Here is a 60,948-nt window from a genome sequence, read left to right as displayed (position 1 = left end):
TTCAGGGTTCAGCGCTCTCTTCTGTACGTCTAGATGAAATGGATGGGAGTGCCTTGTCTCCAGCTTAGCCTGGTGCGCCGACTAATGGTTCCTCTTCCTGGAGGCTTCAGATCTGACAAGGATGGTCCTGCCGTCATTACATTTTGTCTGGCTTGCTGCATTGTGCTCCACGTAGGGCTTTGAAGCATGGATGGAGATGACATTCAGTCCAGAATGCATTCTTGGGGGTGGGGGCAGCTGGCTGCTAATAATACTTACTGGTGACGAACAACTCGAGATGCTAAATGCAGCTTTTGGAGTTGCATGTATCTTTTTTAGAAATGCAAATAGCACCCACAGAGCGCCCCAATTAGGCTATAAGGGCAGGGAGGTGTCCATCCTGTTCCCCTTTGCATTGGGAGTGGAGCTCACTTTGGCCCTAGGTTCAATCCACAATACCTCCAGTTAAAAGGAATTCAACCATTTCCACCTGAAATCTTCAAGAACCACTACAACTCAGAATTGACCATTCTGGGCTGGATGGATTTAGGGTACAAGGCCAATTCATAGGCCAGTCTTTCCAGATGTTCTAGGCTAAAATTCCCAGCATTCCCTAGCCATCACAGGAAAAGATGGGCCACTCAACATAAAGGTTGCCATTTTGGATTGCTTACTCATCTTCTTTGTTGCACCAATGTCTGCTTTTCTAAGACCATTATGAACCTGAAAATGTTGTTTTGGATCGATTTAGAATTTCATTGTATAAAAGAGAGGAAGAAAGATCTTGGCACGTCAATCGAAGTGAACGCTTCACAGATTCTGAGCTATGTTGTGTTGCTGGTTCACTGTAGATTACGAAGACTGTAAACCAGATACAAAGTTTACAAATACGGCTTGCTAAAGGCTAAATTTCTTGTCTCTGCATGCAGCTGGCTGTGTTCAAGTAAGATTAACCTAAAACTACTGGGAGCTACTGAGACTTTTCCATCTACCTTCATATCTTTCCCCAGCATCTGTTTCAGCTCCTTATTTACCTTTAATAAGGTATTTCTCTAGAGCAGCCTTTTCCAACCTGGCCTTCTCCATGTGCTGGGCTACACATCCCATCACTCCAAGACATCATAGCCATTGGGAGTTGTAATCCAAGCCTTCCAGAGGGGTGCAGGCTGGGGAAGACTCAATGAAAGGAAAAGAAGATACCAATAAATAGAAAGAACCAAGAGCTATCTGTGGCAAAGTGTATAGGCACCGATGTTAATTTCAGAAATTCCCAGAATGGATTGTGAACCAGAAGAATCTCAAAGGAAGAGAATAACCCCAGCACAAAAGATGGAGATGTCAGTTGTATAAACGACATTTTTGTGCCTGCAGCGTGTCCAGAAATTCAGATCTGGCCACTGTCACAAGGCAGTGTCACCAACAGCTGAAATCCAGTCCAGCAAATCTGCCAAACCTAAAATATTCACTTTGAAATTCAAATACACCATTTTGAATTGAGAAATTTGGCATGTCTACACCAAAGAGTCTAGCAGGAGGAAGGGGGAGGATTGAGAACTCACCTGCTTCCACGATCTCCCTCCAGCATCTAGACGGCTGTGTGACATCCCAGAAGGGAAGAGGGACATTGAGGCCACCATTTTTTTTTCAGAGGAGCTGGTTGCACACTGAAAAAGGTAAAAACAAAACAAAAAACACATGTGACCAACCAACCCCCATCCCAGGGATGGTGAAATTGCTGGGGGAGCCCATGGGCATGGAGCCTCCCCACCCAGCTCTGTGCACAGCCCTGCTATTCATGGGGAAGAAGGGACAACCTGGGAGCAGTGCCCACACTGCCCATACTCCTTGGGATGGTCCCAGGACCATGGAAATATTGGGAAATCCATGGTCCCAGATACCCCAGGGAAAGTCCCAGGTCCGCTGTGCATTGTATGGATGCACAGGAACAGCCTAGAGACCACCCCTGGGATATCTGGCAGGTGTAGACGTGCCCATTGAGTGAGATGTTTTCCTCAAGTAAAAAAATAATTTTCTTTGGTAATTAACCAACAAAAACAAATGCATACATAGCTGTTTTGGTTGCTTTGTAGGTGAAGCCAGCTACTGGCATGAACATGAAGGAAGTTGTCCAGAAGGAAATTTTGGCCAATGAGACTGAGAGGTGGACGGGAGGAAGCGATGTCAACAGCACCTTTCTCCCTTACTACCAGCACCCTCCGGCTGTTGCTTCCATCTTCATCATGGCATACCTAGTTGTCTTTCTCTCATGCATGGCTGGAAACTCCTTGGTTTGCATGGTGGTGGTGAAGAACCAGCACATGCGCACTGTCACCAACCTCTTCATCCTCAACCTGGCCATCAGTGACCTGCTGGTGGGTATCTTCTGCGTGCCGACCACTCTGATGGACAACCTGATCACAGGTGAGAGCTTTTCTATGGCAGAAGCAGGAGAGGTGAACCTTCAGAAGCTCTGAGTTGGTGTTGGAAATGTGAATATGGCTTTCATAAAAATACGAATGGCGTGGCGTGACGGAGTCCTTGTGATCATGAATGTGGCAAGGGTGGCCAAGTTTCCTTGCTAATTTAAAAAAAATGCTACATTGATGACGAAGAGTAAGTTTGCTCATTCTGTGTGCCTTTACACTACAGGCTGGCCCTTCAACCAGGTTATATGTACCATGAGTGGCCTTGTCCAAGGGATGTCCGTCTCTGCTTCTGTCTTCACTCTCGTCGCTATAGCTATGGACAGGTAAGGGTCGCTTCAGTGCTGACTCCAGGCTTTTGAGGGCCATTGCCCTCAATGCGATTACCTTCTCAATGCCAGGGTCACCAGCTGCTATTGCTCCTCATCGTCCTTCTCATTCCTGATACCACTTGCTTGCTTATTTATTTGTTTATTTATTTAATTTATTAATTACATTTCTATACCGCCCAATAGCCAGAGCTCTCTGGGCGGTTCACAAAAATTAAAAACATTCAAAGTATAAAACAACAGTATAAAACCATACTACAAAATACAATATAAAAACTCAACCAGATCAAAACAGCAGTGTACTTTCCTTTCCTTTCTAAGCACCACCATTGCCTGGGCCAGGGTGAGAGGCAGGTGAACAAACAGGTTGCCGTGGTGAAGAGGAGGAGCAGAGGGCCCCTGCTTGGGTGTGGGCCCTCGACAGGTGCCCAGCCATGCCTACCCTGAACACAACACAAAGGGTGTCTTCTGGGTCTATAGTGGGATTGACAGAGAAGGGAATTCCAGCTCTCAAACTCCATGCCAAGGAGCCATGGATGTTTGAAGGAACAGAGCTGAAGAGAGCCCTGATATATTTTCCTCGCTGCTTTGCAAGTGACCAGAAGATGAGTGGGAAAGGGTGGATTAGGGCTCAGCGACGCACAGTTGAGTGGAGTGATGTCTAGGGGTGGGGGAGGCGAGCCTGCTATAAATTCCATTCTAAGCCCAACTCTAGGGTGACCATATGAAAAGGAGGACAGGGCTCCTGTATCTTTAACAGTAATGTAGAAAAGGGAATTTCAGCAGGTGTCAATTGAAGAGGGTGAAATTCCCTCTTCATCACAACAGTTAAAGCTGCAGAAGCCCTGCCCTCTTTTGTATCCGGCCACTCTACTATAGCTAGTGTAGCTTTAACTGTTGTGATGAAGAGGGAATTTCACCCTCTTCAATTGATACCTGCTGAAATTCCCTTTTCTACATTACTGTTAAAGATACAGGAGCCCTGTCCTCCTTTTCGTATGGTCACCTTACCCAACTCTTCCACAAATGTTTGTCAAAACTGTATCCTCCCATCAAGTTAATTTAGCATGAGAATATGGATCCAACTACAGCTGATGCATTCCAAGTTGTTCTAGCTGCTAAGATTGTTAGTGGAGTTCTTCCTTCCTTCCTTCCTTCCTTCCTTCCTTCCTTCCTTCCTTCCTTCCTTCCTATTTATTTATTTATTTATTTATTTATTTTATCTTCTGGCAGGCCTATCCAGTCGAAGTTTAAGATGCCGTTTTTTGCTGCTTTTAATGATTCACTGGTTTTAAACATTTGAATTAGCTGTATGTATTTTATGGTGTTTTTATTTGTGTTGTACCCCGCCTCAATCTAGAGGGAGAGGTGGGTAACAAATAAATAAACACATTATTATTATTATTATTATTATTATTATTATTATTATTATTATTATAGCACTTGCATCCTGCCCTTTAGCTAAAAAAGGCTCTCAATACACCTAGATCTGAATGCCAGAAAGGTGCACCAAATAATATGATCCTAAAATGTCCCGTAGAGGAATATTAAAAGAACAAGTTTGGTGTGTCACTGTTCCAGGAGGTTTCGATAATAAAGAAATCCAGCAAGGAAAAGGCTCTAAAGTTATTGCCTGGTTGTCTAGGGACAAGCGGCAGGCTGAGCAGGTAAGCTCACCCCTATGGTCCCTATGCCTGAGGGATACCACAAATCCGAAGTCCCTGGAATCCAAACTCTTCTTACTCTCTTCACATGCACTCCAACTCACACACCCCATACAAACTCCCAACACTCTCCTTATATACTCCTTCCCCCTCCCACCTATGACATCATAAACCACACCCACTCAGTTCTAACATTCCATACTTACCAGACATACTAAGTCAGATATATACAAATAGAATCAATTGTGGGGTAACGTCACAGTACTCCTTTCTGTTTCCTCCTCTTCCTCCTCCCCTAGATTCCACTGTATTGTCCTGCCTTTCCGAGAGAGGCTCAGCCTTCCAAAGGCCATGGTGATTATTATCGTGGTGTGGCTCCTAGCCATAGCCATCATGTGCCCTTCTGCCATCATGCTCACAGTGGGACGCCTGGAAGACCACTACATGGTGCTCAGTGACAGCAAGAACACCACTTACCCGCTCTACACATGCTACGAAGCCTGGTCAGACAACAGCATGAGGAAACTCTACACCACCATTCTCTTCATCCACATTTACCTGGTGCCCTTGACCCTCATTGTCTTCATGTACGGAAGGGTCTGTGTGAAACTCTGCAGTTCCACGGTGCCTGTCTCTGAAAACCCACCTGGTGCCGTCAGAGCCAACGGCACTTCCAAAAAGAGGATCAAAGTCATCAAGATGCTCATTTTGGTTGCTCTCCTCTTCATGATCTCCTGGCTGCCCTTGTGGACTCTGATGCTGCTGGTGGATTATACCAATTTGGCTGATGAGCATCTGGACTTGCTGACCGGTTATTTCTTCCCTTTTGCCCACTGGCTAGCTTTCTCCAACAGCAGCATCAACCCGGTCATCTATGGCTACTACAACGAGAACTTCAGGCGGGGCTTCCAGGCGGCTTTTAAATTCCAGCTTTGCTCCCAGGAATTGAAACACCAGGAGACGTACTCTGAACAATCGCGGGGTCCCCTCAGCTTTGGGATGTGCAACAAAGTCTTTGCGCAGGCAACCTCTTCTAACTCAATGTCCTCGCAGCACACACACAACACGGCCCCTCTCTTCTTGAAAAACATCCAACCCAAGTGTCCTGGCCTTGGTTTGGAGGACATTGATAAAATCATGACTTATCATGGAGTTAGCCAGGCTTGGGAGAAGACAGAAACATAAAATGGCTAGAATGTGTGCGGGGGTTGGGGTGGGGCTGTGTGGGTGAAAGATGGTTTCCAGGCAATACTGCCATCTATCTCTTTCCAGAATCAAAACCAATCTTCGTTGTGTTGTGTAAAGTGAAAGATACGGACTTTCCACTGTTGTGTGGATAGGGAGGGACAGGCAGGGGCCCGTAGCTCAGTGGGAGAGCACATGGTTTGCGTGCAAAAGGCCCTAGGTTTCATCCATGGCATCTGCAGTTAAAAAGGATCTCAGTTCTCTTCGTGGAGGCATGGATCCTGCTTCTGGATTCACTGGTGACTTGATAAGAGTCCCATCTGCACAGCTCCCATTCGCCAGTAAATTACAAGCAGGGCTATGCGTGTATGCTAGGATTTCCACAAACCACACCAAAAAAGACACATTATGGAGAGCAGCAGCCAGATTCTGGAGAATCTTCCCTTAATTTAAAACAAACAAAAAAACAACCGGGCCCTTGTGGTTGCGAAGATGCAATGGGCCACATGTGTGAGCCTTTGCCTGCCTCAATCTCAGAAGCAGGTGAGGTAGTTAGGGTTATAGGCCTAAGGAAATCTCTGCAAATGAGCCCTGTTGATATGGGTGTGTGTGTGTGACTTCTGAATGCACATGGATAGTGTGCTTTGAACAAGGCCACTAATGGCCCAGGGGTGGGGTGTTCTGCATAATCCCTCCTTGCTCCCAGTGGAGGCCTCCGCACCTTGGAGAGCTCCTCTAGAGCCCTGACTGGCTCTGACTGAAACCCGGAGCGGATTCACCACCCCCATTGCACCTTGGAGAGCTCCTCTAGAGTCCTGACTGGCTCTAAATGAAACCCAGAGTGGATTCACTGCCCCACCAACATCAGAGCCACCAGCCTCCATTGGCTGCTCCCCAAAGCAAGTAGAGGCAGAATAATGCATGGATAATATATACAGGGTGCAGGATTTGACTTTTCTCAGGGCAGAGTCTAGGTTGCCCCTAGCTGTATCTGTCAAGAGTGTGTTTATGGGGTGCAGAGAGAATGGCTGCTGGTCATAGTGGCTGTATATTACCATCATCAGCCAGGGCAATATCATTCCCCATACCAGTAGAGACTGGTGGCTCTGATTTCGGTGGGTTGTGAATCCATTCTGGGTAAACACTTTACCACTCCCCCACCCCACCCAGCAATTGGGATGCAGCAGCAGTGGCTGGTGGCCCCGAATTTGGTGGGGCTCTGAATCCATTCAGAGTTTCAATCAGAACCAGCCAGAACTCTAAAGGAGCCATCCAAGGTGCTGAACCATTTGGGGGAGAGGCTGCAGCACTTTGGAGAGCTGGCTGGTTCTGATTGAAACTCCAAATGGATTCAGACCCCCACCAAATTCGGGGCCACCAGCCACTGCTGCTGCACACCAATTGCTGGGGTGGGTGGGATGAGTGGTAAAGTGTTTATGTCCGGCTTGATTGGCCGCTATGTCTGATCCAGAAAGGGTCTTTCTGATGTTCCTGTGTTGATCTGCATGAGGCATTAGGTAGACTTTGTGCTCTTCAACTTTTGTGTTTGTTTATTTATTGCATTTTCATCCCACCTTTTTTCCTTCAAAGAACCCAAGGTGGCATACATAATCCTCCTCTTCCTCTCCATTTTAGCCTCACAACAACAACAACCCTGTGAGGTGGGTTGGGCTGAGAGTCTGTGCCTGGCCCAAAGTCACCCAGTGAGCTTCTATGGCTGAGTGGGAACTAGAACCCAGATCTCCCGACTCCCAGTCCGACACTCTAACCGCTACACCACACTGGCTCTTACATTGCTGATGTACTGGGTGGACAAGGCATCATAAAGAGGAAACAGACAGAACTAGCAGAACGCTTTGGGTACACAGCTCCCTTCTGGGGCAGGGATGGATTCCCTTGCTGAAAGGGCATGGATCTCAAGCCAACTAGATACTACGCTGCTAAGGAAGGTGTGTTCAGGACTCTGCATAAAGCATGGCTGATTCTATGAAAAGCATGAATGGGATACTGGGTGCAGCATTCGACAGCCTGAGAATTAGCTTTCATTGAGAGAGAAAGCCTATTTCTAGTCTGTATGACAGCAAAGATGTACTCAAAGGTATGTGGGCAATAAAAGGCCAAAATACTACAAGAGATGGTGGGGAAACATATTTGGCAGATGTTCACAAAACACTATTTAATGACTGGTCCAAATGAGCAGGAAACGACCCGTGATGTATTGATTGTATAATGCACAGGAGCCAGAAGTTCCTGGTTTAAAATCTCAATGTAGTCATTTTCTCAGTGGTTGGCCTTTACGTGTGTATGTATTTATTTGAAACTGTTTGCAGTTCCCCACCTTTCAACCCTAAAAGCAAAGTGGCGAACAAATGGAAAACCAGTATAAACAACGAATTAAAACAGCAGAACCACCACAACCTCACTAGATGTTGACAACCATGTAAAAACAGAGCTAGCAAGATAAAACAGCTACTGGACAGCAACTAAAAGACAGCTCAAAGGTCTGGGTTGGTCAACGCCTGGTGCCAAAAAGACGTCCAGGTTGGTGTCAGGCAAAGCTCCCTGGGGGAAGCATATTCCAAAAATAGGGTGCCATGATGAAAAAGGTCACCTGTAAGGTCATTGTCCACGTCACCTGAGAAAATGGGAGGGGGAGGGGGACCCCAAGAAAGACCTCAGCAGCATCTGGGCAGGATGATGAGGGAGCAAATGGCCCTTGAGCCACACTGACTGAGAGTGTCGGAGGCTGTGGCTTTCATTCCCTCCCCAAATGATGGGTGAAATGTTTCTGTGGCAGCGTAGGGAGCTTGCTATCAGTGGGGGCTGGTGGCTCCGATGTCAGTGGGACAGTGAATCTGCTCCGGGTTTCAGCCAGAGCCAGTCAGGATTGGAGTACCTTGGATAGATCCTTTAGAATTCTGACTGGTTCTGACTGAAACCCAGAGTGGATTCACTGCCGCACTGACATCAGAACCGCCAGCCTGCGCTGGCATTAGATTCAGGACAAATGCTGGAGTTCATGTTGAGCAGCGAGAGCTTGGCTGATGACACCAACTTATTTAGGGTGGTTAAAACAGAAAAGGGGGCAGCAAAAAGCTCCAAAAGGCAAGAACTGGGAACTAAGATGACAAATGGACTTTGGTTTTGGTTCTGACTGACACCTGCAGCAGATTCACTGCCCCACTGGCATTGGAGCCACCAGCCTCCACTGGTCCAGTGGCCAAGTCTACCTCCTTGTCTCTCTTAGTTCCTCCAGGTCCATTGCTGCTGCTGACAGGCCGCCATTTGGGGAATGCAGGTTTGCTGCCTCTGGAGATTCCAATTTTGGGGGTCCTTGGATGAAAGTCTCAGGTGGGATGTTTGGTATCCGGCACTTCTTCCTCTAGTGCTGCTGATCAAACTGACCTGGCTGGCCTTTCCTCATCTGGATCAGTGTCAGGGGCCGGCATCTGTTCAGGGGATGGGTCACGACAGAAGAACCAGAAGAGCCGGGCGGGCGGGGGGGGGGGGGACCTTGACACCTTTGTGAAAGATGGGGCCTGAGTGGAAACTCTGCCAGTGACAACTCTTCTAAGGAGGAAGAGTTAGAGACCCCAACAGAGGATGAGGCCCAGTTCCTGCCAGAGTCTGGACTGCAACAGAGGACTGAAACTATGGAGGAGCCTGCTGAGGACCCAGCTGCTCAGGAAGAGGGAGGCTGTGCCTCAGAGGAGGAGGCTGAGCACCCCCAATTCCCAGGGACTGATGGTGCCAGAGGAGGCGCAACTCAGGGAATCTTGATGAAGCACCAGGCTATGGCAGTGATCTATTGGGGAGGAAAGGTCTTGTCGTGATTAGGGCCTTGACTGGAGAGCTCTAATGTACTGCAGCTGAGCCATGGGTGGGGCAGCAGGCTCTGCCATTAAAAGCATTCAGTGTTAGCCTAGCCAGTGTGCAGACAATACTGCCTCAGCAACTCTGGTGCCCTATGATTGGTGCTCCGTGATACTGACCCTTGGACTTTGCCTCTTGGCTGTGTAGCATATCCAACTGCCTCACTGTGTTTTGGCCTCTGCCTCCTCTTTTGACCATTCCTAGAGGGGATCTACACTAGTATATGAAATGTTGTATTTACAGTCATTGAACATTTTGTTTTTGAACGATTTAAAACGTAACAGTTTTTAAAACATTTACTTACTTTTCTCTTTCCGTGGGAATGCATTCCTTTTGGCCACACTAAGAAAACGAATCCGTTTGTTCTATTTCCCTGTCTGCCAATTTCCCCTCCCACTTCCTCTTCTCTCTGAGACAATCCTCCACCTACAAACAATCCAGCAAGCAGCCTCCCAAAAGTGAAACTGGAAGTGGCTGCAAAAAAGAGGCTTGAAAGAAAAAAACCCGGCTCCAACTTTGGGTGTGGAAATTACAGAAATATGCCCCCCAGGAATGCGATTGGCTAATTAAGAACTACAGGAAACCCATTTAATACGATGAAATCAGCCACATCATACCAAATAGAACGACTTATTTCAGAGAAGTTCAAAATAAAAACTGGAGAACAGACAGCAATAAAACGTCACAAACTGAACGTCATGTGGCAAAATGCTACCAAATGTACACTTAGAAACAGTAAGACACGTTCTAACTTGACTAGTGTAGATGCCCTCCTACATTAGTCTGCCCCCACGTATTTGACTGGTTGATTGACCGCACTCTTGTTTACAAGCCTGCATTAGCTAGCGAAGAGCCAAGACACAATTTAGAGCGAGACAGCTGGGTGTGTTGATCTGCCTGAAGACCATTCCAGAGTTCCAGGAGGATGCCTCGTATGGCTAGCGAGCTCAAGCCACAGAGAATGAGATATGAATGAATGAATGAATGAATGAATGAATGAATACCTTTATTGAATAAGTCTTCTGACCATTTCAAAAAATCACATAACCATTAAGAACAAACAGACATTACTTAAAATTTATGATTTAAAATTTTAAAACAACATACAGTTCGTATATGATATATTATATATGACTAACAGTTAATAAGACCCCTTGTATATTACAACATTTGATAAAAACTTATTAATTAATCCATTTTTTCTAATTCTTTTTTCCTTATGCTGGCTGCTTTAAGAGCGAAGAGAGCAACCCTCTGGGTCACAAAATAGTTAGAACCACGTAAGAGAAAGGACAATTTATCCTTGGCTGTCCAGTCTCTCATGCGTATTAAAAACATAGATAGATAATGTTCTCTACATTTTGAATATAAACAACATTCAAGTAAATAGTGGGCTAAATCTTCTATTTCAGGGTTGCCACATATACATAGTCTATCTTTCGATGGAATACCTTGGAATCTACCCTGTAACATCATTGTGTCCATCAGCTCGAATCGAAGCTGGGTAAAGGCTACTCGATGGGTCCGTTTCATATCAAAGAACAAATATTTTTCTTCTTTAAAGTGGAATTCAGAGAATGAGATAGAAACGGCCTGAGTGAAATAGGCAGGGGGTGGAGAAAAGGCAAGAACTCCTGTGGGTGAGAACAGCCAGGCAAGCAGTGTTTTTGCAAGAATTGTTGAAGATAACCAGACGAAGAGGAGGATTAATTGAGCTACAGATGTGTAGATAATAAGAGCATCAAGCTCTGTGATGGTCTAGCTCTCCCAAGGCTGGGAAGTGTTTGGATCTCCTTAGAAATGCAGAGACTTACACTCTGAGAGAGATCATCCATGAGGGCATTTATCACAAGTGGTTTTCTGCCCTTTCTTTTCCTGCTGTCAGAGGATGGTCTTCTGGGGCACCTCATTTCTGGGGGAAACAAGATGGCGGCTGCAGGAGCTGAAGGTTTGGCATGGAGGTCCTGGCGGTGGGCCACAGTAGGCATCAGTAGTGGGCCCCAGCAGATGCCAGGCATGTCCACATGATTTACAGCTCTAGCTCTTGCCTGCTTTAGGCAGTTAATCCTGCCACGTCTCTGCACTAATGAGTGCCAATGCAGAATTGTAGCAGAAATGCCTGGCTCCACAGAGGACTGTGGGGTTTGCTGCCACAAGATGTGATGTAGGCACATCTCCTACCCTAGAGGCCTTCAAGAGGCAGCTGGACAAGCATCTGTCAGGGATGCTTTAGGGTGGATTCCTGCATTGAGCAGGGGGTTGGACTGGATGGCCAAGTTTAGATTTCAACAAGGTTAGCATTGAGTGGATTTAATGTGTAGGTAACGATTTATATAAAGAGATGCACATTTAGAAATCATTACTGTCATTGAAATCGAAATACAGAACATGTCACCATAGTGTGGAAGACGGTGGACCAGGTGACCCGTCAGTCAATGTGGATGGGAACTTCAAGGCCCTTCTGCTGCTCTCCCTTCTTGGGGTTCTGGGAACAGACAGCCCTCCAAATAGAGGACATGTTCAAAGCAGAGGACAGTAGAAGACGAGCCTCTGCAATAGAGGACACGTGGCTACCTTGCGATGTTCATGTGTTACTGCTCTGGATTTGGTTCCTTTCAGTCAAGAGGCAGGCCCAAATTGAGAAGTCACACCCAAAAAAGGGGCCAGGTTCCTCTTGGAGGGTGAATAATTCTCACTCGGAATAAACCTTTTTGAGGTGTTGTTTTAAATGTGTCTTAAGTGTTAGACATTTGGCTAACATACAACCATTCCTTGCCAAAACAAAGGAAAACAAACTTTGTCACTCACGGAAGAAACAGATTAAATAAGTAACAAAAGAGCTTGTGTCACCCCCTGGGTGGTCTACAAAGCTTGTTCCAAGGCCTGCCTTAAATAAACAAGCCCAAATGGGCCATAAAAAACCAAACAAACAAAAAGCCAAGACTTTATAAGACGCTGAGTGACATGCCAGCTTATGATTTATGGACTGCATCCCGTACGGGAGAAAAACACATTCCCTTCCTCCTCACATCTGGTCACGCTGGATGAGAAAGGGCCAATTGGAAACAACTGTGGGGACTGCACCACATCCAGGTGGCAGCACTGAGCGTGGCGGCCCCCTTTGTGACGCCTTCTCCTGGCAGCCGTGCAGCGAGGGAATCCGTTGAGGCTGGGCCGCCATTGTCACCACCGGCTCTTGTTCCTCCTCCTCTTTTTCATCGTTCCAACAATTGCTTGCTTGACAGGCAGAGGACCACGGAGCGAGGAGGCTGTGGCCTCTCCTCCTCCTTGCCTTCACCACCGCTGTTAACTGGGCCACAGCAAGAGGGAGGTGAACAAGGAGGTTACCATGGTGAAGAAAAGGAGCAAGTCCATCAGGTCCTTATTAGTGGGCCGGGGCTGGGGTGTGACCCTTGGCAGATGCACAACACGCCTGCCCTTGACACTGGCTCTGAGCGGAGAAGAGAATTTCTCCACACCATATCTCTCTACCTATAAAGCGGAAAGTATGAGTGTGTCACATATGTCCTGAAATGTTTACCCACTTCCACATATGGTACTGCCTTAATACTGTTCACACAGACAGGCCTTCATGTACATGGATCAGAAAAAATCTAAAAACATGAATTTTGGGGATTTAAGTATTTTTTAAAAGAATTTAATAATAAAAAACTAGGTTTACAGCTACAACTCCCAGCATGTCTTGGGTGGGAGGCCAGATTTACTGGCCTTTGGTGGCCATTGTGATTCCTAAGGTCAGTCTCGAGCAGTCAACCCAATTCCACATAAAAGGAAACAACCCACATAAATGGGCTGCATCTAGGGTGACCAGATGCACCGGAAAACCCCGGAGACCTCCGGAAAAATGGAGATCTCTGGGGCAACTGGGACTGGGCCCCAATTTACCATGGAAAAGGGCTGGAGAATGTGTTCGCAGACTTCCAGGAACACATCCTCCAGCCACTGCCCCCAGCACTGATCTGGCCTTCCCCTTGGCCAATGCAATTGTGCAGGCCCAGAAGAAGGCCCAGGACTAGTCCTAGATCAGCCCTGGGGGAGGTGAAGGACGCGTTCCTGGAATTCCAGCTATCTGTCATTTCTCCATTCACTCTTCTGTTTCAATCGTAACGTCAGGCTTTGACATAAAAATCATAAACTTTAATCAGTAATTCTTCCATCTGTCTTGGAATGTTGTGGTTTAGTTATAACCAGGGCCGGCGCCAGACTATTTTGCACCCTAGGCGGGCACGCCGTACTGAAACCTCCGCCCCGCCCCCGCTCCTGGCTTTGAAGCCAGGACGCTGGGGTTGGGGGACGGGGCGGAGGCTTCGAAGTGGCACACCTAGAAATGGCTTCCTGGCGTGCCATGCTGAAGCTGCCCCCTGCCCCCCAACCCCAGCGTCCTGGCTTTGAAGCCAGAAGCGGCTTCTGACCAGGCACTGGCTTCGAAGCAATGATGCAGGGGTTGGGGGGCTGCGGCTTTGGAACAGTGTGCCTGGAAGCTGCTCTAGGAGAGCAGCTTCTGGGTGTGCCGTTCGGCGCCCTCCTTTGCTTAGCGCTCTAGGCCGCCGCCTGAGCTGCCTCTATGGCAGCGCCAGCCCTGGTTATAACAGGAAAAATGCAGCATAAAAAATCGCATCAAGTTAAAAGGCCTTGGAATGTTATTTTATTTTTAATTTAACTTGGCACTTAAAAGCCATTAATGCAGGCACTAGGCAAGCCTACCTGGGAAAAAGAAATCCATAAGCAGGGTGCCACAACTAAGAAGGCCTGCCCTCTGGCTGTTTTCCACCACAAGTCAGATGGTGTTCAAAGATTAACACATTATTCAGGGATCTAGGCTTATGTCTACAACTCCCAGCATTGAAACGGAACAAACTGAGTTGGGTACACTGGTGATAATAACAATCTGATGACAATAATAATAAAACAATTTAAAATTATTTAATTTTTCAATCTAATTAAAACATAAACAGTGAAAACAAATACACAATATATATTGGACCGCTAAAAACTCAATAGTATAACATTTAAAAACTGATACCAAATGTGCTTCGACCTATAGTCTTCTTCAGTGGTAAAGTAAATATACACTCTTATAATATATATATATATATATATATATATATATTCACAATACAAACAACACAAATATCAGTAAGCGCTATTGAAGTATTAAAACCTGTAAATACAAAGACATTATTATATTAAAAATATGATTTATTAAAAATACCTACTTAAAATCAAGATGAATGTATCCAAAAGTGTAGGTTTTGGTGTTGTTGTTGTTTTAAAAAAAACCTATTGCAACTCACTGAATAGTATTTATTATTTTAAAAACTACACTTTTGGATACCATATACCGCTTTCATAGTGTTATATCCTGCTTGGTGTAGATGTGTCGTGGGCCCCAACAGTTGTCAGTGCACTTCAGTACCACTATAAAGCAAGAGTGTAGATCCTGCCTAAGTCTCTGGTATTAGCCATGAAAGATCCAGAAGTGGGTGGGTGGGAATCCCTGGGGTAAAAACCCCTGCATCCCCATGGAAAAATAAGGAGAGGGGAGAGAGGCGTGCACATGATGGAAAATAATGCATGCATCCTATATGGCTCGGGTCCAGGTTATTTGAAAGACTGTATTCTCCCTTATGAGCCTGCCCGTGCTTTCAGATCTTCTGGAGAAGCCCTTCTTTCAGTCCCACCATCTTCACAGGCACGTTTGGTGGGAACATGGAGAGAGCCTTTTCGGTGGCTGCTCCAGTGCTCTGGAACTCTCTTCCCCGGGGAAGCTAGACTGGCTCCCTCCTTGATGGGCTTTCGGAAGCAGGCTAAAACTTGTGTCATGCCCTGCATGGAACCGGAGTCGGGAGATGAGGGGGAGGTGGCAGAGGCTGGACCCAGTGCAGAGGGGCCTGGCTCAGGAGAAGAGAATGGACTGGCAGAGGCTGTGGCAGAGCCTCAGGGAGAGGAGCCAAGGCCAGCAGGAACCTCTGCCAGCTCAGAGGGCTTGATGCCAGCAAAGACTCTGGAAGAGCCGCAGGGATCTGGGGAGGAGAGGGACCAGCCCAGTTTCAGCCAGTTAAGGGCGGAGAAGTCCACCCGACGGCGGTCTAGCCGGCTTCAACACAAACGCCAGGCAATCAGAGATCAGCTGCGGAACGCTGACTCAGCACTCTGACTGAGGATAAAAGGAGCAGCCAGGAGCCCTGCCAAATTGTCAGAGATTATCTGAGCTCTTCGGTGGAAGCTGGCTCCCAGAGCTCTTGAGCACGCACCTCGCTCCAGATCCCGAGTTCCTGAACCCAGCCTTGACTCCCGGACCCCGTGACCACGCCTGACGACTTCCGGAATCCTATAGTAACCTTGGACTGCCTCTGACAACGTTTACCCGTGCCTACTCCTGTGACCTTTGGACTGCATCTCTGGACCTTACTCCCGAAGTCTGTAACTGCAATAAATTCCTTGTTACTAAGATACCAACTGTGTGAGCTTATCTTTGTCAAGCCACTTGGCAGCTTTCCCGGACAACTTGTTTGTTCCAGCAGGCCTTTGGAGAATAATCTGGCTCCCCATCTATGTTAATGACTTATTTATTATTTTAGTTATTTATTTAAAACATTTATATCCCGCCCTATGTCATTAAGATCTCAGAGCGGCATACAGATAAAACATACAGTATAAAACAATAAATATACACAGTTAAAAACAAATTAAACCACAAACCAAGTTAAAACAATATATAATTTAAAAGCAGTAAAAGCAGTTAAAACAGTTAAAGCAATGTGCCAGTGAGTTTAACCATCAAAGGCTTTGTTAAAAAGCCGTGTTTTTACTTGGCGTTGAAACACAGTCAATGTTGGTGCCCATCGGGCCTCCAAGGGGAACTTATAATTTTGTTGTGTTTTTTAAATGTTTTTTTTCCCATTGTATGTTTTAAACTTTATAAGGCCGCCTTGAGGCCCAGTATTGGGCAAAAGGTGGGATACAAATAAATGTAACAACAACAACAACAACAACAACAACAACCTGTAGAAATCCAAAGTATCTTCCAGCAGATTCTGTAGGGTGACCATATGAAAGGGAGGACAGGGCTCCCGTATCTTTACAGATGTATTGAAAAGGGAATTTCAGCCAGTGTCATTTGTATATATGGGGAACCTGGTGAAATTTCCTCTTCATCACAACAGTTAAAGCTGCAGGTGCCTTGCCCTCTTTTCAATCTGGTCACTCTAGTATAGCTACTGCAGCTTTAACAGTTGTGATGAAGAGGGAATTTCAGCAGGTTCTCCATATATACAAAGGACACCTGCTGAAATTCCCTTGTCTATGCAACTGTTAAAGGTACAGGAGCCCTGTCCTCCTTTTCATATGGTCACCCTAGATTCTGTCCCTTGCTAGCCTTGTGCCTCTACGTTTTCCAGCATCCACCGACGTTAGCTGATACAGGCAGACAGGCAGATAGATCGACACGGCCCGCAAGGTTAACGGCATGGAAGAGTGGCCACCGTCTTCCGACAGAGCCCAGCGGGGCGCATGACATCAGTATCAGTTAATGGGCAAGTCTGCCGCCTTCGCTTCACTGCAGGAACAGCTTTCACTCTTGTTCTTTGGCAAGCTTGGGAGAAAGTGATACAAGCAAATCTGCTCATGCAGGCAGCCACCGCTAAGAGGAAGGGCTTTTTTCAGTGGAGGCTGGTGGCTCTGACGTCAGTGGGGTTGTGAATCCGCTTTGGATTCCAGTCAGAGCTCTAAAGGAGGATCCAAGGTACTTTGCAGCACTTTCGAGAGCTCCTTTAAAGTTCTGACTGGTTTTGGCTGAAACCCGGAGCAGATTCACCGCCCCACTGACATCAGAGTCTCCACTTACTGTTGCTGTTTGGATGCTTGAGGAATGTTTTTCCCCCTTCCTAGAGCAGAACCCCTGACTCACACTAGCAGGATATTAGGGGTGTGCATGTCCCATGGAGGAGATACCTGAGTCATCTTATTTGCAGGCTGACGTGACAGAAACAAAGGGTCAGTTGAAACAAAACTCCTAAATGAGCTTGCACTCAAGCTTTCTTCCTTCCTTCTTTCCTTCCTTCCTTCCTTTTTTGGTCATCCTGAAGGTAAGGGGAGGCCAAAGGGAGACATGATAGTACAAAACTATGCCTGGAGTGGAGATTGTGGAGAGGAAGGCATTTTTCTCCCTCTCTCATAATACTAGAACTCAGTGGGGTCATCCTATGAAACTGATTGGTGGGGGATTCAGGACAGAATATAGTTAAGCTATGGAATTTGCAGTGATGGCCACCAATTTGGATGGCTTTAAAAGGGGTTGGATAAATTCCTAGAGGAGAAGGCTATCAAGGGCTACTAGCCCTGATGGCTATTTGCTCCCTCCAGTATGAGAGGCAGTGTGCCTAGGTACTCCAGTTGCCAAGGAACATGGGTGGGAAAGGGCTGGTGCACCCATGTCTTGCATGTGGGCTTCCTTTGGGCAGCTGGTTGGCCACTGTGTGAAAAGAATGCTGGACCAGAGCTCTTCTTATATTCCTACAATGCAGAACAGAAGTACTCCTTTGTCAGGTCAGTGCAGCGGTCCATCTAGCCCAACAGCACTCCGTTTCCAGATGTAGCCAAAAAGTTGCTCTGAGGATGCTCTACAAGAAAGGAATGAAGATAAGGACTTTCTGGGGGAGAGGAGTAAAAGGAGAAGCTCCATTACCTGGGGTGCCTTCAGGTGTGTCAGAACTTGCCTCTGCTGATTGCCCTTGGCATCTGGTACTCAGACATACACCACCTCGGTCTGTGGCAGTTCCAGTGAGGTTTCATATCTGATAGCCATTGAGAGAACTATCCTTCTCTGCCAGGAACTTATCTATCCCCTCTTTAAGGCCATCTAAGCCAGTGGCTATCACTACAACCTTCATATGGCGCAGGCTATGTGCTATCTCCTGTATCAGAGAAGGCGATCAATGTCTACTAGTCCTGATGGCTATGTGCTACCTTCAGTATCAGAGGCAGTAAGCCTATATACACCAGTTGCTGGGGAACATGGGTGGGAGGGAGCTGTTGCTCCCATGTCCTGCTTGTGGATCCCTGGTTAGCAGCTGGCTGGCCACTGTGTGAACAGAGTGCTGGACTGGATGGACCCATTGTCTGATCCAGCAGGGCTCTTCTTATGTTCTTATCAAATATCCTTTACCGAGAATCAAGGACACAAGAAAAATCTTGGTGTCCCACCCACCAGGAGAGTTTCTGAAGCAACAGAATGACTTGTGCTCATCAGAACTTGTCTGTAAAGGCAAAGGTGGAAATGGGATGGTAGCTAGGGTGGCCGTATGGAAAGGAGAACAGGGCTCCTGTTTAAAAAAGGGAATTTCAGCAAGTGTCATTTGTATGTATGCAGCACTTGGTGAAATTCCCTCTTCATCACAACAGTTAAAGCTGCAGGTGCCCTGCCCTCTTTTGTATCTGGTCACTCTACTATAGTTCCTGCAGCTTTAACTGTTGCAACGAAGAGGGAATTTCACCAGGTGCTGCATGCATAAAAATGACACCTGCTGAAATTCCCTTTTCTGTACACCTGTTGAAGATACAGGAGCCTGGTCCTCCTTTCCATATGGTCACCCTAATGGTCACTGGCCGATGAAAACATTCCAAAATAGGGTTTCTCTCCCCCTCCCCAAAGGAGCTGGATCCAAATGCCTGCCATTCATTCTGTCCTCCCCCGCACCCCACAATCTTTATCTCTCCCTAGCCTGGGTGGGAGCCCAGCATCTTCCTCTAGCAGTTAAGGATTTATATCACTGTTTCCTTTTTCCCACTAGAGGGAGGCGTTGGGGAACCATTTGGCACACAGGTGGTCATTTGCAGATCCTCGCCTACATCTGTACTGGTGGGTGACACGGATGCAAAATGAAATTGCTAATCAAAAGGACACTGGAGGACACAATGAGCCTGAGCCTTCTGTACCTTGATCTCTGTATAGCCACATATCAACAGCTCACTAGCGAGCCGAATTTTTTCAAAAGGCATCTTGAACCTCAAAATAGAAGCAACATCATCAGAGCAAACAAACAGCGAGCAACAGGCTGCTCCGCTCCCCCCGCCCCCCAAGACAGTGCCTTGCAGTTGTCTTAGATTACAGTTTTCATCAACCCACTAGTCATCAGCCAAGAACAAACCATGGCTTATGACTCTTGCTTGTCTAGGTTAACTTCCTGACTGTTAGAGCAGTACGACAATGGAGCCAGTTACCTAGGGAGGTGGTGGGCTCTCCCACACCAGAGGCCTTCAGGAGGCAGCTGGAGAGCCCTCTGTCAGGGATGCTTTAAGGTGGATTCCTGCATTCAGCAGGGAGTTGGACTCGATGGCCTTGTAGGCCCCTTCCAGCTCTATGATTCTATGATAAGCAGTGATCTTACTGGGTTTCAGGTCCTCTTTTGTTAACATCATGTGCATGTTAACAGTTTAACCACATCTTAACCCAGAAATGATGAGATTTCACGGATGGGTGAAATAATAGTATTTGTCACCAGTAAAGCATCTGTGGAAGAGTGTGAATCTATAGAAATGTTAACATGTCAGCCAACAAATAATTGTCTTCCCGGTACTGCCACCCAGAATTGACTCATTCTCCTTTATTATGCAAATTGAATGTTTAAAGTATTGTGATTGTTGCCATTATGTGGGGCCCAGCCCCATCCTGCTGATTTATGAGAAAATCCTGTTTGGGGTTTGGCCCAACCTTATCAGTAAACACCACTGAGCATGATAAGGTTCTGTCAGGAACGACAGGTAGCATTGTACAAAATAAACAACTGCTTAGTCAGAAACAAATTTCTTATTCGCCTGATCAGGTTGTGTGTGTATGTGTGTGTGTCTCAGTTCACTCAAAGCAACAGGACAAGATTTGTGGTCGGTCCAATTTACTTTCTTCTCATTTGGGCAGTTGTCAGGAGCAGGTACTAGGGATGAGTACTTTCAGGATCCAGGCCCGAGCTCAGAGGGCTGCTCTGCTGCAGAGTGCTGGCAGGACTCAGGCCTTGGCCAGCAGCAGTTCATGACAGTGTAATTTGGTGCAGCTGGGAGCAGCTAGAGTCAGGGCTATTTAAGACCCACATTGTGACTCCAGCATTTGCTACAGCAACATCGCTCCTGTGGTGCTTGGCTCCTGTTCCCCTGATGCCTTGCTTGTTCCTGACCTCGGACTGCTCTTTGGGCTATGCTCTTGCTATTGTCTCTGCCACACCTTGTCTGTTCCTGACCTCGGACTGCCCTTTGGACTATGCCACTTTGTGGTTATACCAGTAAACCGCTCTATCCTAAACAGCTTGTGTGTGGGTTAGTCTTTGTACACCTTGGCTCTCCTGGGTCCCGGCCCTCAGTCTGTGCTTCCAGCCACCCACGTCCCAGACTATTACAGCAGTTAATTTTCCACAGGTAATTCTTGAGGAACCATCTGGGTTTGGATGACATAATAGTCAACTGTCTCTACACCACAGATGGGGAGTGTTTTAAGGCCTGGAGCACACTTCTTTCCCAGCATTTTCTTTCCCATTATAGCGAACTGGCAGGGAAATTGGGAGAGGGGGTCTTGCGATTCAACTCCTGAAACAGTTTTAGGGGCAAGGGGCGTACACCTGTGGTGGTGGGCTTAAGAGAGCGATTCCACACTTCGTGCTTCAGGCACCATTGCCTCATGCTACCCAGGGGCTTGAGCTTTCCCTATTCAGTGGGAGGGGGGGCCTTTATATGGATACCCCACTAATTTTTAAGGTCCTGTTGGAGTTTTGATATTAAAAGGTGTTGTGACTACCTGGAATGGTTTGGCTTGGATCCACATTTACCCATACGTAGGGTAGACTCATTAAAATTAGGACTGTGCACCGCCTTGGGTCTGAAGCAGATCAAGGTGGTTTGGACCCCTCTGAACTGGATCCAAGGCAGTTTGGGCAAAGGCCGAGGTGGTCCGAAGCCAATTGGCTCCGAAGCTTCAGGCTTCCTCAGCGCTTTGGAGCTGGCCCTGCCCCCACCCCCCACCAGTCTCCTTACCTGCTGCCTCTATCGCCGCTGCCATCTTTCTTCTGGCGGCTTCCAGTGCAGCTGCTGGAAATGAAAGGGAGTAGGCCGCACAATGTTAAGTTATTGCATGGCTTTCAGTGTCATTGAGCAGAAGCTGCCGGACACAAGCCAGCGGTGGCGGTAGCAGCGGTGGACCCAGGTAAGCCCCCTTCCCCACTTACCTGTGTCCGCTGCTGCTGGCATGCGTCTGTCGGCTTCCACTCGAGTATGCTGAAGGCTGGACACAGGTCCCAGTGGTGGAGGTGGCTTACCTGGTGCCTCCGCCGTCTGCAGCGGCGGACGGCGGAGGCACCATGTAAGTGGGGAAAGTTTTCTGGGTGCCGGCTGTGCAGCTGACACCCAGAAAACTCTGAGTCACCTCGGAGGGTCCAAATTTTGCCTCAGCTTCGGTGCCGAGGCAGTTCAGGAACTCCCCAGGCAGCCCCAAGGTGGATCGGGGCTGCTACAGGGGCTCCATTTTGGCCTCTGAGAAGGATCGGGGTGTGTGTGTCCCTGTACAGCCCTAATTAAAACCAATGTGACTTATGTTAGTCGTGGCTATGTTAAATCTCATTGGTTTCAATGGGCTTACTCTGAGTAAACCTAGATCTAACTTGTTATGTAGTGTCAGCTCATAGAAAGTGAAACATTTTGAGCCTTTGCATTCTTTTTAAAGTGGCTTTGGGATTCCAGAATCTTGTCCTTGGGGCCTGAGTTTGCCACATTCTCCCGAGAGGAAACCGATCAACTTACAAAATTACATTTCCAAACAGTGGAAATTTCAAAACTGTGTTGCTGGTTGCAAGACTCACATTGTTTCCACAATGAATGAAGAGGAAAATGGGCAAGAGGGATTTTATATCCCATTGACAGTGGTGGGAAGAGATGTACTGGTGTATCCGTACAGTTGCACCAACACACCCCAGTTGCTGGGGTCAACAGAGTGAGACCTCTGATACTGTTTTATACTGTTGTTTTTATATTTTTTGATTGTTTAAATTTTGTATACTTTTTAAAATGTCCACTGTTTTTAACTTTTGTAAATCGCCCAGAGAGCTTCGGCTATGGGGCAGTATATAAATTTAATAAATAAATAAATAAATAAATAGTCTATCGCCTCTCAGCTGGTATATCTTGAATATAGGATTGTGACCTAATTCAGAGAACACGGATTTTTTAAATTTTTATAATTTTATAATGAATTGCAAGAAAGGAATTACAAGTAAGTAGGATATTTTTTTAAAAAAATTGAAGGAGATTCATCTGCACTTCTGCCCTTGATTTCCTCTGAATTCAGTTAATGATAAATCTTATTTTGAACACATAGCCTCATTTTGCTCCACTAATTAGCAGCACAGTTTTAAAATCCTGAAAGATGCTCCTAGTTGTCAAGGAATTTAATTGGGTTCTTCTGGAATGGGGCATGATCTGAAAAGGTCTTTGCAGTGAAATAAATTAAAGAGACTTAAATAATTGTTTACAATATTGGCTTGTATAGGGATAAGCTCTTAGAGAAGTATTTTCTAAAGAAGAATTTAACATAGTGTTTCCAAGACTTCTGGTAGATAAACTATTCTAATTTGTTCTCAATTAAAATCTGAAGGCCCGCCTCACTTTTATAACTTTTATTACTGTTAGTATGTTAGAGCAAAATGTACACACACACAGCACTCAAAGGAACCCACCACATTTCTGATCTTGGCTGAACAGAATTTTGATAGGAAGACAAATTCATAGAGTATAAATCTATGTATGGTTGCTGGTCACAGGGAAGGCTGTGGTTTCACTCAGAACCAGTGAGAGTCTAAAGTAGCTCTCCAAGGCTGTGCAAGCGACACTCTAATCTCTACCTTGTGAAGAAGTAGTGACAGCAACGTATAACTCTGACAGACCATAACATATACTGATTGTGTTGCTCACATTGGAGATCCTGCAGATGGAGTCACACTTCATTCTTGTCATTTTACAAAAGAGTCATCAACAAACACTCCAATTTGGACAAGTCCTTTTTGCAGGTCCAGTCAGCTCTGTTGCGCCCGCTCAAGATAATGGAGGCATCTCACTGGGCTTCAAGTTTTTCCTATTGTCGTTAGAGTATGATGCATTTGTTAACGTTTTACCACACCTCAACTCAGAAATGATGGCATTTCACTGATGGGTGAAATCATATTTTGTGTCTCTTACTAGTGAAGTATATGGCGTTTCAAGATGGCTACAGAAATGTTAGCTCCCCAGTTAATATAGATCTGGTTCCATTGCCTGCTCCTGATACTTCCTCCTTTATTATATAACTTGAATGCTTAAATTCTTCTTCTTCTTTTAGGCACTTCCCCATCCTGTAGCAAGGATAGCTAAGCCATTTACTGTGACTGGGGATCTACCCCCCACTCCACATGTTCCATTCAACTCCCCCCTCCCCCTCCAGGGTCTCAGTGGGAGCTAACATGGGAATTGCCTGAAAAATGTCACGGGCCAAGGAATGTTTGTGTTCAGGAAATACCGCTTCTACCTTTTGCTTTAAACTTCCTTGATGTATAGGGTGACAAGATGCACCGGGAAACCCCGGAGACCTACAGAGAAACAGAGGTCTCCGGGCCAACCGGGACTGGCCCCCAATTCACTGGGGAAAGGGGCTGGAAGACACATTCCCGGACTTCCAGGAACGGGTGCTGCAGCCATCTCCCAGCGCCGATCTAGCGCAGCAGAAGGGCGGGGACTGGAAGACGCGTTCCCAGACTTCTGGGACGCCATCTCCCAGCCCCAGCCTCAACCCAGGGTCGATTTTGCCCTTCTGCTATGCTGATGCAATCCCGTCAGTGCCGCAGTTCGCTCCTTGCCCCAGCCGGCATTCGACGAGAGTCAAGGGGTGGGGGTCCGTTCGCTCCCCGCCCCAGCGGCGGTGGACCAGACCACTCAGCCAGGCGGCGAAAGATGACAGTGGCGGAGGACAGTGGCAGCGAGGACAGCTAATGATGGTAATGATGATAATGGTAATAATGATAATGGATGCTGATAATGATATTGCTGCTGCTGCTGCTGCTGCTATTGATGGTGATGAGGATAATGGTGATGCTGATAATGATAACGGATGCAGATAATGATATTGATAATGCTGCTGCTGCTAACGATGGTGATGCTGACAATGGATGCTGACTGAGGCCACGCCCCTTGGGGGCTGGACATGTTGGGGTGGCCACGCCTCCTGAGGGCAGCCATATTGTCTTCCTTTTTGGTTTCCAAAATATGGTCACCCTATGTTACATGTAAGCAGGAGCCTCTAAATCTACCTTGGAATTTTGCTTCAGGCCATGAAATCTATTTAGGGTTGTGTAGAAGAACCCTTAGCACTCTTTTGATTTCCTTGAATTTCTTGTGACATTTAGCTTTGAAGGGTATCTTTGGCCACGAATCATGCCCTTAAAAATTCACTGCTCTTTTCTTTCTTTCTTTTTTGGGAGTTTTATCACAATTAAACCCAAGAATGGACCTCTGATCCCCATTCATATATTTTTTCTTCCTCTTGGGGTGACCATATTTTGGAAAGCAAAAAGGAGGACAATATGGCCACCCTCAAGGAGATGTGCCCAACATGCCCAGCCCCCAAGGTGGGCCCATCTTGACATGACCGGCCCACAAGGGGGCGTGGCCTTGGTCAGATGTCTAATTCTACACCTCCCTTTATAAAGATTTCAAGTATGAAAAACCATATAACTACTGGTCCAAAGCAAAGTTAACGTGAACATAGTCTAATTCTTAATTTTGAAGTTCAGTTATATTGAACTCAAAAGTATCTCATGCAAGTGAAATGACCTAAAGTTATTCTCTTGTCTAAAAAACTATGTAAGAACAGTGAGTAGCTGTAAAGATGCAGGAGCAGATGTTAGACATCAAGATGTTGTACATTTTGATATATACATGAAAATACTTTTAGACCTAAGGTTTATCCCGGGGTCGTCCCTGCCTGCTCCCAGGATATCCTGTGTGTCATTTACATGAACAGGGATGACCCTGGGTCAATCCCGGGATAAACCTTAGGTCTAGCTAAGGCCATAGTCTCTTAGCTCTGTTGATCCATAGTTATGTGTATGCATTATATATATGGGGACATGTCATAACCCAGCTACTGGGAGGATTGCAGCTAGGCTAAGAGGGAAAAGAGAAATCTGAGTGAAGTGGCAGATGTCCCAAATGCTACAAACGTGGCTGACGCCAGTCACCTTTTCATCATTCTTCCATTTCCTGCCACTCTCTTTGCCAAACCAGGGCACATGCTGACTTACAGCCACGTTCCCCCCCCCCAACCCCGGACAGGACCAGCCCAATCACATGCCCCTGATTATTTACAATCCTTGTGTGCTCAACACAAGTATTTGTGAAGGTAGTAAGAGTCACCCATTTACGACAGGTATCTCTGTACCAAACAAATACTAACTGAACCAGGAACAAATATTTTCTTCCCAGCAGTGAGGGTTTTTTTTATGTGTGCGTGTGCATGCGTACACAAGGGGCAAATTCATTCACCCTGAACAGGAGGGTGTTCTCTCCTTTTCTCTTTTTTTTCTGTGGCGTTTCTATAAATTTGGGGAATCACATCCTTATAGGCATTGGCAAGGAACACTCCTCCTTGCTCTAGGTGTCATTTCTCCTCACGAAGCGTTTGCTGTCTGCACACCGAGAAGCCAGGATGGTAAGCAGAATAAGGGTTTTGCTCTCCTCTTTGGCCAAGTGTTTGTTTACTCTGGATTGAAGAAAAATGCTGGAAAGGCAGGAGTGGTGAGGCAGATGTGTGTATTGCAACTGTCAGTAGGAGGAAAAGGTACTTCAGATGGTACCAACCCAACTGACTTCTGGTCTGTCTTTGCCACAGTGTCAGGAGCCACATCATGATTTGGCCAGCATTCTTTGGAAGTCAGACATGGGATAAAGCAAAGTAAATGATTTACACATCCAGTTATCCAGAATATCTTCTCTCTGTGTGTAGATTTCAGATTTTCCTGGTGTAACATTTGGATAGGTATTTTGACTTATAGCTTACCCTTATTACAATTACCGCCATGCCACCTGGAAGAACCAAGGTCATCGGTTGCCTCTACATTAAGGAAAAAAGCCCTCACCCTTACCAGGGTTTCTTCTTCTGGAGTTTTTCTGCATTTACAACTGGCTCCTTTAGACAGCAGGCACGTCTACACAGCCATTTATCCTGAGGTCAGCTGGAGGTCGTCCCTGTGGATCCCAGGGCCAACTGGGGACGACTTCTCAGTTGTCCTGGGATAAAATGGACTGGATATATTACGATTTCGTCGCAGTCCCAGGACAACCCTGAGGAATGCAGGCAGTGTGGCACGGGCTCCTAGGTCCTCCCTCCTCCCTGTGAGTAGGGCCTCAGCAAATGGGCACAGAGCTGACGGGGAAACTCCATGCCCATCGGGGGGGCAGCAGTTTTGCCATCCCATGGATGGTTCTTGGCATCTTTGGGTGCCAAGGTTTGAAGTCCTTTTTTTAAAAACAAACAAACCTTACTTTGGTGCAAAATCACGCCCGTGTTGCTATACAAACATCTCCAGTTTGAAAAACAACAACACCATGCCAGAACATCCCTCCTCTCTTCCAGGATGACGTCAAGGCATTTACACACTGGGGGATTCTCCTGGAAAGCCCATAGGTGTAGACATGCCCAGCGACTATGTGATTTGGAATTGAAAACTTCCTCTTTGCAATGCTGTTCCATTCAATGAAAAAGTGCCGTCTAGCGGTGGAATTATAGCACTATGCCAACTTTACATGCTGGAGACATCCAGTGATTATTTTAATACTGCATTATATTCAGTTATTTATTTATTTTAAAAGTGAGATTACTGGGGGAAAGTGCAAGAGACATCCTGGAGGTTGACAGTGTCATGTAAAGGACCCACAAACTTCTGTGAGTGTCCATTCACTAGCACGGAATAAATTTCTCATGTATAGAAGCTCATAGGGTTCTTTTATTGCAATACTTTGCCTATGTCCCATCCATTCTGTCATACATACCTGTCCTCACAACTCATTCACATGTCACTGTCTCTTATGCACATGCATTTATACTGCTTGCACCATTTGCATTACACTATTTATCATTCACAAAAACATGTTAATTCTGTGGTTCACCACTGATAGATTCACAATGGCTATTTGGGACTCATTTCAATCAACTCTTACAGCCAATACTCATACTCAATACTCAAGTAATGTGGTCTGTGTTTACCTCTGGAATTTCCCTTTTTCTTTATTTCCCTTTTTGTTCAGTTTGTCTCATTTTGGTGTGTGTGGTAAAGATGGTAATGTTGTCAAATTTTTTTTGGGGGGGGGAATCTAAGCAGGAGATACTTTAATGTAATACATCATTATTATCTTAGCCTGGCTGATTATCCCAACTGGGTTGACTTCGAAGACAGCTATATACACAGGCTGATGTTTCTGCAGTAATTTGTTGAATTCTATGCTATTTTTTGCATTGAAACAAACAAACCCAACCTCCCACATGAAATTGTACATGATCACAATGACATAAACTTAATATTAAGGATGTTTTTTCACAGAACCTGAAGATGCTGAGCACTTAAAAAAAAAAGAATGTGAACAAACAAATAGTAAGGCCTCCCTGGCTGATTTATTATTATTATTTCTTGTGTCTCTTTTTCAGAGAGCTCTCTTCAGCCTGGCTGTCCTCTGTTTCACATTGGCCTCCTGCCATGGATTCTGCACTCATGATTTACTTAAAGTAGCGTTTAAAGATGGTAATGTCGAACAGCCTATTCATCTTGGCAAATGTTTACTTAGTGCTTGGAAAATGCTAGGAAGGGTGATTGTGGTACACTGGCATTCTGAATGGATCCATTCGGCCCCTTCCCTCCCTTTTCCTTTTTATCCTGTTGGCTAAGTGCAGCTTGTATCGTATCATTTCCCTGCATGAAGAAGAAAAAGAATGGAATAGCTACCCAACGCCTTCTGATTGGTAGGACTAGGAATCCTGTAGCTAAAGCACCCCTAATTAAATGAAATTGCTAGAGAGGCATTTCTCCCCCCCCCCCCCACAATTGTAGACCCATGTAAGTGCCACATCACATGTATTAGTATTTAGAGGGTGGTAATGTCGCTATTGTATACTAGCCACAAAAGTGTACATCTGGCCAGGTAGCAAATAGGAAGCCAGTGCAGTTCCTTCCGCACCGGTGTAATGTGCTGCCTATTGGTCACCTCATTCAGCAGCCTAGCTAAAGCATGGTGCAGCAACTGCAGCTTCCAGCCCAGTCTTAAGGAACCAGGGCAACGAAGCCATCCTGGTCCAAGAACAGCCACCGCTGGCAAAAGGTACTTTGAGTCACCGAGGCCACTCTAGTGACAAAGATGGATCCAGAGTTACCACACACCTGATCCTACAGAGAGAGTGCAACCCCATCCAGAACAGGAAACCTACCTATTTCACTCACGCACAAGGCCTCCATCTCACCAGGCTTCAAGTGCACTGAAACTTGCAAGTTATTGAGAGTGATGCACAATTGCTAGAACCAGGTGGTTCTTTTATAAGCATTTTGGACTTCCCATAATCAGCAAGATCCTTTTTGATTCACTTATAAGAGGTGTCCTAGCAGACTGAGAGTCTCTAGATGGTGGAAGCCGACGCTAAGTATGTTTTATGTGGTTCTGGGTGTCCCTGTACCTCTTTTTGAACCTCCATTGTCCACAGGGGGTTACGGGCATGTGTCTATTTCCCTCTGCAAAATGTCGAAGGATATGGCTTCCCTGTGACTTTATGGTGCAGTAGGAGGTGGCGTTGTTGGGAAAAATTCTCACCAGGGAAGGTTACCTACCTCCACTGATCGTCTCATCGAAAAATCCGTGGTTAAGCTTCCAAGGAGCTGTACGGTTCTCTAGAATTCACTGCACTGAGCTAAATACTGACCTTCTTGCGCTGTTTAAAATAAGAAAAGGAGAAAAGATTGCAGGAGGTCCCCTGTCCATTTTGCAACACAAGGCAGCTGAAGGGGACTGAAAAGGAGACAGCCTGCAGGCTGCACAGCAGTCATGAAGGTCCTTGCCTTCCTCTGATTTCTGTCTGTCAAATGGATTGGCAATTCTTTCATGTTCGGTTTGATTCAGCCGGGAAGATTTCCACGGTTACAGTGCTTCCTACCCATTTCTGCTGCAGTTTGTGAAATTGATCTTTAAAAATCTGCATGAAAATGGGGGCATTTGGCGGTGCACATTTCTCTTAATCATTTTGTGCACTTTTTTTGAACTCCCCCCCCCATATTTTGTGCAGATTTTCTGTGGATTTCCCCCGTAATATGTCCATGTTGTGTGCACTTTTTCCTAATATGCACATTTTAAAAAACAACAAATTTGCTCACAATATTCAGAAAAGTATGCATTTTGGTGCACAACTGCATTTTGATTCATATAGATGTTTGGGATGTGTGAATTACGTAAGTTCACATCTAATTCCAAACCAAACTAAATTCTCACCCTATATCCCTCTTTGAAGGTCAGAGAGAGGACCTGGGGAAAAGTAGTTTCCCATTTATGTCTCTTTCCAGATAACCCCTGGCTTTAAAGACCCAAATCCAATCCTGCCCAACCCCCACACAAACAAGGCTTGACTTGGTCCTTTCTTAGCCAGCTGTTAGGTCCAGATGTTGAGAGAGATCCTAAGGGTGCAATCCTAAACACACATATCTAGCCGAAAGTCCCATTGAATTTAGAATGACTTATCTCTGAGTAGACAGGTGTACCAGGATTGCACTGTGTGAGTTGCATGGACGGGAGAGGCCCTATTTGATGGACTATTCTTTCCTGTGTAATTTGTCAAGATACTGGAGACGAGGCATGGGCAAATGAGGGACGTGCCAGCTTGTTCTCCATTTTCCACCTCAGTCTTTGTTCTGCCTCTTTCTTGCTCCCGGATGTGAGCTTCCTTTTTTTCATACAGGAACAATATCCTTTTTTGAACAGGAAAAATGTCCTTCTCCCCACAATTTCCCCTCTTTGATTAAAGCACAAAAACGAGTCCTTTGTGAAAAAGTGAGTATTTTTCAAGCAGGACGTAAATTGTTAATGCAATCACATGCTTGAGAATGTGCAAGTTTTTCCTGGAAAATGTGATCATGTTTGTGCTCACATTTGGGATTGCGGGGGGCATTTTCATCTGTTTTTCAAACAGCAATGGAACTCTCACACACCTCTATTGCAGACTCTCAGATCGATTATTTCTTTCAACTGTTCAGATGCCCAGGGGCCTTGGCAAGACTACCCGTGCGGGGTCCGTTGGCAGGCTGTGACCGTTGCCGTTTGTACAATCACATTGTCTTGGAAAAATGCCACCATTGACATAAACTCATGGCATCTGTTTCTATATACCTGTGTGGAGGCACTTGATCATAAACAGGCACCTCTGTGCAACCTCCCATTCAACTGAAAGTTTACAAGTGTCTGCAGGAATGGACCTGCCAACTCAGGCAAGGGTTATTTTGGCGGGGGGTGGGGGGTGGGTGATTTTTCAAATGAGGGCCAGGGCTGACAAAGGCCCACACCCCAGCAAGGGCCCATTAACAAGCTCTTGCTCTGGCCCAGACAATGGTGGTGGTGAGAAGGCGTAGTAGCAGATGCCAGGGCCTACTTACTCCCTGGTTCTGTGCCTGCCAAGCTAGCCGGTGGTGGCAATGATGAGAAAGATGATTGAGAGCAAGAGCAGCTGGTCAGAATCTAGGCTCACTGAGGGAGAGGGCCCACGGAGGGGGTATTGAACAAGGGCCTTCAGAAAACTGGAGCCAACCCTGAGGATGTCCATGGTTGGGATTGTCACCTTTCTAACTTACCTTACTCTGGTGGTTTCACTAGCAACCTGGGCACACAGAAATGATTCTGGTGAAACCTTTCCCTTTCCTTCTGCCCATGCCAGGAAAAGCTTTGGTTGCTGAAGTTTTGCAGTTCAGCTGCTGTCAAAAGCATAGGAACTGAATCAGATTCACACACACACACACACACACACACACACACACACACACACAGAGAGAGAGAGAGAGAGAGAGAGAGAGAGCGCAACTGGAATTGTCTTGCAGGGTCTTTACTCAGATTAATCATTCATTTCAAGAGTTGGTTTTCAGTGAAATGATTCTGCCGTGCCTGCAGATAAAACTGAGAGGGTTTCTTCTTCCTAGGCAAACTGGTGAAGCCAGATGGGTGTGTCGATAAAACTGATGGCAGCAAGCACCCGTTCGGCTCTACCTGGAATTCAGCTGATTGCATGGAATGCGAGTGCCACAAAAGTGGAATGTCATGTTGTTCCAGGTAGGCAACACCCACCCACACCCACACCCTGCAATTGCCATGGGGGTTATTAGGGCTCTTTGAAATACTTAAAATAGGGTGACCCTATGAAAAGGAGGACAGGGCTCCTGTATCTTTAACAGTTGTATCGAAAAGGAAATTTCAGCAGGTGTCGTTTGTATATATGGGGACCCTGGTGAAATTTCCTCTTCATCACAACAGTTAAAGCTGCAGGTGCCCTGCCCTCTTTTAAATCTGGTCACTCTAGTATAGCTCCTGCACCTTTAACTGTTGTAATGAAGAGGAAATTTCACCAGGTTCTCCATGTATACAAATGGCACCTACTGAAATTCCCTTTTCTATGCAACTGTTAAAGATACAGGAGCCCTGTCCTCCTTTTCATATGGTCACCCTACTTAAAAGCTCACCAGCTGTTGACCAGGGATCAACAAAGCAGACATGGTGCAAGTTATAGTAGTGATATAAAGATTGCAGGTGAGCATATGCAGAGTGCCATTCAGGTAACCTCGGAGTAATCCCAATCAGCATTCCCTCACTTGAGCAGCCTTGCCCACCCTGGTCCTCTCCAGATGTGTTGGGCTGCAGCTTCCATCATCCCTATCCAGCATCACCCATGGGGGTGTTGGGAGTTGTAGTCCAAACTGTCTGGAGGGTGCCAGATTGGGCACGGCTGCACTGGAGGCAGGGCTCCCAGGTCATTGACTACGACTTCTAGGTCAGCCTGAGTCCCAGTATTTCTAAATGAAGAAATACCTAGGAATTGGTGCTGGGGTTAGAGAGACCTTAATGTACCAGACAGGAGAGGCTCCCTCCTCTCCTTTGGACATTTCCGTCTTCTCCTCTGTCTCTCTGCTGCCTGACTGTTCACTTTTGCAAAAGTATTATAGAATCATAGAAAAGCAGAGTTGGAAGGGGCCTACAGGGCCATTGAGTCCAAACCCCTGCTCAATGCAGGAATCCACCCTAAAGCATTCCTGATAGATGCTTGTCCAGCTGCCTCTTGAATGCCTCCAGTGTGGGAGAGCCCACAACCTCCCTAGGTAACTGATTCCATTGTCGTACTGCTCTAACAGTCAGGAAGTTTTCCTGATGTCCAGCTGGAATCTGGCTTCCTGTAACTTGAGCCCGTTATTCCTTGTCCTGCACTCTGGGAGGATCGAGAAGAGATCCTGGCCCTCCTCTGTGTGGCAACCTTTCATGTATTTGAAGAGTGCTATCATGTCTCCCCCCAATCTTCTCTTCTCCAGGCTAAACATGCCCAGTTCTTTCAGTCTCTCTTCACAGGGCTTTGTTTCCAGACCCCTGATCATCCTGGTTGCCCTCCTCCGAACACGCTCCAGCTTGTCTGCGTCCTTCTTGAATTGTGGAGAATTAGTGCCCCTCTGCTCCACAGTGCTAATGGGTGCCACCCAGGCACATTTGCAAAAGGCTCATTATGCAACAACGGGCATTCGGCACATTGCACAACCAAAAAGAGATGCCCTGTGTTTATGGGATTCCCATGCAAACGTTGGCTTCTGGGCCATTTTAAGTTCCGTTTTCCTGAGCTTAGTTCCCTGAATGAAGCCAAGCATTTTGCAAGACCGCTCCTCCATCAGGAAGTCGTAGGCGTGTGCAGGTCCTTTCATGAGGCCGTGCACCTCCCAGGCCCGGACTGAAGTGGAGGAGGGGAAGGCGCTCTTTCTCAACACCACCACCAAACTGCTCCAATTGTAGCCTTAAAGGGAAGGAGGGGGACTGCGTGCTTTCTCACCCCCAACCCCCACTGCAGGAGAGAAGTTGTGGGTTGTAGGACTGAGATGCCGGGACGGTGACCAGGATGTCTGCGCAGAGCAGAGGGAGCGAGGGAGACGCCGAGCCAAACCTGTACCGGCGTTGCTGATGCTGCCGCCGCCACCTCGCCAAGTCCACTCCTTCTGTCTCTCGTTCCGTGCCACCTTTTTTTATTCGTGGCAGCCGCCCCTGAGCTCTGACTCCTGGACAAATTCACAGAGGGGGAGGGCAGGCAAGTAGGCAGGTGTCTCAAACGCCTTGGTGCTCCGCAAGAGGGAGCCCAGAAAAGAAATAGGGAGATCAGGCTTGGCCCAAGGCAGGTCGCTGCATGAAGTGAAAACCTGCCACACCTTTGCAATCCCCTGCCCCCCACCGCCTCCCCCTGCCCTTCCCATGATTTCCTCGGTGGGCATGACCAGCTGGCTGTCTAGGCAAGCAGCCTTGGCAGCTGGGAGGCACCTGAGTGTGGGGCCTCTTCTTGGTCCCACCTACCTAGCACCAAGACTGCCTGCCTGGGCAGCCACTACACGTACCTTCTGGGAGAGGCAGGGAAGCTGGCCTCTTGCTGAACTCCTGCCGCTCCCAGGAGTCTCAAGTATTGTAAGAGTTCCAGAATGAGATGTCTGAAATCATCCAAGACTTCAGATACCTCATCCCAGAAAGTCTCACGAGACTTGAGAGCTCCGGGAGAGGCAGGGTGCACATACATACATGTGCAAAAGAGAAAAATAGCATCTGGCTAGCCAGGCAGGTGGCGGTGGTGGGGGAGGCAGGTGCGTGGGGTGGGTGGGGTGGCAGAATCGGTGGCAGCATGGGCAGGCATGGTGGTGGCAGTTGCAGCAGCACGCATCATAGCATCATAGAATAGCAGAGCTGGGAGGGGCCTACAAGGCCATCGAGTCCAACCCCTTTCTCAATGCAGGAAACTACCCATCAGGCAGCAACCCACCTTGGGGCCAGGCCTGGGTAGTGACGAGGAGAGCAGGGGAGGGGGCACGGGAAAGCAGAGTTGGCCCCGGGAAATTAGGGTGTGTCCAGGCACACTCGGCACACCCCTTGAACATGCCTATGTGGGAAGTTTAAATAGCCATTGGCAAGTCCTGAACTGGTAATGCTCCTTAAAAGATGGTAGATGAATGGTAGTGCTCCTTAAAAGATGCTTGCAAGCTAAGATAAATCCTGATTGACACTTTCTCCTTCTTCTTCATTTTAGATACGGTGGTATTGCAGTGGTTGAAGGGTGTAAAGGAGTGATCGATAAAGAAACTTGCAAATATAAGTTCTATAAGATTGATGCCCCTTCAGAACCATGTTCCTAAGCTATGGAAATTCATTCCAGTCCCTCCATGTATGGGAACTTGAATAAATCAGTCACTTGCACATCTCTCAGTGCTTTGCTTGGCTTTTCTTGGCATCTTCATTTTTATTGCAAACCCCACCCCCACCCCAACAGATGTCCACAGGTACATTCCCATGAGCATTTAGGAAGATTCACCTGACATAATTCCGAATAGAAAGCAGGCCTTGGTGGAATGCTTTATCCAAAAGTTGCTCCTGGATATATCAAACAATTAACAACAGCTGTCCAAAGTAACTCAACCCTCAGAATATAGGCTGAGGGCCTAGAATGCAGCATTCTTGTTGAATCTGGTCCTGGAGAGGAGTTCAAAGGAGGGCCAGTAGCCGGTATAGCAGAGGTGGCCATGGGTACAGATGGCCATGGGCACAGTCCTGTTTCCCATGGACATTTAATTATTTATTAAAACATTTGTATTTAATTGGGATCTCAGGGCAGCATACAGATAAAACCAATTCAAGCGATATATAACAATAAATAATGTGCATAGCTAAAAACATATTAAACCATTAGCAAGCGAACACCAGTAAAAAGTTCAAAGCAGTAAAAATAATTAAAACTATGTGCAATGTTGGGCAATTTAGCCTTCAAAGGGTTTGATAAAAATCCATGTTTTAACTTGGCACTGAAGTGAAGCCAGCGTCTGCACCAGTCGGGCCTCCAAGGGGAGGGCATTCCACAACCAGGGTGCCACAGCAGAGGGCATGTCTACACCAGGCGATATCCCGGGGATTGTCCCGAGATTGTCCCTGTGTGTCCACATGATGCATAGGGGATCCTGGGAGCAGGGAGGGATGATCCCTCCATTTCCCCGGGATATTGCCAGAAGAACCGAGAAGATGCAAAGAAATTCCTAGAGATGCAAAATATGATCAAGGGGTATAAGTCTGTTTTGTAAAAAGTTATATACCTTGAAGGGGGGAATTTGATGTGTGTAGAAAGGAATTTCATTCTGTGGAATAAGTCTATGCTCCAGGTGAAAGGTTAAGAACCGCCCCCTCAACATTCCTGCATGGCGGATTCTATGTGCATCTTAGACAAAGGAAAAACTTTCAACCAATCAGCGTCGAACGTAAGCTGTGATGTATGAATTGTATTCACCTTACCTTGTATTGGCAATGTAACCTAGTTTGATTATCCGAGCAAGGGTCCAGTAAAGTCCATTAGAGAGAAGAGCACTGGCCAATAATGTTACTAACAAAGTGATGTAATCAGAGTCTATATATTCAAGAGGATTCCTTTGTTCGGGGAACTCTTAATTTGCATTTTGCGCTGGAGTTCCATGTTGCAACATTAATGCATTAATAAATTTTAACTTGCATTCTCCGACCTGATCTATTCATTGGCAAAGACCTATCCGGCTCTCGGGTTTGAGAGCCAACACCAGGATGATCCCGAGGACCACGGGTGGTGTGGCCGGCTGTCCCGGCTTCTTCCCTCTTCCCTGCGAGTAGTGGGTGACATCGGAGGGAAGAAGCCGGGCTCAGGAGAGTCTAGAGCCATCGGGGGTAGGGGGGGAGCGGGGTCGGGACTTTTTTCTTTAAAAAAAATACTTTTGCGCTGGAGCGCAGATGCAAACTGGCCTTGGGAAAAGAGAGCCCCAAATACTCTCAAAAAGCCAAAGGAAAACACGTTCCAAAAGAGAAAAGAGAACCCTTTTTCTCTCCAAAGGGAGGCAAGAACCAGGCTGAGTCTGTTTCTCAGAAAGCCAAGGGTGGCTTATGAACTAAAGTTTCAATCCCATTCAATTCCATAGCTTCCTTGTGGTACGGCCTCGGTTAAAACAAAAGCCAACCATCATAAGGAATGATGATTCCACTAAGGAAATGACCGTGCTACAGGAGCCAGGAGGCCATTTTATTTTCAGCACACATCTATCTGAGGTAGGAGGGAGGGGGAGAGCGACGCTACTGAGCGTGTGTCTTGCTAAAGTTGAAAAAGTCCTCTGTATTCACTCTAATGGGATGACTAAATATTCATTAAAAATCAACTGAAGGGAATTTTAAAAAAAGAAAAGCCATTCCACCAACTAGAAGGAATGAGGAAGAAGACCCCACCACTGGATTGATGGTTAAGGGGCTCATTCCCCCCAAGATTTTGTGGGCACATATCCTTGCCAGCCTATATTATCAGAGCCCTTTTGATTCAGTTAAGTGGTGTTTTTTTTTGTACTTTAAACTGCCCTCCTTCCCTCAATCTTTCACCAATCTTCTTGAAATTTTCAGGGTAAGTAAAACCAACATTTCTTTCTGGCACATGTAAATTTCAGCAAGATTGTTGAAACATTTTTGATTTTATGAATGTTGGAATGACCCCCCCCCAATTACTGCTTTATAATGGCGGAATGCAGAATCTACTCTCCGCCCTTAAGTACACTGACCATGTAAATAGCTCCTCCCACTCTCACACAGCCAATCCAAGCACTCCCTCTCCACCATCCAATCAGCACTCAGGCATTCAAACCCCTCCCATACAAACCCAACCTGTGGATACAAATCTTAAGTACTTCGAGGCCTGCTTACTCCCTGGAACTTTATGAATAATAATAATAACAACAACAACAACAACAACAACAACAACAACAACAACAACAATTTTATTTATTACCTGCCTCTCCCTCCGGATCGAGGCGGGGTACAACACTAATAAAAACACCATAAAATACATACAACTACCGTATTTCTTCAATTCTAAGACACACTTTTTTCCCATATAAACTTCTCTAAAACGGGGTGTGTCTTAGAATCGCGGGTGTGTCTTAGGTTTTTTTTTCCTGTTGGTGGTACTGAAATTAGTGTGCGTCTTACAATCGATGGCAACTTACAATTGAAGAAATACGGTAATTCAAACGTTTAAAATCAGTGCATCATTAAAAGCAGCACACCATTAAACAATATAAATAATAGCTTGACAAATATTTGCATTTAATGCAATTATAGGCAGCTGAACATCACACTGCCCCCGCCCCCAGCATTTGCTGCCTATCAGTGGGGCCAGCCCTAGATATGACTGAGAAGTGTCACAAGTTTTCCTTTATATATACCGTGTGTGTGTGTGTGTGTGTGTGTGTGTGTGTGTGTGTGTGTGTGATTTTACTTTCCTTAAAATTCCTTGATGTTGCAGCTGAGCAAGAACCTCCCCTCCCCACAAAATCCACCTCAGCATTTCATTTTAGGCAAAAGGATTTGGATGTTTAAAACCACCCCTGAGGAAATCCACCGGCCTTCACAAAAGATGTTGACTTATCTTGAAATTCCTCAGATGTTTTGCCTGTGTGTGTGTGTGTGGAGGAATTGCGCTCCAAATTATTTAATTTAAAAACTAACCACAACACTAGGGTGACCCTATGAAAAGGAGGACAGGGCTCCTGTACCTTTAACAGTTGCATAGAAAAGGGAACTTCAGCAGGTGTCATTTGTATATATGGAGCACTTGGTGAAATTCCCTCTTCATCACAACAGTTAAAGGTGCAGGAACTATACTAGAGTCACCAGATTTAAAAGAGGGCAGGGCACCTGCAGCTTTAACTGTTGTGATGAAGAGGGAATTTCACCAGGTTCTCCATATATACAAATGACACCTGCTGAAATTTCCTTTTCTATGCAACTGTTAAAGATACAGGAGCCCTGTTGTCCTTTTCATATGGTCACCCTACACAACACATGATTTTAAGGAACACATGACAATGCTTTGATGGGTAGAGTGGAGGAATTATATCACAAATGCATTCAAGAGTGGACAGGCCCGTCCTCAACTAGTCTTGCTGCCCGTGGCACATATACCCACCCTCTGATTGGAGTCCACCAGGGGAAGAGCCTTCAGCGTGGTGGCCTCCTTCCTATGGAACTGCCTGCCTCTGGAGGTCAGGCAGGCACCAACTTCATATTCCTTTTGGCACCTCCTAAAAACATTATTCCAGGAAACCTTTCCTTAATGACTAGCCACGGTTTACTGTACATGTTACTTGTTTAGTGTACATGTTGTACATGGTACTGGTTCCTCTCTATTTGGCCCTGGTTAGGCCTAATCTAGAGTATTGCGTCCAGTTCTGGGCTCCACAATTCAAGAAGGATGCAGACAAGCTGGAGCGTGTTCAGAGGAGGGCAACCAGGATGATCAGGGGTCTGGAAACAAAGCCCTATGAAGAGAGACTGAAACAACTGGGCATGTTTAGCCTGGAGAAGAGAAGATTGAGTGGAGACATGTTAGCACTCTTCAAATACTTGAAAGGTTGTCACACAGAGGAGGGCCAGGATCTCTTCTCGATCCTCCCAGAGTGCAGGACACAGAATAACGGGCTCAAGTTAGAGGAAGCCAGATTCCATCTGGACATCAGGAAAAACTTCCTGACTGTTAGAGCAGTACGACAATGGAACCAGTGAACTAGGGAGGTTGTGGGCTCTCCCACACTAGAGGCCTTCAAGAGGCAGCTGGACAACCACCTGTCAGGGATGCTTTAGGGTGGATTCCTGCATTGAGCCCCTTCCAACTCTGCTATTCTATGATTCTATGACTGTTCCTTTGATCTGGATCGGGTAGAATGTTGGAGGGGCTGCAGTGGGAAGACAGATTTATATGGCTCAGTGGCAATAGGATGAAGTACTTCCAAAGTTCCGTGCCCTCTTTGACTATTAATGCCAGACCAGTGCTAGCCGTCAGTCCAGGTTTGCCAACAAATTCTTAGGAGCTTTGTACAAAGAAACTATGTACAAATGGCGTGAATTGGGATCGTTTAGGGACCTGTCTTAGATTGAGTCAGATCCTTATAAGGATATAAGAAGAGCCATGTTGGATCTGACCATGGGCCCATGGAGTCCAGCATTCTGTTCACACAGTGGCCAAATGGGACACGGGGGCAACAGCACCCTCCCGCCACTGCTCCCTAGCAACTGGTGCATATAGGCTCCCTGCCTCTGATACTGGTGGTAGCACATAGCCATCAGGATTAGTAGCCATGGATAGCCTTCTCCTCCAAGAATTTATCCAACCTCCTTGAAATCCATCCAAATTGGTGACCATCACTACATCTTGTGGTAGCAAATTCCATAGTCCAGTATTGTCAGCACTGACTGGCAGCAATGTCTCTCCACGGTTTCAGGAAGGAGTTTCTCCTGCCCTACCTGGAGATGCCAGGTATTGAACCTGGGACCTTCTGCATGCAAACCAGGGGCTCCACCACTGAGCCATGGCCCCTAACTTTCCTGAATGTAGATTCTGATTTCATTCAGCAGAGACTGTGGCTGTTCCCCAGAATTAATTCTATATCATCATCGTCGTCATCATCTCTTTTCTCACTCATAGCGGGTTTTCTAGATGAACATGATGGGCTTTGCCAAGTCACGCTGTCTTTTCCTGCTTCAGAAATTTCCTGACTATTGAACATGGTTGTTGTTGTTCTTGTTTTCGCTGTCCCTCTGTAGTCTCAATATTTCTACACAAAGTTTGAAGACGTATTTTTAACAACAATGCTATCTCTCTCCATGTTGGGATCCTGGAAGGGATCCAGATTTTTCTTTTTCCATATTTCTGGACTGATCTGCAAAACCTGGATAAAGTGTGGAGTCTGCAAGAGACTATCACTGAAAAGGTCAAATTTGCAGATGTGCTTAATTGTATAATTGGACTATGACATAGTGTGAATTTTTCTATTAGTGCCAATTATGTGTTGCATCATTTGTACTGTGAAGTGTATATAAAGAGTGTTTTGGAATCACTGTAACCAGATTAAATGATCACTCTTGTTCCTGTGTAAGCTGTTTGTTAGCTGTATATCTTGTGACCATATGTGAGTATTGATTGTCCATTGTATTTGCCATAACGAAGTTATTTTGTGCCAGTAAAGTATTTATTTTTGTACACTACAAACAAAAATTCTCTGCCTTACAATTCTTGAGTCTTTGTGCTGTATTTCATAGTTAAGATCCGCTGTTACTCTGCTATCACTGTGAGTCTGTTTAAACAGCAGCTTATGTTCAGTGATTACCCCGACACTCCACTCCCGTGCAACCCATGCACACTAATACTTACTCAGTTCATTCATGTTCTCCGCTCTCTCTTTCATGCGTATGCACATGTTCATATTCTGACATTTCCTGTTCACATATCTCTTTGTCTTGCACACAGAAATCTGTTCCAATACTACAGTGGACCATTGACAGAGGCTGTCAATCCATCCATCCCTAGGTCTTACATGCTGATGGTTTTTAAAAAACAAACTTCTGAGTAGTTGGAATGTTGATAAGTATTCCAGAACAACTTATCTATTGAGTCAAGGGCTGCTAAAGAGGACCCATTTCAGTCAACTGAAACTCACAGAGCTGATCAACTATGCAGCTCCATATGTGTGACGAGCAGCACATTTCATTAGGGGGTGCACCCAGGGATTTTCTTTTTCAAGGCGAACAGTTATTGACTACTAAATCATAAAGGACGTTATTTTTATTCATTCATTTATCAAACACTGTAGATATTGATGTCCTACTCCACATTTGGGTTGCCTGATTGCGGGAGGGCCGTTGCAGGTGAGGGGTGGAATTAGGAGACGCTCCTCAAGCCCAAACATTGGTGGGGCTTTGTGGTGACGCCGGCCAGAGGAGGGGCTTCGGAGGTGATATTAGCCTCCGGGGCTCCTCCTCCTCCTGGCCTCTTTGAAGCACAGCTCCCAGCAGAGAGGCTCCCAGCAGAGCGATTCCTTTTCATGTCTGCTGCCGGGAGCAATGGGGCTCCCCTGAAGGCAGTGGTTCTACGGTGAGGTGGCGGAGAAGCCGGAGGGTCGTCCCCTCTGTGTTTGGATCCCCCTCTGGAGCCCTACTCAATGACACCCTAAACTTGGCACTTATTGCTTGAGAGATTAGAGTGTGCCTGGGCACACCTGGCACACACCTTACGAACACCTATGTGCAGCTTATGCTTTGCCAGGGATTTTTTTTTCTTGTCTCAGTTAGTCCAATTTCTTAGCAAATGTTGATTTAGGCTACAAGTCTATATACACATATCTGGGATTAAGTACTGTAAAACTCAATGGGACTTACTTCGGAGTAGACAGGTACAAGTAGGATTGCACCATTAATGTAATTCTTTGTCTCTTCTTTGCTTTAGCTGGCTTTGACCTTGTCTCTCTATATAGTTAAACTGGTATTTCTTGGGTAACCCATTGAATGCTATGCTTTTCTACGCATTTTACATTTTAAAAACACCTTAAAATATAAATGCAGCCAAAACCTAATATAAAGGGAAATTCTCTAAGAATGTGAAGATTTCCCTGGCTGAGTTCCTTCTTTTCTTACGCCTCTTATTTTTCAGAGGGCTCCCCTCAGCCTGATCATCCTGTGGTTCTCCCTGGCCTTGAGTAGCGCATTCTGCTTTCAGGACATAAATCATGAAGAGATGAAAGATGAAAATGTAACAGAGAGCAGCCTTTTCCATTCCTTTTGCCCCCATTCCTTTTGTTAGGAATATTACTGGTTAATAGTCCTTAAATATGTCTGTTTTGATTTCTCCCACATTCAAATTCTTTTAATCTCACATTCTTTTTCTTCTGAATATGGATAGCTCAGTGAATTTTGGTGAATTCTCATCAAAACCAAACTGAAACAAATTTCTCACTCATCCACCCTAGACATTTCTTAGCAGGTAGCAATTTGAACAGCAAGTGAGGCATTAATCTGTTAGATAATTGAGTGGTATATAAATATTAATCATAATCATAACAGGAGCCAACTTGAATCCATTTTGTTCTCCTGACAACCATTCATTAAAAAGTTTATGCTAACCTAATCAGAAAATAGGTGTGTGAAAGATGCAAGGGAAAGTATCTTTTTTGTTTCCTTCTTGAACAAAGAACTTGTCTTATTTATCTAGCAAGCAACCTTCATGGGTTCTGCGGAGTTGAGTGTTTCACACAGGTCAACTCTGGTGCCCAGAGTTCTATCACAGCAATGTCTTCATGAGACACATTCATCTTAGCTCACAATCACCAGATGTTCTGCTGAACCCCAACATTGAAAACATTCATTTGGCAATAGCCAGTAGAACAGAGGGAAAAAGGAGTCTAAGGGGAGACCTGATAGAGGTGTACAAAATCATGCATGGTGTGGAGAATGTAGAGCGTGAGACATTTTTTATCCCTCTCCCATAATACTAGAACTCAGTGGGGTCATCCCATGAAGTTGATTGGTGGGAGATTCAGGACAGATAAAAGGAAGTAAAAAACTTCCTGACTGTTAGAGCAGTATGATAATGGAACCGATGACCTAGGGGGATCGTGGGCTTGCCCACACTAGAGGCATTCAAGATGCGGCTGGACAGCTACCTGTCAGAAGTGCTTTAATGTGGATTCCTGCATTGAGCAGGGGGTTGGACTCCATGGCCTTATAGGCCCCTTCCAGCTCAACTGTTCTATGATTCTAAGTACTTCTTCACACAGCACATAGTTAAACTATAGAATTCACTACGATGAGATGTGGTAATGGCCACCAATTTGGATGGCTTTAAAAGGGGCTTGGATAATTTCCTGGAAGGGAAGGCTATTCAATGGCTACCATTCCTGATGGCTCTATGCTACCTCCAGTATCAGAGGCACTTAGCCTATATACTACACCAGTTGCTAGCAGTGAAAGGAATCGTTGGCTCATTGATTCTGCCTGTAGCAGTTCGATATGCAACCAACAGAAGTATTTCCAGAATTCCCATGAGCCTTCGCTGAGGAATGTTGCATTGGCAGACGAGAGCACAGTCCATGTCTGTTCTGAAAAAGAATGTTATCTACCTTTTTTGAACCAAAGTTTTGAATCTATGCTTTTTGTTCCAAGTTTAAGTTATTCACTTCTAGGTGTGTCAACTTTAACAGAAAAAGGTTATTCAGTCCACTTTGAAGAAAAGAAATGTTTTGTAGAGAAAGATGGAAAATTGCGTGAGACTAGCCATATGGAAAATAGTTTCTTTTTCATGGATAACAAAATAGAAGGAGAATCCGAGACTGTTTCAACAAGTTGTATGATTAACAATTTACCTCCCCATGAGAACTGTATACATCTTTTTCACAGGCGTCTAGGTCATGCAAACTTTAAGTCCTTAACTAAAACGTTGAATGTCACAGAGGGTATGAAAGTTCAAAGTTGCAACAAGTATCTGGACTGCAGTTTGCAAACTTTCCAAGTCACGTGTGGCAAACATTCCACGCATGAGAGAGTAGAGAGAAAAAGAAAGCCTAGGGCTTATTCATATGGACTTAACCGGGCTGTTTCCGGAGAGCATTAGAAAAGCAAAATACGCATTGGTTCTCCTAGATGATAAAACCAGATATTCATAGGTTTATATGTTGAAATCAAAAAGTGAATGTTTGAATGCTGTGAAGTCCTAAGTAACTTAAGTAGAACGTTTTTTCCAGAAACAAGTGCAGAAATTTCAGACGGATCGTAGAGGAGAATTTCAAAGTTTAGACTTTAAGCGTTACTGTACTAAGACAAGGATTACGCATAAGTTAATTGCTCCTAAGAGTCCATGGCAAAACGGCTCTATTGAATGCAGGATCGGCATGATCAAAAGTATAAAAGAATGCCTTATGCAAAATTCTAAAGCCGAGAAACAGCTGTGAGCAGAAGCTTTTGCCACAGCAAACTATTTGTGTAATCAGACCTGGTCAAGTGCAATTAATAACACCCCATATTCTCTGTTGTACAAGAGAAGCCTGAATTTAAAACATTTAAGAACTTGGAGAAGTTATGCTATTGTAAATATTCCTTTGCCTCAGAGAAGGCAAGGAGGACTGAAAGGTGTCAAGTTACGTTTTGTTGGTTACCAAAATGGCAGTTAGCGCTTTCTACTGCAAAATAGTAAAATTATAATTTCAAAATCAGCTCAGTTTGAGGAGCAGAACTGGGCAGGGATTCATAGCAACCTGGATGTTCCCATTGAAATAAGTGGCAGGCCAGCTGAAACTCCAGAAACTCAAGAGTTAAGTGAAGAAATTCTTGAGCTGAAAACCGAAGCAGTTCAGGAAGTTCCTATTCCACACCGCTTACAGCAGGTGAACAAAGGAATTCTGCCTGAAAAGTTTGCTTCAAAGGTTTTCCATGTAAGATGCGAGCCTCAGTCTTATGCAGATCTGCAGACGCTAGGTCCCTTAGAGAAACAAAAGTAGAAATTAGCAATAGAGAGTGAAATGCAAAGTCTTAAAGATAATAATGTGTTTGAACAGACAGATTTGCCTGTAGGGCAAAAGGCTGTATCTTGTCGCTGGGTTTTCAAAAAGAAGAAGCTTGAATCAGGTAAAGAAAAATTCAAAGCAAAGCTAGTTGCAAGAGGGTTTAAGCAGATTAAAAATGTTGATTATGACCAAACTTTCCTACCTGCAAAGCAGAAACATTGAAGTTACTTTTAACCATTGCAGGAAAGGAAAAGTTAGTAGTTTATCAATACGATTTTCAAACAGCTTATCTGAATGCTCCACTAAACGAACAGATTTATATGAAGGAGCCAGAAAGTTATGAAACTAAAACAGAGTTTAGTTTCTGAAAAAAGCAATCTATAAGCTTAAGCAGAGTGCCAGATGCTAGAATTCCGTTTTAAATTCTACTTTAGTAAATGAAATGAAATTTGACAAGAGCCTAGCAGACCCTTGCCTGTATACACAAAGAAGTAGAAAGAATTTAAAGCAGTTGTAGTTTATGTTGATGATCTTTTGATTGCATGTAGTACTGCTAAACAAGTCCAAGAAGTTGCAAAACAGCTTGAAAAAAGTATAGTTTAAAGGCACTAGGTCCAGTAAAAAATTACTTAAGTGTAGAAGTCAAAACAGCAGAGGACGGAAGCGTTATGCTTAGTCAGAAACAGAAGATTTTGAACTTGCTAGAAGCCTATAGAATGCAAGATTGCAAAAAGGTCAGAAGTCGTTTAGCAGTTGATGTATGCAAGAATCTACAGGGGGAAAGTTTTTGTGACCCAAACCTTTATCATTCAGTGGTGGGCACATTACTTTATCTAGTGTCATAGTCTATGCCAGATCTTGCTGCCTCAGTTGCTATTCTCAGCAAGTTCGTTGTTTCGCCAACAATCCCAGCTTGGCAGGCAACAAAATGTGTTCTAAAGTATTTAAAGAAGACTCTAGATTTTTGTCTCAAGCTATCAACAGAACAGGACAAACAGTTTTTAGGCTATGTCAACTCAGATTGAGCAGAGTGCCTAGAAGATCAAAAATCGCCGTCAAGACTTGTATTAATGTTTAGCAAAGCTTTAATCTCCTAGACGTCCAAAAAGCAAGCATATGTGTCCATTTCATCTTGTGAAGCACAATATAGAGCATTATCTGAATTATGTGACGAAATCACTTGATTTGTACAGTTACTAAAAGATTTCAAAATTCTTTTTGAAACACCAATTCCTGTTTTTTGTGATTCACAGTCCTGTATAGCATTAGCAAAGGCAGACATGTTTAAAGCTAAGTCCAAGCATATTGCAATTAAATACCAAAATGTGAAAGAACACATAAATAATAAAACTCTAAAGCTTATTTATTGTGAGTCAAAAGAAAACATTGCTGACTTGTTCACAAAGCCGTTAAGAGTTACTAGATACAGAGAGCTATGTGAAACGTTAAGTTTCAGGCAGGAGCAAATGTAAATATCTGTACAATGTTTTTCATAAAGCTATTTCATAAAGTAAAAGAAGAGGTGTTGGATCCTGGATTGGATCAGTTTTTCTTTATTCCTGAGCTTTAGTATGCCCATTGTCAGAAGACATGAAGAAACATGAAGAAATACTTCTAAATGTCAAGGCTGCCATCTGGACAATGCAATTATTGAATTATTGGTGGCATGGGGATGTTTAGTCAATTAGTAGCTGAGATGACTGTACAGTTTTTGCACTATATATATAGCTCTGTAGCCTCCTCCCTTCCTTCTGTCTGTTCGGCTGTCTCCTTGGACTCAGCTGTCTCCTTCTTTAATTCCTCCTTATCTTCAACTCTTGATAATCTTGCTCCATCTACAACTCGGATAGCTCGCCCTTCTCAACCCCAACCGTGGCTCACCTCTTCCCTCCGCTACCTTCGCTCTTGTTCCCGGGCAGCTGAACGCCTTTGGCGTAAGACCAGGGACCGGGCAGACTTTGTCCATTACAAATTTGTACTCTCCTCTTTCTCTTCTGCCATCTCACTGGCCAAACAGCAGTACTACTCAACGCTGATCCAATCAAATGCTAGGCATCCTCAGCGGCTCTTTGCGTCCTTCAATTCTCTTCTGAAGCCTAATCCGCCATCTCTCCCCGCCTCTCTGTCTGCTAATAACTTTGCCTCTTTTTTCAATGCTAAAATCCAAACTATCCGCTCTGATCTGGCCAGCTCTGCTCCTCTTCCAGTTCCTGTTCCTCATCTGTCAGCTCCTCCTGCAAATTTCTCTGCGTTTTCTTCGGTCTCTGCGGATGAACTGTCTACAATACTGCGCTCTTCGAAGCCTTCCACTTGTTCTCGTGATCCGATTCCTTCTCGCGTCTTTATTAATCTTATTCCTGCTATCCTCCCTTCCTTGCTACATATTATTAATCTTTCTCTGTCCTCTGGTTCATTTCCTTCTGCTTTTAAACATGCTACAGTCTCTCCCATTCTCAAGAAACCTACTCTTGATAGGCTATCTCTATCTAACTACCGACCTGTCTCTTTGTTGCCGTTTGTTTCAAAGATCCTGGAGCGTGCGGTCTACTCTCGCTGTCTTGACTTTCTTTCTAGTAACTCTGCTTTGGATCCATTTCAATCTGGATTCCGTCCTCTGCATTCCACCGAAACAGCCCTTACTAAGATCACCAATGATCTCCTTACTGCCAAGTCTAAAGGCCATTATTCCGTTCTTATTCTCCTTGATCTAACTGCAGCCTTTGACACGGTTGATCATGACCTTCTCTTAGATTCCCTTCATGACCTTGGATTTTGTGGCTCTGTCTATAACTGGTTTGCCTCCTATCTAGCGGGTCGCTCTTTCAGCGTGTTGGCTAATGGCAGCTCGTCTTCCTCCTTTCCCCTTTCAGTAGGGGTTCCGCAAGGCTCGGTGCTTGGCCCGTTGTTGTTTTCCTTATACATGTTGCCCTTGGGCAAGCTTATTCAATCTCATGGCCTCCAATATCATCTGTACGCCGATGATACACAACTATATCTGTCATCTCCGGAACTTTCTCCTGATGTTCACGATCGTATCTCAGCATGTCTTTCAGATATCTCAGCTTGGCTGCTTCATCGTCGCTTGAAGCTTAACATGGCAAAGACTGAATTGCTTGTTTTTCCTCCTAAACCTTCTCCTCATCTCTCATTCTCTCTTACTGTCAATGATGTTACGCTTACTCCGGTCAAGGAAGCTCGTAGCCTTGGCTTTATCTTCGACTCCTCGCTCTCCTTTATTCCTCATATTGAGGCAGTAGCTAAATCTTGTCGATTTTTCCTGTATAATATTGCCAGGATTCGATCATTTTTGTCTGTCTCTTCTGCCAAGACGCTTGTTCATGCACTGGTTATTTCACGGTTGGACTACTGCAACCTTCTTCTCTCTGGCCTTCCTTCTTCTCACATCAGTCCGTTGGTTTCTGTTCACCACTCTGCCGCAAAGATCATCTTCTTGGCTCGCCGCTCCGACCATGTTACTCCGCTTCTGAAATCTCTTCATTGGCTTCCAATTCACTTCAGAATCCAATATAAACTTCTCCTGTTAACCTTCAAAGCTTTTCACGGTCTAGCTCCTTCCTATCTCTCCTCTCTCATCTCACACTATTGCCCTGCTCGTGCTCTTCGCTCCTCTGATGCCATGTTTCTCGCCTGCCCAAGGGCCTCTACTTCCCTTGCTCGGCTTCGTCCATTTTCGTCTGCTGCCCCTTACGCCTGGAACGCTCTTCCAGAACATTTGAGAACTACAAGTTCAACCACAGCTTTTAAAGCTCAACTAAAAACTTTTCTTTTTCCTAAAGCTTTTAAAACTTGATGTTGTGCAGACTTCTACTGTTACTTTCTACTGTTAGTTTTTCCCTACCCAGTGCCTGCTTACCCTACCCTGTACCTGTTTGCATTCTCTTCCACTCCTTATTGTTTTACTATGATTTTATTAGATTGTAAGCCTATGCGACAGGGTCTTGCTATTTACTGTTTTACTCTGTACAGCACCATGTACATTGATGGTGCTATATAAATAAATAATAATAATAATAATAATAATGTATGTTCCATTACCATTATCATTACTGCTGGAGGGCTGCTGCAGAGCCTGAGAGTGTTTGTTTGACCCGCCCACTCCTACAGGTACTAAAGGGACCAGGGTGCTGGAGGCGCGAGCCGAAGGACGAAAGACAAAGGGCTCTTGGCCTGAGGCTCTCCGCTGTGGGCAAGAAGCCATGCAAGAGGAACTGCCTCGTCGCAAATAAAGACTCCGGAGTGTGCTTTGCGATCAGCAAACTTGGCTGTGAGGAGGAGAGGAGTGAACATCCATAATATACAAACAAACAAGTCCCTGCTTGGAGGGAAGGGAATCAGTTTATGTTTTATGCTGCTCTAGTTTAATATTTTAATATCTTAGCCAATATTTTAATATTTTTAATATCTTAGCTATTTTGACTATTGCTCTTATTTTTTATTTTATCTTTTAGCTTCAAGGAAGGAAAACAAAAATGAAATTTTAATGAATTACAGCTGCTTTGATCTTTGGAATTTATTTTCAGAAAGCATACATCTCAACTCTCTGGGACTATAAACAGAGTTGATTTGTACAAGTAGAGTTCATTTGTAACTGTCTTTAATTTTCTCATTTTTAGAGTCTGTCTGTTGCTAGATTTGGGTGTGTGGGTGTAATTAAGTTGCTCGTTCTATTAGTCAGTGTATTTCAGTAATTTAATCTGATTTGTTATTTTATTATTGTCTGATTGACGAGGAACCGTTAACTTCAATGGGTCTGACAAAGCGTGCTCGTAGTAACTCCAGTTCAAACTATCCTCCACTAAACAGCTTAGAATTGATGAGTTTTATAAATTAGACACTTGCAAGCCTACTATCCCTACCTCTAACAGATTTAGTGTGTTGGAGGTGGAGAGTTTTGAGCCCCAACCTTTACGTGCTGGAAACAATGTCATAAATCAGAATAGTATAATAGAAAATATAGATGTAGTTAATGATAATGCTGATGAAGCTAAGGGAAAGTCTGCTTCCTTTTGTAATGATAGGCTTCTTTTGGAAGAGCTTTATAATTTGGTGGCCCTAATGGTTGAAAGAATATATAAGGAACTTAGAGATATCTCAAATAGAGTTGATAGTCTTGTAACAGTCATGAAGGGGCAAAATTCTGTTCCCTTATTTAAGTCACCTATTAAAAAGATAGATGATACCAGGGCTCCTAATAGGATGGTACCTGATTACTTTTCTCAGTCATCTGCAGTCGTGAGTTCTCAGTTTGCTTCAAATCTTCTTCTGCAGCCTAACAGGATAGCTTTAACTGTATACCCTAACAGAAACCGTATTATCCAATGGAACACCTTGTCTTCTATACAGAGACATCTTAGTTATCTATTACAACTACCACTGAAGGAAATTGATTTAGTGTCTATGGATAAGCTGTATGCCCCTCCACTACTGCAAAAACATATTTTACTGTTTAGATCTGATAAAATACCAGTAATCATTATGAAGGAGAAGGCTCTTTTAGCTAGGTTTGATGTCATCTCTACCAGAGTTTTTTTTAAATGCAGTAAGGCTACCTCTTCTACCCCTTTTGCGACTAGAAAATCCCCAGTCCTCAAGAGACTTCCCTGGTCCATCTTCTCTACCAGAAAAGGCTATTTTACATGCTTCTTCATCTAATGCCTCTAGAATTCCGGAAGAAGAGCAGTTAATTAGTTCTTACAAATGCCTACCTCTGAATGAAAAAAAGGCCATAATCGATAGATTAGATACGTTAAGGTCAAGGTTAGCAGCATCAAGTAGTGTGGTGATGAACCCAGACCATGAACCAGTGTCCCAGGAGGATTTAATATCCTTTGTGACGCCTTCTAAAATCAGGAATGTTATCTCTGATCACGCACGCCAAACAACCGCAAATTGGCTAGCTATGAGGAAACTAGAGCCACATGAAATGGAAGAACCCAAGATGGGGAAACAAGTCACCTTTACTGCTGATGTACATCAATTAAATGGTAGCCCTTCTCTGACAGAGAATCGATTAATAGCAGCGGAAGAAACTGTCACTGAAACGCAGGTTCCAAACTATAATTGACTATTAACTCAACCTAAGACAGATTTTCTTTGCTTTTCTTGGAACACAGCAAGATGGAAAAATAAGCTAGAGGATGCTGATTTCCTATCCTATATTAACCAATTTCAAATTTTATTGTTCCAAGAAACTTGGTTAAATCAAGATATTTGGCTGCCAGGTTATGTGTCATACTCAAGTTCTGCATCCCCTTCTCTAACAAAGGGTAGGTCTAGTGGTGGGCTTGCTATATTGATATCTATCTCCCTTTCAGTTTCTATTATCCATCTTAAAGGGTTGACCCCATTTGCTATGGCCGTCTTTGTTAAAAATTCACAACAATCCTACATTTTTGTTAACATCTATGTCCCCCCTAGGAGCTCGCCTTATTATGTTGAAGACTGTTGGTCCAAGCTTGAACATTATCTAGGTGGACTAGAACATGAATTTCCAACGGTCCCACTCGTAATTGTTGGCGATTTCAATGCGCGTATAGGCTCCTCAAATCAAGCTATTGCTAGGGCCTCAGGCATTCCAACTGAATTGTGTGAAGCTACTGAACATCGGAAGTCCAAAGACAAAAAGATTAATGATTCCGGCCTTGTTCTCTTTGCTCTGGTCCTTAAATTAAGTTTAATGATAATCAATGGCTCACAACTGGACCAGTCAGATGGAGAATTTACTTATATAAACAACAGTGATGTGAGTATAGTTGACTATGTACTGATCTCCTATGCCTTCCAGTCACTGTGCTCCTTCTTCCTAGTTGATTCCATAGCTGGCAGTGACCATCAACCACTTAGATTCTCTCTTCGGGGACTAAATGAGGTTTCTTCCTCCATCAGTTATCATTTAGATTCTGACCAAGTGAAATTGACATCAGATAGAAGGATTAAGTGGAGTCCTTTATTACAAGCAGATCTTCAGCAGAGGCTTTATTCATCTGAACTTCTGACCCTAAGAAGTGATCTCTTCCAAGTGTCCTCTATTGAGCTAGTGAACCAGCTATTTGATAAATTAATAAATATTTCTTAAACCTCTTTTTATTGAGGTAAAAAAGCATCCTCAGTCAAGAATCCATCAGACTAAAAAGGAAAATTCATGGTATGATAAGGATTGCAGGGCTCTAAAAAGGCAAATGGGGCGTATTATTAAAGACTATCGTACCAAAAACCTCCCTAAAATACCTTTGGAATTTTACAATTTACGTAGGAAATATAAAAAATTAATTAGAGAGAGAAAAAATAGCTATTATAGGGATCAGTGGAGGGAACTCGGTCTAGCACTTCTCCAAAAAGATACATCTAAATTTTGGAATATAATTGCGAGGTTACAAAAAAGGTCGCAACCTGTGATAGATGGTTCCATTGCTAAATCTGAGTAGGAAGACCACTTTAGGAGGCTATTTAATAATTCTGTCTTTTCTGGACTCCCTGTTGATGATTGTTTGGACTGTAATTGTGAATGTGATTGGGGTAACATCTCAGTCGAAAGAGCCAAATCTTTAATTTTAACATTAAAAAATGGGAAAGCTCCGGGTAGAGATGGACTCCCACCTGATCTTTTCACTACCTTCCCCAACTGGTGGGCGCCGATTTTCACATTGCTCTTTTCCCAAATTAATAATTCAGGTATCACACCGTCCAGTTGGTCACCTGCTATAGTGGTTCTGATTTATAAGAAAGGCTCGAGAAACAACCCATCCAATTACAGGCCAATAAGCCTTCTTGATGTACCAGGGAAGATTTATGCTCGATTCCTCCTTGATAAATTGGAGGATTGGGCTGAGGAACATGCTTTGTTGGCCCCGGAACAGGCAGGCTTTCGCACTGGCAGATCCACCCTTGTTAATTGTTTTATGCTGAAGCATGTTGTGGATAAGTACTTGGCTGGTATTGTAAAGTATGTTTATGTGGCGTACATTGATCTTAAAGCTGCCTTTGACTCTATCCCACGGGAACGCCTCTGGACCAAACTACAGTCTCTGGGTATTGACCAGAAACTTTTAATATGTATAAAGGCTCTTTATTCTAATACATCTTTGAAAATCAGATTAGATAGAGGACACCTAACAGACTCGATTCCAGTCACAAAAGGTGTGAGACAGGGATGCTTGCTTGCACCCCTCCTCTTTAACCTCTATGTAAATGATGTCGTTGAGTTTTTAAGAGGCGATCAATATTTCCCAGTTAAAATCGGTAGTCAGAAGTTTTCTATCCTTCTATACGCAGATGATGCTGTGTTGATCTCCTATACCCAAATTGGCCTTCGCAGATTGCTGAATCAATTTAGTAGTTATTGCAAGAATGAACTTCTCTCCATCAATTATGAAAAGACAAAAACTATGATATTCAGTAAATTCAAAAAAATCTGCAATTGGCAACTTGATGGGAATAAACTAGAGCAAGTCTCCTCTTATAAATATCTTGGTGCGGTGTTTCATTGGACGAGCAACTGGTCCTTTCAGGTTCAAGCAAGAACGTTGCTTGCGGAAAGAACTTTGAACGGGCTTTTAAGATTTTACCGGACAAAAGGGAGAAATCTGATTCAGCCCACAATGGAACTTTATAAGCTTAGGGTTTTGCCCATGTTGTTATATGGAGCCCCCTTGTGGGCGCTTACAAATTTAGATCAACTTGAAAAAGCACAAAACAAATTTTTGCGCAGACTCTTGGCAGCGCCCAGCTCTACAAAGTTGGCACTCCTGCGTGCAGAAGCAGGAGTTATGCCAATTAGAGCGGAAGCTCTTAGATTAGCCCTGCTCTTTTGGTTAAAATCCATCTTCCAACAATTGTCAGAGATTCTTCTGATGACATTGGCAGAGGAGGGCTCAGACTCATGGATGCATAGAATGCAAGGGATTGTAATGAATTTGGGATTTTCAGTACCCTTTCTCTTATCCCAGGGCCATGATAAAGCTAAAACCCTGCTCTTGCAAAGATTAAAGGATATAGAGATGCAGTCTCAGTCAGAAGAGCTTAAGTCCTGTAAAACTAACCCTTCCTATAATTCTTTCACACCATTTTATTTATCTTTACCAAGTTATCTGGTGGATATACCCAACATTAAATTGAGGATAATCTTTACACAGGCAAGATTAAATGTTCTCCCTTTAGCAGTTCAGCTAGGACGATATAAGAGATTACCAATTAAAGATAGAGTATGTGGATGTAATGCAGCCTCTATCGAAGACTTAATTCATGTTTTGCTTGAATGTCCTATGTATAACGATCTTAGAAATATTTACATTTCTCCCTTGCTAAATCGCTGAAGGGCTCCTCATCACATGTTAAAGTCTGTCATTTGTTATCAGATGCAAAAAAAATTGTTTCTTTTAGATTGTCGAAATTTTTAGCTAAGTCTATGCAGATACGTTCTTCACAATGCATGAAGGGTTTGGGCAGTGACCCCTTTTATAATGCTCAATTATTTTTATTGTAAACTGTTCTCTTTTATAACTTGTGTATAATGGCTAACTGCTTGTAACACAATAAACTGACTGACTGACTACTGCTACTGCTGTTATCTGATGTAATCATTGTATGTATGTACTGTAACTAATTTATTCAATCAAACCTCTATGCCAGTAAAAAGCTCTGTTTTACCTTAACAAAATATTTGAGCTTTATTTGAATCTTTGCTGCGTTTCTACTGAGAGAAGCTTCTAATACAACTTTGCTCATTCTTGAGTAGAGTTAACTTCCAACAATACGGTATATCTCACCATAGTGTGGAATACTGTGACCAGGGCCAGATCTACACCAAGCAAGATATTTCACTATGAGAGTGGTATGAAAGCAGTATGTAAGAGTCAGGAGCCACACCACTGCTTTAGAGCAGTATTGAAGTGCACTGACAACTGTTGGGGCCCATCGACACATTCCATATACCGCTTTCATAGTGTTATATCCTGCTTGGTGTAGATGTGTCATGGGCACCAACAGTTGTCAGTGCACTTCAATACTGCTCTAAAGCAGGAGTCTAGATCCTGGATAAGTCTCTGTTATTAGCTGTGAAAGATCCAGAAGTGGATGGGTGGGAATCCCTGAGGTAAAACCCCCTGCATCCCCATGGAAAAATAAGGGGAGGGGAGAGAGGCATGCGCATGACAGAAAATAATACATGCACCCACTGAGGTTATCTGTAGAAAGAAACATAAATCCAAAGTATCTTTCATCTGATTTTATCTCTTGCTTGCCTGATGGGTCTTTATCATTAAACCAGACAGGGGCCCTTGCTAGACCTGCCGGCTTATGCCGGCAGGGAGGCGGGGCCGAGGTGCACTGATGTTGGCGCGCCTCCCCCAGGCTACCAGACGGCGGACGCGTAGCGACGTCGCGTCCCTGCCGGCGTCCGCCATTTTTTTTTTTTTTTTAAAGGGGCCGGGTGCGGCCCGAAGACGGCGGACAAGGTAAGTGGGTTTTTTTTGGTTTTTTTACGGGGGGGGGCGAAGGATCACAGGGTGGGTGGCAGGGTGGGTGGCACGGGGGGAGGGCGGGTGCGATCGCGCCGCGCGCTGCCCGAGCCCGGGCAATGCCTGGCATGGGGCGGCATTGCCCAGGCGGCGCGCGGCGCGATCGCACCCGCCCTCCCCCCGTGCCACCCACCCTGCCACCCACCCTGTGATCCTTCGGGCCCCCCCGCCGATGTGCCCGGTCCGCGCTGTGCCCGGTCCGTGGCTTTTTGTGGCTCCTTGCGAGTAAGCGAGGAGCCGCGAAAAGCCGCGGAACTCTCCATACTTCCCCCAGCCCCAGCCTGAGGCCGGAGCTGGGGAAAAGGCGCGCCATAAGCGACTTCGCTTATGACGCGTAAGACCAGGCCTCAGCTCGGCCTGTCTCCGGATTCCCCTGTGCGTCATCTGGACGCACAGCAGGGAATCCAGGACAGAATGCGCGCTAAGGCCTCGTCTAGGAAGGCCCTTGGACCGGACAGTCCTTAGTACAAGGGATGCTTTCAAAATAGAGGATAGTCCTTTGGCATCTGTTCAAATAGGGGACTGTCCTCTTGGTTACAAATTACAGGAACAGGGTCTGTAAGAAAGCCAACGGTGCTAGAAATTCAAACACTTGGCCACTCCAAGCTAGTCCCCTTGATGGTGCAGGTCCAACTGGGTGGGTGAGGACTGCATGGAGGTGGCCTTTTTAGGAATCAGTGCCTCCACTGTTACTGAAGACAGTGGTGGGCAGAAAGTAGATCTCCAGGTAGTTTGGACTTCAGCTCCCAGCGTTTTTGAGCATTGGGCATGCTGGTAGGGGCTTCTTGGAGCTGCAGTCCAAAACCTTTGGAGATCTACCTTTCTTATAGGCCCTGCTCCTGAATCCCGGAAAGCCTGCAGTTATGCCCCTTCCAGGAAAAATGTTTGCCAATTAAGCTTCTGTATGCCTGGCTGCTCTCAAAGGCACAGAAGCAATCTGGCAACCCTATGAACTAGAGTAATCTCGCACAGCCTTTGCATTGCACTGGACGTCCGTTTCCTCATATGAACCTCTGATTTTGAGCATCATCAGATGGGGGGGGGAAGGAAATCCCATTTCCTTACCGTCACTCCCCCCGCCCCCACTTCTGTTCTACAATACTCCCTCTTTCTTCACCCAAGGGAAGAAAGAGGAAGTAAACAATGACCATGTGGCCCATTCAGGAACCGTTTTTATCACGTGGCTTTTACTGCACACAGCAAGAGCCCTTTTTTTCCCTCTTTTTTTTTAAGAAATCAGATTTAAAGGGGTCTATTTTGTGATGGAAAGAAGGCAAGAAGGAGTGGGAGATGGATGGGAGGTGGATGATGGTCGTCAAAAGGACCCATGAACATCCCTAAGTGGGCAGTAACGAGTGTGCAATAAAACACTCATCTGATTACGCTCTTGATGAGCTGGGTTTCACTGATGTCTGGAGGTCTGGGCACTGCTGCAGAGGGTGACCCTATGAAAAGGAGGGCAGGGCTCCTGTATCTTTAACAGTTGTATTGAAAAAGGAATTTCAGCAGGTGTCATCTGTATATATGGAGAGCCTGGTGAAATTTCCTCTTCATCACAACAGTTAAAGCTGCAGGTGCCTTGCCCTCTTTTAAATCTGGTCACTCTAGTATAGCTCCTGCACCTTTAACTGTGGTGATGAAGAGGGACTTTCACCAGGTTCTCCATATATACAAATGACACCTGCTGAAATTCCCTTTTCTATGCAACTGTTAAAGATACACAGGAGCCCTGTCCTCCTTTTCATAGGGTCACCCTACTGCTGCAGAGGGAAACGAATGAGCTCCTGCCCTTCCAGTCTAGTTAAGCTGGGGGCTCCCGACGGGTGCGCCCATGTTTATGATGGGGAAAAGCATCCGCTTGGGTCTGCGGAGAACACAGCAACTTGCATGACTTGCACCTGTGACAACGAAGAAGTGAGATGCTGCGCCAGGTCAGCAAAGGCTCCAAACTGGCACTGGATGTACTCATCTCTTTGGAAGAATCTATCACAGGGATGGGCAACTCGTTTTGGCCCACAATTCCCAGCATTCCTCACCATTGGGGATGCTGGCTAGGGCTGATGGGAATTGTAGACCAAAATATCTGCAGGGCCCCAAGTTGCCCACCCCGATCTAGCAGCACCTCTCTTCCAGTGGGCAGGGTAGGGCAAAGGAGAGTTGGAAGGCAGGCAGAGGGTTTTTTATATATCCACATTGCAGTGACACAGTAAGAGGCTAAATTGTAACTGGCTCCGATGGGAATTTTGGATATTGATTCAACCCATTCCTTCAATTGGAATCCTCCAAGCAAATCCCAGTTCCTTCCACTGCCCTGTTGTGGGAGGAAATTGAGGACTTCCTTTGGCCCGGGCTGTTTTCAATGCCAGGGAGCTATGGTGGAACGTCTGAAGTGGACATGCATGGAAGGTATAACTTGGCCAGGTTCAGCAGTCATTTCCTTCACCACGGAGCAAGCAGAAAGAGGTCTTGCCCCACCTGATAAGGAGACTGTCTTCCAAATCAGAGTGATCCCAGATAAAAACAACCTTTTGCCTGGTGCCCACCGCACAGCCTCACTTACAAATGGGTCATGATGCAGTAACGGGCTGGAGGGCTGCTGCAGAGCCTGAGAGTGTTTGTTGGTCCTGCCCACTCCAACAGGTACTAAAGGGACCAGGGTGCTGGAGGCACGAGCCGAAGGGCAAGAAGCCACTGGAGGGGATCTGCCACCCTGCTTGAAGAAAGGAGGCTGAGGAGAGCTTCACCTGATAAAAACTGGCCCTCGCTCAGCCACTCTACTACTCTGATAGTCTGCTGGCAACTTTCCTAGATGAAAAAACGGAGGCTAGGAATTATAACTTTGGGAAGTACAGTACTTCACTATTTTAATCTGCTCTTTCTTTCACTTTGTGATAACCGGTGGCAACCTTTAAATGGGAAACAAGAAACGTGCGAGAACAAGCCCAGGGACAGCTAAACACAACAAAGCACCTAAACAACTTAAAATTGACGAATTGTTTGCCTTTGAGGAAACCGTGAGTATCCCAGACTCAAACGTAGTGTTTTCAATTCCTACTGCTAATAGTTTTTCAGCTTTGGATATAGAAAATGAGCTTTTACTTGAGTCCGCAGAAAACTCTGGCAATAATTCCTTTGTGTATCAGGAAGGCGTGTCCTTGGAGTCAAATGGGGTAGATAAGTCTGCTTCCGAGAAATTGCTCATTACAGAGAAGATACAACATACTGAACAGCAATTATACCCCTCAGACTTTTGACAAAACAGTGCCTTTTAACAGCTCGCACTGTTATTTCAATATACGAACGCCTAGAAAAAATTGCCAGACAACTTGAGGTTCTTAAACTCTCCTTTGACACTTTTACACAAAAGCATACAGTTCAACTTAACAGTACAGGATCTAGAAAGGAGGATAAACCAGGAAGCAAAAAGACCACCTCAAATGATTCTAGTGCCTGTTTACTAGTAAGTTCAAAGGAGCTGGAAAAAGGAAATTGCAACAGGATTTTACAAGCAAATCAAGTTATGCTGCAAATTGCCAACAATAGAATAAACAATGGTAGATGGAGGTCGCATGGAACTATCAGGTTTTCTTTGAGCCAACTTCTACATATACATGCACATAGTATTGATATGAGGGCTGTAGAATGGCTTCCTAGTGTACCAGCATACAAGAGAGTTATGGTAACATTCGAACAGTCTACAATTCCTCTCATGCTGATGAAAATGAAGCATTTTTTGTCCAATTTCTAAATAACACCAAAGAGAGTTTTTCAAAATCTAGTTATCACCCCCTTAATTACCCCAAAGTATAGCAGTGGGATGATTACAGAGGAAAGGAATACCTGCTCATTAATCTCCAAAGAAACTCCTAGCAGGACTTTACTGCGTCCTAACCCAGCCAAAACTTCAAGCACCGCAACAGAGAAGCAGTCTTCGAGCCTGAGTGAACAAATTATTAATGAAGGAAAAAAAGACATTGCCACTAGACTGGAAGATGTAAAGAACATAATGCTAGCTATTAATGACTTGGCTGAACCACTGGTGAATCTAGAATCTATGGGGGATGCTCCTCATGCCGAGAGGAATATGGATGGGGGCTCTATAGATGCCCTATTAACAACGAATGAGAATGGTTGTGAAACTACAATTCTAGTACAACCCTTGGAGCCAAAGAGGGTTAATAATATACCCTCTCCGCATGAGTTGTCTCCCAAACAAAAAAACACTGCTCAGACAGAATCGTTGGAGATGTGCGACATTACAGACTTGACTATGCTAGTTTGACAACTAAACTTAATATCTTGGAACATTATGGAGTGGGCAAAAAAGTTTCATGATGCAAATTTTGCAGTTTACTTACAAAAATTTAAAATTCTTTGTCTACAAGAGACATGGGCCCCTGAAACTAATTTACCATCTCTCCATGGATTTCGATCTTTTTCTCTCCCAGCTATCAAGACACGTCTTAGAGGCCGTGGTAGCAGAGGCCTTACTATATTTATCTCAGTTGATTTGCATGTAGATATACAAATATTGACTACTTGTTGTCCACAATATATACAGGCCCTACTTATTAAGAGTAAGCATTTTGGCTCTCTTATTTGTATAAATGTTTATTTCCCACCTAGCTTGTCAAAAAATGTAGGCCCTAATAGTATTTGGAATAGTCTATCTGAAACTCTTACCATCTTGGAGTGTCAATACCCTTCCACAAGGCTCATCCTGTGTGGAGATTTTAACGCTAGAATTGGGGCTGGTTCGAAACAAGTAGAGGGCACTAATTTTGGACAAGATGTCCAAGTTTCACCTGTTGCTAGGGTCTCCCAAGATACTAGTATAAACAAGCCAGGACTAAGATTTCTAGAGGTTCTCTCTTTGCATCAATTGCAATGGAACCCACCAGGATATAACGCTGGGTACCTATACCTATGTCACCAACAGGGGAGCTAGCACAATAGATTATATAGCAGTTTCTGCCAATTTGCTCCCAGACATCCATAGATTTGAAGTTAACAACAGGGTTGAAAGCGATCATTTCCCTTTGTCGCTGCTATTTAATTTTGAAATGCTCCACCTCCCATATCCCTCTCAAAATTTAAATGGAATTCACGTGGGAGAACAGAGAATAAGGTGGTCAACTAATCTGGGCACTTCCATTTTTCAGATATTTGAGAGTCCAACTTTTAAATCCCTTTATCAAGAAATCTTACATTCTAATTCAGATATCTTAATTGTTTATCAAACCATTATTCAAAATCTTAGACCTAAATTGGTCTGTGACAAACAATTTAAACCCAATAGAGTAGTGGGCAAC

The 60,948-nt window shown here is 44.9% G+C and overlaps 2 protein-coding genes across 2 annotated transcripts; both read left to right on the top strand.

Moving 5' to 3' along the window:
- Nucleotides 1-2,087: 2,087 nt before the first annotated feature.
- On the top strand, nt 2,088-24,658 carry LOC134407595 (neuropeptide FF receptor 1-like). Its single transcript, XM_063139465.1, has 5 exons — nt 2,088-2,400; nt 2,629-2,728; nt 4,695-5,418; nt 24,078-24,476; nt 24,596-24,658. The coding sequence occupies exons 1-5, from the start codon at nt 2,088-2,090 to the stop codon at nt 24,656-24,658; spliced, it is 1,599 nt and encodes a 532-aa protein (XP_062995535.1).
- Nucleotides 24,659-26,074: 1,416 nt separating this feature from the next.
- LOC134407444 (small serum protein 2-like) lies at nt 26,075-34,945 on the top strand. Its single transcript, XM_063139225.1, has 4 exons — nt 26,075-26,188; nt 28,181-28,274; nt 31,695-31,824; nt 34,811-34,945. The coding sequence occupies exons 1-4, from the start codon at nt 26,186-26,188 to the stop codon at nt 34,914-34,916; spliced, it is 333 nt and encodes a 110-aa protein (XP_062995295.1). The 5' UTR covers nt 26,075-26,185; the 3' UTR covers nt 34,917-34,945.
- Nucleotides 34,946-60,948: the final 26,003 nt, after the last annotated feature.

This window comes from Elgaria multicarinata, chromosome 12, assembly GCF_023053635.1.
Source record: "Elgaria multicarinata webbii isolate HBS135686 ecotype San Diego chromosome 12, rElgMul1.1.pri, whole genome shotgun sequence".
Lineage (NCBI taxonomy): Eukaryota > Metazoa > Chordata > Lepidosauria > Squamata > Anguidae > Elgaria > Elgaria multicarinata.
This window is presented reverse-complemented; position numbering and strand designations above follow the sequence as displayed.

Coding starts and splice junctions, on each gene's coding strand:
- LOC134407595 (XM_063139465.1), top strand. CDS start 2,088: ATGAACATGAAGGAAGTTGTCCAGAAGGAAATTTTGGCCAATGAGACT. Junction 2,729..4,694: donor GTCGCTATAGCTATGGACAG/GTAAGGGTCGCT, acceptor CTCCTCCCCTAG/ATTCCACTGTATTGTCCTGC. Junction 5,419..24,077: donor GCAACAAAGTCTTTGCGCAG/GCAACCTCTTCT, acceptor GGAGACCTACAG/AGAAACAGAGGTCTCCGGGC.
- LOC134407444 (XM_063139225.1), top strand. Junction 28,275..31,694: donor TAAAGTAGCGTTTAAAGATG/GTAATGTCGAAC, acceptor TCTTCTTCCTAG/GCAAACTGGTGAAGCCAGAT. Junction 31,825..34,810: donor GGAATGTCATGTTGTTCCAG/GTAGGCAACACC, acceptor TCTTCATTTTAG/ATACGGTGGTATTGCAGTGG.